Raw genomic sequence first — 72,089 nt, 5'->3', positions numbered from 1 at the left:
ACCCATGCCAGCATGGAAAATGGACGTTAAATGATGATGGTGTGAACATATGGGTATGATTTGAAGTGGTATGACCAATTACGATGTTTATTTTTTAACCACTAAGTTTATCTATCTATCTATCTATCTATCTACACACACACACACACACACACACACACACACACACACACACACACACACACACACACACACACACACACACACACACACACACACACACACACACACACACACACACACACACACACACACACACACACACACACACACACACACACATGTATATATTGTAAAACTGTAGAGTTTAAAAGTTATATGTAATAAAATTTTTCAGAACCAAGCCATTCGGTCTAATCGAGAAGATTCTGATGATGATGAAGAAGAATTCCATTATGAGATGGAAGAGGAAGTTCCAGGGTGAGTTGGCAGCTTGACTGAAATCTTGGAATTACCTATTTCTGTACATTTTAATATATTGTTTGTACTTTATAAAAACTATTGAAGTTAGTGAATAAGACTAGGATCTTGTTGCCTTCAAATATAATCCCTAATTATTGCCAGTCTATAATAATATTTGCTGTTTTTGTTTTTGGTTAGTGAGACCAAAAGTAAAGATGATATTGATGGGATTGATGCAGGAAACTTAGTGGTGTTGGAAAAATTAAAACAGAATCAAAGACAAGACTATCTCAAGGTTTGAACATGTTTTTCCATCCATGTTGGCATTAAGATTTATTGAATCTTATTTTGTTTTGCTTGCTTGGTTAGTCAGAAAATGTTACAGTTTAGCACAGCTTTTTGTTTTTCTCTCTGCAATTGCTATTGTAGTGGTGGTATGTTGTTGCTCAAGAATTGATGGAAGATTGATATTGTACTTAATTAACATTCTGATTACTTACTGCCAAATGTAATCTTTATTTATTCACATTGTTTTGAATTAATCAATCATTATCTTGTAACTTTGAGATTGTGAAAATGTGTTTTATTTTAGAATAACATTGTAAGGTAGTTGTGGTAGGTTGCTTCTGGCCAGTTTGAATATTAAACAGAATATTTGGGCTGAATGGGGCTGGTTTAAATGTTAAAGGGTTAAGTTTCAGAGTTGTACTTCTCTGCTTATAGACGTAATCTGAGATGGTGTTGAAAGAAACAATTATATTGTGGAAGAGCCATTTTAGCTATCTAAAAACGTGTGATTTAGTTAAGCTGAAATATCTCTTTCGTGATGTACTTGCTTCTTTTTTTTAAAAGTAATTTACTTTCCATTCCAGCAGAGTGGATTTATTTTCCTAAAGGTAAAATGTTTAAACAAAAGTTTGAAGTTTGTGCTGTGCATGACAGGGTACACAACCACAAAGTAGGGTCATCTATTTTGCCAATTAACACATTAAAAGAAAAAAGAAAAGTAAAAAAGGCATGGTTCTGGTTAAGTTGGTTTCTTAATCATGGAATTTTGAATTTGGTTTCACTACACAGATACTTTGGGCAAGTGTCCTCTATCATAGGTCCAAATTCTTGTGAGTGAATGTGGAAGACAAAAAGAAGCCTGTTGTATGTGTGTGTGTGCCTCTCTTTACATTTGCTGTACAAAAGATGCAAATTATGGGTGGTATTGTGTTGTCACTTTATACCTTTGAAGATGTGAAATAAGAGATAATTTACTTGAAAAATAAGGGTTTAATGATTGGAAGGGCATCCGACTGTAAACAGTGCCTCAATAATATATTTGTTTCAACGATGCTAGCATAGACAAACAGGTGTATAATGAACAAATGAAATCATGGTTAATTGTCCAAACAATATTGCATACCCATTTAGTGATTCTCCCATGACTACCTTTTGGTATATAGAATGGTTTGTGGTTTACTGAAGAGGTCTATTAAGACCAACCAACTTGGGACCACCCCCTAGTTCTATGATATAAACTTTCTGTTTTAAAGTGTTCTAAATCAAACCTTTCTAACAAAGTTCCATGTTAATTTATCTTCCCAATAATGTTATTTAATTAAATCATTTTATTTTCAAAATTAATTAAAACAAAAGCAGTGTAGTTAAGCAGAAATATGGTAACAAAAGCATTAAGACCAAAACATATCAAGAGTTGTGTCCTGCTAAAAATAGAGGACTAATTTTTGAACTAATTTTTGTTCTCACTACATAAGTTTTTCTAATTAGGTTTTTGATTCTAACTGTAATACTTTTCCAATAAGACAGGCTAATACTAGCAGAATGCTATATTTGAGGTCACAGCACAATGTCTGAGGTTTAACTCTTTTGTGTTCAGACTACTCTGTTAAATGTAAAGCTTATTCACATTGTTTTGAATCTACGTATTATCTCATAGCTTTAAGATTTTGATGATATGATTGTTTATTTTTAGAATGACATTGTAAGGTAGGTGTGAGGGGTCAGATCTAGCCAGTTTGAATGAAAAACAGGTAAAATATTTTGGGCTGGATATAGCCAGTTTAAATACTAAGGTGTTAAACTAGCCATATTCAACCCAGTATTCTCCCTGTATATTGTTCAGACTGACCAGATCCAGCCTCTCACACCTACCTTACAATGCCATTCTAAAAATTAACTATCATATTATCAAAATCTTGAAGCTATGAGATAATGCATAGTAAATTCAAAAGTGAACAAATAAGCATTACATTTGACAGTAATCTGAATACTACAAAATTAAATGTAAGTAGAAGCTTACCAGCCTGACGACTTTCATCTCGTATTTCTGGAGATAGTTGTTTTAAACAGCTGCATGTTATTTAGCTACACAATGGAATATTTACTAACAACCTCTTGTGTTTTGAGTTATAGGAAATCTAGGTGATTCTATATATATATATATATTGTGTGATGGGGGGGGGGGGTCATTTAGAGGACACAGGCATAGGCTGTGTGGTGGTTTTCTACTCAGCCATATGGTTCCAGGTTCAGTCCCATTGTGTGGCACCTTGGGTAAGTGTCTTCTGCTATAGCCCCAGGCCAATCAGAGCCTTTTAAGTGGATTCGACAGACGGAAACTGAAAGAAGGTCATCGTATATGTGTGTGTGTGTGTGTGCGTGCGCATGTTTGTGTATCCTTGTTTTGATATTGCGTGATAGCTCTAAAATGATTGTTCCTGTCATGCAAGCAGTGTCCCTCATTTCCTGTATTCTGTAAGAACATGTCTGGCCATGATGGAAGATTGCTTTGCTTGAAAACAGGTGAAATCTGCTTCAAATAAACTCCATCTGACTCATTCAAGCATGGGGAAAAAAAGGACATTAGAATGATGATAATTTGTCTGCTTGTGACTGCATGTGCAACTACTCGTGCACATATGCCCCTGTTTGTGCACATTTATTTTGTCATAGAAAAATTATTTTGAGTAATTTTCTCTTTCCTTCAAAATCCTAGGAGACTTGATAATATATTCTGCATAATGTGTGCAACTTTTCTTGAACTCTGCCAGAAAGCTAGTTGAGTTGAAATTTTGCACGCCCCCAAATATATTTTGAACGCGGGTGGTGGGGTGGATGAGGGGGGGGGGGGTTCCTGCTGGCAGCAGTCATTGTAAGGGAGGTAATCACTACTAGATAAGTTTTAATCATTTAATCATTTTTTTTCTCTCCAACCCAATATTTACATGCTATTATCTATCATAGCTTTATGAACTTCAAGATCCCTTGTTCCAAAAATCAATTATTGCATTTTCTCTGGAGAGTTTATAGATTGATGTCTACTAATGTGTGTGTGTGTGTATATATATATATATATATATATATATATATATATATATATATATATATATATAAATAAATGTCATTGGTAGCTATATATAATGCTTTTTGATCCTCGTTTGGAATCATCAGTATGACATGACCCTAGACAAATATATATGAGACTCATTCAAACATTTTACAAAATGAGAAAGATTAGAAGATATTCGAAGAAAGTTTTTTTCCTTTCCTTCATAGATGTTTCATAGTTCAGCAAATGAGAGAGAAAATTAAAGAAAGAAAAATCCCATTTACAGATTACTTCTGGGGAATTACTATGTTGTGAAAAAGTTCATGAATGTATTTATGATAGTTTTGACTGTGAAGGCGCATGGCTTATTGGTTAGAGTGTGGGACTCATGATCATAAAGTTGTGGTTTTGATTCCTGGATCAGGCAATGTGTTGTGTTCTTGAGACAAACACTAGTTGCTCTAGTCCATTAAGCTGGTACAAATGAGTCATCCTGTGATGTACTGGCATCTAGGGAGGAATATATACACACCAGAGAAACTGGGAAACTAGTCTTATGCTCCCTCTGGGCTGACCATAATAGGCTTGACTACAAACAAATTACAGGGGCTGGTTTTGGTGTCATCATTCCGGGTATAGATCATATATATTTCGGCTGGGATTCTGTAGTAGTTTACCTTTCGTTGTGTTTGTAAAGACAAATATATTTTCTTTGCTTATTTTAATGTTCTATTTTTCAGGGCAATGTTTGTGGCTCAGTCCAGGCAACAGATAGGTTGATGAAAGAATTGAGGGAAATATTTCGATCTGAAAGTTACAAAAAGGGTGAGTTGGGAATTAGCTTAATGTAACCTTTTCTTTTTTTTTTTTTTTTTTATTCATGTTGGTTTTTTTTTTATTGTGTGTGTATAGGTGCTGGTGTAACTAGGGTGGTAAGAAGCTTCTTTCCCAACCACATGGTCTCAGGTTCAGTCCCAATGCATTGTACCTTGGTCAAGTGTCTTCTTTAGCCCCAGGCTGACCAAAGCATTGTGAATGGATTTGGTAGATGGAAACTGAAAGAAGCTCATTATGTGTGTGTGATGTTATGATGATGATGTTGATGTTTGTATATATATGTGTGTGTTATCTTTTGTCTAAATTTGTTTTCTGTTTTCAGCTATCTACACAATAGACCTAGTCAGTGAATGTTTGTATGAATGGAATGTCAAATTATTCAAGTAAGTACATTTTATTTCAGATATTTAATGTCAATTTAGGCTAACCCATTAGCATCCAGATTACACTTTGAAATGTAATGCTTATTTATTCACATTGCTTTCAATTAATCATATGTTATTTCATAGTTTTGAGGTTGTGATGATGTAATTGTTTATTTTTAGACTAATATTGTAGGGTTGGTGTGAGAGGCTGAATCTAGACAGCTTGAATATAAAACAGGTAGAAGATTTGGGCTGGATATGGCTTGTTTTAATACTCTTAAAATTGAACATCGTTTAGTTAGATGGAGGAGGTACAGAGGTTGTATTGAGGTATTGGTGAAGGAACAACTGCTCATGAGTGGGGATAAAGATTTCTGTTTAATGCCTTGTGTTTCTTAGTAGAAATCTAACTACTTAACATCTCTTTTTCTTTGTGGTTGTTCTTCGGTTCTAAGTTGGCTTTAATCACTCTTGTGATCAGAAGCAATCTAGCCGTAAATATTTAATCTTTTAATGTTCTTTTCAATGCATTTTTATTCTCTTTTGAATGTCCTTCGCATTTTAAAGTGATAGTGTGATTTTAGGAAAATTTAACTTTTATTTCTAGTAGATAACATAGAGGTACTTATGTTGGTTCATTCCCTCTGTGGGGACAAGAAAAATACATATTTGTGAGTCCAGTAGAATAAAGGTTTCCAACTTTTTTGTACCTCGAACTAATTTCATGCAAGACCAGAGGATCACATGCATAACAAAGTACAATAGAGTATATAATATATAATTTAGTTATTACAAATGTGTCCTTCATGTCACCAGCCCATACCTGTTTCCAATGAAGGTAATTTTCCCTCAAGGCCAGATGTGTTTTTGCAGAATATTGAAAATGAGTCACAAAAAAAAAAAAAAGGTAAATTTAATTTGAAAAACGGTTTGTAATGAACAAATTCTCATTCAATTTCTGTTTTGTACTTTTTTTGTTTTTCAGAGTGGATCAGGATAGCCCCCTACATGCAGATCTTATAACATTTAAAGAAAAAGAGGGGAGGGATCACATTCTATTAAATTTTACATTTAAGGTAAAGTTTTTATCTTAAACAATTTATCTGTTGTTTTAGTTACCAGCATGTTTACCAACCTACGTAGCTATTATTTGACATAACTCCATCAGTTTGAGTTTCTCTTAGATAGTTTTGGGGAAATACTATTTACTTATAACTGTAAGGATGTTATTAGTTTATTTTATTTTAAAAATTATTATCATAAACTTAGTGCAATTTATATAGGGTGGGCCAAAAGTCACGCACCAAAGCAAGGCTAGCATCGCATGTGCTTGCGAGCGCATGACTCCTGACTGACAAATATGTACCATATTTGGTGATGTACTGCTTAGGATCCAGGATAGTATCTTGTAAAATTATGTTGAATAATTTAAACCGATATGGTTTTGGATTGAATCCAGCTTTTTCAGCACTTTAGTCTTTTACTATAGCTTGGGCCGACCAAAATTCTTGTAAAAGGCCTTTCATCTACATTGTATATGTTTACATTTGTACTCCCTGAAAGTTGCTCATCACGAGCAGTGTTGGTGTTGTTGTCATTTCCGTCAACAGATCATCTCTTGCTTTGAAAAACCTGTGAAACAAGAGATCTTGACAGACAGTTAAGGTTAGTGACAAGAAGGGAATAGAATTGTAAGACAATGCCTCCATAATTCAGTCATCTTGACCATCAAATCAAATGAACAAATATATACTTATATATATATTACTCAGTTTGTAATTTAAGAAACAAAATATATTCAGTCGTTAATCAGTTTGAAATGTTTGGTGATTAGTTATTTAGTGCCGGATTTTCTTTTTGGTTTGATCTAATTTATTTGTTTTCTTTCCAGGATTCATTTCCATTCGATCCACCATTTGTGAGAGTTATCAATCCAGTAATCTCAGGAGGCTATGTTCTAAGCGGAGGAGCCATCTGTATGGAACTTCTCACAAAACAAGTTAGTGGAATTACTTTTTCTCCCTTTTTTTTTAACCCCCATAATATTTAGGTGCTGGTGTAGCTGTTTAGTGAGAAGCTTGCATCCCTATCTCATGGCTTTGAGTTCAGTCACACTGCCTGGCACTTTGGACAAGTGTCTTTTGTTTTAGTGCCAGGCCAACCAAAGCCTTGTGAGTGGATTGGGGAGGTGCAGGTGTGGCTGTGTGAAAAGAAGCTTGCTTTCTAACTGCATTGATTCAGGTTCAGTCCTACTGTGTGGCACCTTGGCCAAGTGTCTTCTATAACCTCAGGCTGACCAATGCCTTGTAGTGAATTTGATATATGGAAAGTGAAAGAAGCTTATTTGTATATATATATATATATATATATATATATATATGTGTGTGTATATATATGTGTAATAATAATAATATGTACGTGTTTTTGTCTCCCACCACTGCTTAACAACTGGTGTTGGTCTGTTTACATCCCTGTAACTTAGCTGTTCAGCAAAATGATATCAATAGAATGAGTACCAGGCTTGGAAAAATAAGTACTGGGTTCAATTCATTCGACTAAAAGTTCTTCAAGGCGATGCCCCAGCATTGCCACAGTCTAATGACTGAAACAAGAAGTTAAAAAAATAAATACATATGTGTGGTACTGTTACATTGCCTTGATGCCATATGATAGTTGTAAATAAGTGCCACTGTCATGTAAGCAGTGTCCTTTGTTTTGATTCTTCTGTTTCTGGTTCTGGGAAATATATTGCTTGGAAACAAGTGGCGGTTGGCAACAGGAAGGACATCCAGCTGTACAAATCCACCTTCACAAAATTTCATACAATACGTACAAGTATGGTAAAGTGGACATTAATTTGATGATGATGATGATTAATCTACTTCTCTTTTCCTAATTACAGTGTGAGGATGTTGTATTGATTGTTGCTTATATAATTGTAGGGTTGGAGCAGTGCCTACAGTATAGAATCTGTCATACTCCAAATATCTGCTACTTTGGTTAAGGGAAAAGCACGAATAAACTTCTCAGCTTCTAAAGTAAGTAACTTATTCTGAGTTTTACTGATTTCTTTTGCCATTTCAGAGTTTTCCAGAAATTTTAGTCATCAAATTAAAATGCAACGAAATTTGCAAGAAAGGTTTTGAGACTGGAATTTTATTGTGTGTATTTGTATTTTTGATTAGAGAATTCGGGAGAAGCACTTATGACTGGTGAGGTTGATGTGTTTAATGTTTAGTGAGAATTTCTGTAAGTGGGGAGAATGAATTTCAGAATGTTGGTAGGAATGAAAGTGGAAGAGTTTAGGAAGGAATCATTCTGAATTAGTGGTTGTAGCTTGTTATATTTGTTGGTGATTCCCTACTGACCCTGGCAGATGATGCCTGTGCACCACTTGGGGGACAATCCTCCAACTCATAGTTCTGTTTGGTGGTGAGGCTTTTACCCCAAACTCTTTTAGTTGCCTTTTATGATGGGTATATTCTTTGATGTACTGGTCCCGACACAGTACTAGTTCATCATGAAATGATGTGTTTAGTCACCTAGTCTGGGAATTGAACTCATGATGGCGATCTTGAGTGCGACTCATTAACTACTAGGCCATGACTATAAAAATTAGCTTGCAAATAAAATTGTATTATTTAAAAAAAAATATAATCCTATTGTTTTTGAATGTCATTGTGTAGATGTAAACCAGTTTAAATTGATAATGTTTTAGAAAGGCCGACTGATAAATGGCTTTCAAGGTTTAATGAGTACAAAATGGAGAGAGCCATATGTGTATTTCTGTTAAGAATAGGTTCTGATATTTAATTAGACATTGTAGGGGAATGAATGAATGAACTTGTTTTGTCTGTAACTGGACTTCTTTCTTCTTTCTAGAATCAATACAGTCTAGCTAGAGCTCAGCAGACATTCAAGTCATTGGTGCAAATTCATGAAAAAAATGGTTAGTATATCCTTAATAAAGTTTATCCCCCCCACCTTTTTTGTTTTTTTACTAATATGTTGTTTAACCCTTTAGCATCTCAGATTATACTGTCAAAATGTAATGTTTTGAACTAATTGGGCATTATATTGTAGCTTTGACATTTTGGTATGATTACTGATGGAATGACATTGTAGGTTAAGTGTGAAAGGTTGGAGCTGGCCAATTTGAATGTAGAACAGTTTGAATATTTCGGCTAGATATGGATAGTTTAAATGCTGGCGAGTTAAATATGTACAGTTAAGAAGTTTGCTTTGCAGCCACAAGGCCGCAGGTTTGATCCTACTGCTTGGCGTTTTGAACAAATGCTATTTTTAATAGCCTATGGTCAATCATGGAGATGGAAACTGTGTTGAATCACATGAGGTATAATTTGAAAAGAATAACCTTGTTATGCTGATTCTGCCTCCAAATTACAATAAGGGTACTCAGCCACTTACCTGTTAATTCAGGAGCAGATAATTCACTTGATTAAACATGAATTTTCGTCATTGAACTACAGATTCGCCAACCAAATATACCAAACACCTTCCACAGTGTAGTGACTCAACAGAAGCAGAAAGAGAATAAGGAAAGCTAACAATACAGAAAGGTTTAAAAAACAAAACAAAACACCCCCAAACCCACAAAATAATACTACTACCACATGAATCATCATCATCATCGTTTAACGTCCGCTTTCCATGCTAGCATGGGTTGGACGATTTGACTGAGGACTGGTGAAACCGGATGGCAACACCAGGCTCCAGTCTAATTTGGCAGAGTTTCTACAGCTGGATGCCCTTCCTAACGCCAACCACTCAGAGAGTGCAGTGGGTGCTTTTACGTGTCACCCGCACGAAAATGGTCACGCTCGAAATGGTGTCTTTTATGTGCCACCCGCACAAGCCAGTCCAGGGGCACTGGCAACGATCTCGCTCGAAAATCCTACGGGAGCCAGTCAGGCGGTACTGGCAACGGCCACGCTCAAAATGGTGCATCTCATGTGCCACCCGCACAAGAACCAGTCCAGGGTCACTGGCAACGATCTTACTTGGCTTGCCGGGTCTTCTCACGCACAGCACATTTCCAAAGGTCTCGGTCAGTAGTCATCGCTTCGGTGAGGCCCAATCTTCGAAGGTCTTGCCTCACCACCTCAGCCCAGGTCTTCCTGGGCCTACCTCTTCCACGGGTTCCCTCAACTGTTAGGGAGTGGCACTTTTTCACGCAGCTATCCTCATTCATTCTCACCACATGTCCAAGCCAGCGCAATCGTCTCTCTTGCACACCACTACTGACGCTTCTTATGTTCAGCTTTTCTCTCAAGATACTTACACTCTGACGGGTATTCACATTGACATTACATATCCAACGGAGCATACTGGCTTCATTCCTTGCGAGCTTACGTATGTCCTCAGCAGTTACAGCCCATGTTTCACTGCCATGTAGCATGGCTGTTCGTACGCATGCGTCATACAGTCTGCCTTTTACTCTGAGTGAGAGTCCCTTTGTCGCCAGCAGGGGTAAGAGCTCTCTAAACTTTGCCCAGGCTATTCTTATTCTACCAGCTTCACTTTCAGCGCACCCACCCCCACTACTAACTTGGTCGCCCAGATAGCGGAAGCTATCGACTACCTCTAGTTTTTCACCCTGGAATGAGATAGAAGTTGTTTCCTGTTTGTTTACAGTGTTTATTGCACCTGAACATCTGCCACAAACAAAAACTAACTTGCTAGTTAACCTGCCTTTGATGTTGCTGCACCTCTTATGTGTCCATAGCTTGCACCGGGTACATCTTATAGAGTTACTACCTACTCCTTTTCTACATACTGAGCAGGGCCATCTACCTGAAGGGGTTTGTGTTTTATCTACCTTCCTACTTATTAGGATTTTGGCCTACAACTAACAATTGGAGAGTTGCTTACCCCAACGGTTGGCAAGTTGCTGCTGCTGCTGCTAACCAAGCTGCCAAGCAGTTTGAAATAACAACATCTATGGAAATACACACATCTTTGTTTTATTCTGAAGATGGACATTTGTGCCTGAAAGTTTGTTTGTTTTTTTTTTTGTAAAACTTTTTGCATTGTTAGAAGCATTCCTTATTTCTCTTTTCATTTTCTACTTCTTTTTACCAAAATGATAGCAGTTTCTTTGCCTCTGACGAAGAGCAACCTGATCCTTGACATTGCTAAGCTTTTCTTCATGCTTGTGCTTAGTAGTTTTTAAAGGGAGTCACTCTGGGCATCTGATCTCACCCTTTAGGTTTCGAGGTCTGACTAGGGCAGCTGCAGTACCCAAGCTGTAGGCTTTACATTGGAGCTCCATCTACTCTGGAGTTACTGGGTGTCAAAGAGGACACTGGACCACCTGATTGACTCCATTTCTTGATGAGCTTTTGAGGTGTTGACTCCTAGCTTTTTGCAAAACACTTTTAGAAAGCACCGAAGGTTTCTATTTAGAGTTTCTTCCATAATGTTCTACAGGTTAATACCCAAAGCAGGGACCCTAACAATCTGAGTCCGAGTAGACCTGGTACTAATAGTGGCTAAGAGATGCCTCCACACTTTTCAAAAACCGAGGAACTCCTGAAGTGAAGTCTCACTACCAGATGGAGTTTAGTTATACTGAGGAGAAAGAGGAACCTATAAATACAAATATAAACAGGATTTTAGGATTGTGGGGTCTTTACAACTTAGCCCCTTTAGCATTCAAATTATTCTATCAAATGTAACAATTATTTATATACATTTTGAATTAATCATGCTATCAGAGTATTGTCATTTTGATGATTGTTTAGTTTTTGAATGACATTGTAGGGTAGGTGTGAGGAGCCAAGTGTGGTTAGTTTGAACATAAAAAAAGGATAGAATTTTTGGGCTGGATATGTCCGATTTAAATTCTAAAGGGTTAGTAAATATTTAAATCTACCAGTCTTTCAACAACTAGATAGTTGTTTTTACCTGTATGAGAAAGGATTATTTGCACTTGTAATAAATGTTGTCTGTATTTTTCAGGCTGGTTTACACCACCAAAAGAAGATGGTTAATGAGTCCACCAGAAGAGCTGGTAGCAGAGATGCAAACTTCTCCCTTTGTTTATTCACTCTCCTCTTCTCTTCTCCACTTTCCTTTCCTTCTTTCTCTTCCTGTCACTACACACACTCGTGCACACATACACACACACACACACGCACACATACACACACACACACACACACACACACACATATATAAAAGGGAAAAATTTGAAAGAAAAAAATGAAACAAAAAAAAAAAAAGAAATCATTTTTGGAATTATTCATGAATGAATGTCCTTTCTCTTAAAATGTGTTGTGTAGAGTCTCTCATTTCACTTCCTTTCACCATAAAATGCTGCTCTTTCTTTCAGCATCAGTTGAACTTTGAATGTTGAGCAACCTTTTTAATAAAGTAGCACTTCTGAACTACCACAACAGAAGGAGAAAAAGAAAAAGGGGAAAGCCTCTCATGCACACACACACACACACACACACACACACACACACACACACACACACACACACACACACACACACACACACACACACACATGCACACACACACGAATGAACAAAAACACTCCTACTGATTCCTAAACTGCTTGCAAGATTCACCAAGCCAAATTCCTTCAAATATGCAAACATTTATGGAATGTAATTGTTTAAAAGAGATTGAGAGAGGGAGAGAGAAAAGAAAATGACAATTGTATAATTTCAGGACTTGGACAAAAACAAACAAAAAAAAGTCCAAAAAAAACAAAACAAAACAAAAAACAACAAAAAAGTGAAATGTCAATTTTACTTCAATGGAAGGACAAAAACAGATCCAGACTTTCAACTGGAATATTTCATCCTGTCTTGCAGTACACTAGCTTTAGGAAAACTCTTTGGTTTGTATCCTTATAAGCTTTTGGGGTTAACTTCAGAGATTTGTTTCAAACTTTAGTTTCTTTGTTTCCTTTGTTTGTCTTTGTGTCTTTTTTTTCTTCTTCTTCTTCTTTTTATTTATTCCCACCCTCCTCCTCAAGGTAGAAAGTGTTACAATTCCTTTTAACTTCTTTCTTCTTCCTCATGGTAAATAATATCCATGTTATTTGGTTCTCTTCAGAAGAAAATACATGTTTGAATATGCTGTGGGCAAAGAAAACACGTTTTCTATTTCAGTTTTTTTTAAAGGGTTATCTTGATATTCTTTGCTAGTTGTTTAATAATTAAGGGTAAGGTTAACATTTGGAGGTGAATTTAACTTCAAAAACAATATAATTTGCCCCAATATAATTTCCATCTGTCTTTTCTAGCTTGCGTTTTAATTCAAGGAATAATTCTTTCAAAACCATTTTCTTGCTCGTCATTTGCTAGAAAGGATTCAAACACAGAATGAGATAGTTTCAATGTCTGAAAATGGCCTTATGTACCTTTCCCCCCATTCTCATGAAATTTGGCTTTTCTAGGATTTCATAATGAATACTTCCAAAAATTGCAAGTAACTCTAATAAAATTAAAACATTCTCATCCAATTTCATCGATTGTGGCTCCAGTATTTTTTAATTGTTTTTTTGTTTTGTTATTTTAATCTAGGAAAATTGGTTAAATTTAGAAATACAGTTGTCTGTATTTTACTTTTAGTGTTTATGCTTTCATTTCTCATTGGATTCTTTTCAGTTTTGATGATAGTTGGAAACATGATGGGGGCTCATTCTTTTATCTTGTTTGTGGCAGCAGTTGAAATTTGTAAAAATATTTAAAAAATAAAAAAAAAAAAGGAAAGAAAAAAAAATGTCCTTTGAATTGCTGGAATCATGTCTTAGCCATGGAGACAAACCTGTGATTTTCACTCAAACTCTTGTTTGATCTTAAACCCTTTTCTGCATTTTATTCAATTCTTGGATTATTATGGCCTAAAAAAAAACAAAAAACAAACAATCCTCCAAAACTGGTCTTTATTGCTTTTTTTTTTTTAACTACCAAATCCATTGTGAAGTAATTGTTTTAAAGAATTGGTGTACAGAATAAAGATAATATACCATTGATTGGAAAAATTCATCAAATAAAGGAAAATCTTTTTGGCAGAGGCAGAGAATATGTTGGGAAAATATTTTGAAATCTTTTCAGGACCAGTTCCATGTAACCATATGTAAGTTGGTGGATATTGCAGTTTATGGTTTGCTTGAATAAACTCATGTTTAAAAAGTAATTTCTTACTGACAAATTTCTAAGTTTTCTTAAGAGGAAATCTTTTAAAGTTATTCTGTAAAGAGTGTGTGTGTGTGTGTCTGTGTGTGTGTCTGTGTGTGTGTCTGTGTGTGTGTCTGTGTGTGTGTGTGTGTGTGTGTGTGTGTGTGCATGGATCAGCTATAGTTTGTTGTAGTAAGGTGATAGAAATTGCATTAGATGCAACCACAATGCAACAAATGCAATATACTTTTCCAAAAGCTCTCTGCTGCTACATTCAGTTGTCTTATGTTCCAATGTGGTTATTTATGGTCTCTTAATTGATTAGCATTAATCAGTAGACATAATATTGATCTGTAGTTTTGGTTTCTTGTAAATGAAGGCCAGTATAGAAAGCTGGGAGTCATTTTGCTGTTGTGTGTAAATATAACGAAGAAATATAAAATAGCATTTTGACCGTTTCCGCTTTCATTCTCGCTTGTTTTAATTATCTTTTTCTGGGAAATTAATCCAACACACACACACATGCGCGCGCGCACAGGGTGGGTGAAAAGTAAGTAGGCATTAAAAATCGGTAATAAAATCCATATTCCTTTCACAAATTTATTGAAACAAATGATACATGTTCTTTATTACATGGGAAAGTGAAAGTAAATCTTCATATTTCAACGTAAGCACCGGTGGCGTCAACCAGTTTCCTCAAATGGCCAGGGATGGAATGAACAACTTTCTGAAGGACATCATCAGCGATATCATTGAACTTCTGAATCCATGTCTCCAAGTCCTCCAGTGTGCGAGGTTTTGTCTTGTACATCTCTTTTGTGTAACCCCACAGGTTGAAATCACATGGAGTGAGATCTGGGCTTCTTGGACTTCTGGACTTTTGTGGTCACAGTCTTCAGGTTTTAGCTCCTCCACGTAATGGGGTTTCCATGGATGAAAATTCAATTCTTTATGCAACACCGTACATATTGTGTGTCTTTCACAAGCTGCTTAACGTGTTGATTTTTGCAAGCTGCAATTAAACATTTCCTGCACTGTTGTCACACTCTCCACTGATTGAGATGTGGTTGGATGGCTACTTCTTCTTGCATTGTTCATTGAGCCTGTGGTCATGAGCTTTGCATGACAAACTTCTTATTGTCTCCAGCCATAGTGTTGTATGCTTACCTTTCCATACATGCCACCATCTCTGAACCAAAACAATGGAGATCCACACTTCATAGCATGCTGCTATCTTATCTGGCTCCTGGACAGTCAAACGACCAGCCCCCTGGCAAATAAGAAAATAAATCCCTATTTAGTGTTGTCTGTTTAAAAAATGTTTTTGTCCTGATTTCAAAGAAACTAAAAATTTTATAAGCAATTTCTAACACCTAGTTACTTTCCTCCCACCCTGTATGTGTGTATATATATATATATATATATATATATATATATAACGGGGATTAATCTTCTATCTTCGATCCTTTGCACCACATGGGCTCAACTCCCCTCCACTCTTCATCTAACCCCCTCCTCCTGTCTCTCTCCCCCACCCTCCCTCCTACCACCCATCTCTCCCCTCCCCCACCTCCTGCTCCGACTCCTACTTCTTTGAATGTCTCTTCACCTCTCTTCATACTTCTCTCCACTCCCACTTCTCTTCACCCCTACTCTTTCTCTCCTCTCTCTCACTCTCTTCTCTCGTACTCCCCCCTCTCTCACTCTTACTCTCCTACTCTCTACACTCTTACTCTCTCACCCTTACTCTCTCACTCTCTTCCCCTCTCTCTCACTCTCTTTCTCTTCCTCTCTTTCTCCCCCCCCCCATACCCCTCTTCCCTCTCTCTCACTCTCTTTCTCTTCCTCTTTCTATTCCTCTCTTTCTCCCCCCCCATACCCACCTTCCCCCTCTCTCAATCCACCTTCCCTCTCTTATACCCACCCTCTCTCCTCTCCTCTCCCCCCATCTTCCCCCTCTCTTACATCCACCTTCCCCTTCTCCCTCCTCGTCAACACCCCAACACACTCCTACTCTACCTTCCCACTCCAACCATTTTGGAAAGTCTTAAGTTACCAACTTATTGATGGCATTTATCTGTCTATTTATCGACTTCGGTCACTTAGCTGGTGTTCATTTGCATTTTCACTTCTTGTTCAAGCAGGGGATAACGTCAAGTGAAGTAAACAATCTATTTGGAAATAATAAAAAGCTTATTTCCTTGGAGATTCACTGATTATCACGAAATAATTTTGTTCCTTTAGTACGGGAATTACTGCCCGGGTGCTGCAGTGTGAGAAATGATAAATACGCCATTCTTGGCCCCGTTGCTCTTTCCTTCTGAAACTTGATTCCGCAGTCCAAGTTGCTGTCTGATAGCTAATCATCCCGTTAGGATTGTATTAAGGTGAAAAGAATCTTGTTGGAGTGAGAATAAACATTAGTGGAGGTAGGGGGGAATGGCAGCATGAATTCCATTGATTCAACTTGTCTCAATGTGTACAACAGGTTTACAGATTTATTCCTTTTAATTGTAAAGAATAAATCTTTGGTAAAAGTAGAACAACAGAAAGTATATAATCTTTCAATGGTCGTGGCTTTCCAATCAACATCTTTCATAATTATTACCACTGAAATTCAATGAATTTGAATATCAAAATAAATGCCACATGCTTATCTGCCAACCTGTATAACTAGTATAGATAGATTTAAATAGGAATGGTTTCGGGCTGGAAGTGTAGCTTCATCTGATAGCATTGGGTACGATGTGAACTATTTTGAGTACTGAATCTGGTAAACAAATCTTATGCGCACGTGTGTGTGTGTATAAATGTTTCTCTTTTGACGATTATATATTTGTAAGTTGCCAGGTTTTCATCAAACTCCTTATTTTCAGATGTCATTGAATCAGTTTAGTTATTGCTTTCATTGTGTGTTCAATGTGGGCACCCCCACCTCCTTAAAACAATATTTGCCCATTATAGATAGAAAAGGAAGCAGTTTTAACACACACACACACACACACACACGCGCTCTGAATTGCTGTTTCATCTGTGAAGGGTGAATTTTTATTGAATTTTAATTTCATTTTTCACATTAACTACCTATCAATTTTATTTGTTTCTATTTACCTCCAAAACTAACTATGAGGGGACCCTATCAAGACAATATCAAAGATTGGTTACACAGGGAAATTATTCAGTTCTTAATGAAGGGCTTGAACACCTGTCATTAGGAGTTAACATTGAAAATCTCAACTTTTGTTTTGCTGTTGGTCCTGTTAACTTGATAGCAAATGCTGTAAGGTGGTTTAAAAAAAAAAAATTTGCTTTTTTTTTTTTAATGTTTTGTTTAAAATGTGTACTTGTCTTTAAGACATAAATGCAGGAACAAAAAATAAATATATACGTATTCTAATGTGAATCCAATTTTCTTTTGTTTTATTCCTCTCCTTTTCTAATGGTAACTTTATCCGTTTTATTATAAAACCACCCTGGGAAACCTGATATCTTTTGAGTGTTGTAAATTGGTTTGAATTTAACTTTCTTTCACCTTTTAACCCCTATTGTTAATAATTTGTTTCAAATACTGTCCATCTTCCAATGGGAAGAAATTGACAAAATCAAAAACTTTAATTAGTTTTTAGAATTGTTCAGGTTTGAACATTATTGCAGAGTTAATTGAAATAATTTGGGTGATCATCATCATTATCTCAACATCCTTTTTACCATGTTTGCATGAATGAGATGGAAGTCATTGAGGAAGGTTTTCAACTGGATGCTTTTTCACCAGTTTCCAAGGAAGGTAATATTTACCCGTGGCCAGACATGTTTTCATGGTAGGCAGGAAACCGAAGGCACCGCTGGTATGACTGATGCTTGTTGGCAATTATTGCATGATGTCAAGACAAGGAGACATCAATACTCGCCCACTCTGGCAGTCACAGACATATTACGAGGTGGTATCAAAAAGTTCCTGAACCAGTTCTGTAGCGTGCCAACAGATGGCAGCACACAGTTGTGTGCTCAGTGAGCTTCATGAGGCAGTGTGTCGAGTGACATTGCTGTGACAAGTTGTGAAATTGTGATCCTGTGTCTGCTGTAGTCTGCGATTTTTGTCATGGACAGGAAGTTGGAACAAAGAACCAATGTGAAATTTTGCATTAAACTTGGGAATCCTGCTACAGAGGTATTGAGCCTGCTTCGGCAAGCTTACAGTGAAAAGGCAATGGGTTGTATGCAATATTTCAAGTGGCATGGGCACATAACTTATCCACAGCTCAATCAGGAGCATTGTTTTTTTTTCTACCTCTGTGGTATTGTGCATTGAGAATTCATCCTCCCCAGGGCCAGACCATCAATCAAGAGTTCTACTGTGACGTTTTCGAAGCATTTGAGGGAGGAGGACATTCGGTGAAAGCGACCAGGTCAGCACAAGGAATTAGATTCTTCATGGAAACAATGCAGCCTGTCACTAAGCTGTCCTCACTTGTGAGTTTCTCACCAGAAACATGGTATTGCTTCTGCACCCTCCCTATTTGCCAGATTTAGCACCTCCGGACTCCCATCTTTCATCTCTCCGAGATGAAAATGTGGCACAAAGGTCACTGTTTTAACACCATTGTCAAGATCCATAGCAAATCGCAGAAGGTCCCTGACTTACGGAAAACAACTTCCAGGCCAGATTCTTAAAGTGGCAGGAACGCTGGGACCAGTGTATTGCTGTGCAAGTTGGCTATTTTGAAAAGAGATGATGTTAACATTTAGGAAAATAAGTTGGTTTTTTTATTAAATATAACTTAATCTAAGAACTTTTTGATACCTCATATGCATGCACATTCATTATATGATGGATTTCTTTCAGTTTCCATTTCAAATCCATTCACAAGGTTTTAGTTACTCTGCAATGCAGAAGGACTGAACTTGAGACAGTAGAGTTACAAAGCAAATTTCTTAACGACACAGCTTCTTTGTGTGTATATTGATGGATCTTCTCAAGTATGGCATATCACCAAAAGTCTCGGTCACTAGTCATTGTCTCTGTGAAGCCCAATGTTTGAAGATCATGCTTCATCACTTCTTCCCATGTCTTCTCTCCATTGTTGGAGATCAGCACTTCTTCAAACAGTTGTCCACATTTATCTGCATCACATGACCATACCAGCGCAGTCTTCTCTCTTGCACATCACATCTGATGCCCAACTTTTCTCTCGACGCTTGCACTATCGTACATGCACATTCAGTGAAGCATCGTTCAAGCCTACACATGTCCTTGACTGAAACAGCCCATGCTTCACTGCCTTGTGGCATGGCTGTTTGCACGCAGGCATCATTGCATCTGCCTTTCATTCTGAAGGAGAGGTCCTTTGTTACCAACAGAGGTAGGAGCTCTCTGAACTTTAGCCTATTCTTATTCTAGCAGCTATGCTCTTGGGGCATCCACCCCTGCTACTGACTTGGTCACCTAGGTAACAGAAGCTATCAACTACTTCTAGCTTTCCTCACCTGGCATTTGATGGAGTCTCACTTGCATGTTCTATTTTTCGTATGATTTCTTCAGCTGGATGCCCTAACACCAACCGCCTTTACAGTGTGCTGGATGCATTAAACCATGGTGGCATAAGCACTAAAGTGGTTGTAACGTCAAGGACGGGACAAGTTCACATCTCAAGCATATTGACAAGACAGGAACTTCTTAATCGCATGACCATGCCTACACCTGAAACCAACTTCTAAACTACTTGAGCATCACATTTCTAATTCGTGATTAAATTTTAGCAATATCTGAAATAAGTAAAGAGTAAGAGAATTAATAGTGGAAATAAATTAGAAAACAAGCTTTTACATTTGATTTTTTTAATGCAACAATGATTTTGTAAATAAATCTAAACTTGAAGTCAGTTTGCAATTGCTACAGACACAACACTATCACCTCGAATAAATAACTGGTTCACATGGCGCTGACAAACTTTAGTCTTTAGTCTGTTATATACTAAACATGGTTCGATTCTTGAGGACAAACACACAACAGGCAGTTTTGAACCTGGTAATGCAACAGTCACATCTTGCTTGATCTTCCCACAACGTTCGTCATGTCTCTGCTTTGTTAGTTCACTGAATGTTCTGACGTTAAGTTCCTCACTTGAGTCTTCTTCATCTTCAAGGTAATTGCAGTCGTCGTCGTCACTGTTGTCATCATCTGAGTTACCTGGACTAGTTGAAGGAACAATTGGGAAAACCTTGCAAAATAAAATGAAACAAATAAATCAGTCATTTGTTATTTTATGTCCATTTTCCCATGCTGGCATGGGTTAGTGGAATTCATATGTGAGTGGGTGCTTAAAAGTTCCTGGCTTTAAGGTATCACAAAGAGCCTGGTTTGGGGGCCCAACATTCAGAGTTCTTTTGCAGGGCAAAGTGTGTGAATCTGAGAGGGGGAATATGTTAGATAAAAATCATAATTAATTGATCCTCCTGTATTTTCTTTTACCCAAAGCCAGAAACTTTTCAGCACCCACTCATTACAGAGGCATTATTTTACAAAACTGATGCCCTTCTTGTCACTTTGCTGATTTTCATATAAAGTAGCTCATATCTTTGAAGGCATGAGAGGCTGATTTTTGTTAACAGAGGTCACACTACCAACACAGGAGACCATTCAGGTAAGGCAAATTAATGGTGTGTACCATTTACCATGGTTATTGTAGGCGCACATCAGTCACAACTAACTGCTGGGTGTATGGTTAATTTTTTAAATGCAAAGTTTAGTGCAGACATGCGCAACCTTTTCTGAGAAGCCACAATTCTAAAAAAATATTCAAAGTAATTTTTTGTCAGGCAAGCAGGATGCAGTTTGCCCTTGACTGGTTTAGTGAAAAGAAAAGATGAGATTATTAGCACAAACACAACATGAAAGACACTCTTTGAATTTGTTTGTCTTGTATTTCTGGTAATTAAGTCTGTTGATGAATGTGATCTGGACGTTATGTCAACAATAATCTGTGTTGGACAAACCACATTTCTAAAGTTATCAAAAAATCTCAGTGTCTAAGCACCACTCAGTAAAGCCTTTGTCAGCCATCTAGCTATATATGTCTATGGTATGTTCACACAGTTTGCATCTCCACTCTGGAACACTCATTTTGTCCAGAATATTGATCAACTGGAATTGTCCAGCAATGTGCAACAATAAGATCATCATCATCATTAAGAGGGCAAGCTGGCAGAATTGTTAGTATATCAAGCAAAATGCTTAGCGACATTTTGTCCAACTTTATGTTTTGAGTTCAAATTCTGCTGAGGTCATCTTTGTGTTTTGTCCGTTCAGGGTTGATAAAAAAAAGCACCAGTTGAGTATTGGGGTCAATGTAATCTACTTAACCCCTTCCCTGAATTTGCTGGTCTCATGCCAAAATTTGAAACTATTATTAAAGTGGTGAGCAGACAGAACCATTAACACATTGCACAAAATGCTTAGCAGCATTTCATTTGTCTTTATGTTTTGAGTTCAAATTCTGCTGAAGTTGACTTTGCCTGTCATCTTTTTGGGTTGATGAAACAAGTACCAGTTATGCACTGGGGTCGATGTAATTCACAAGCCCTCTCCCTGAAAATTTTAGGACTTGTGCCTAGAGTAGAAAGGATTATTATTATTATTTCATTCCAAGCCTTTCTTTACATAATAAGAATAAATTTAAAAAAAAAAAATATTTATGACAAAAAACAAAGTCTGTAGGGAATACTGAATATCATACCTTGATATCTCTTTTTCGTTTTGTAGGATAAATAGGTTTGCGGAATGTTTCATCGACATCTATCATCGCCTATGAAAATAAATAAAAAGACTGAACAATAGGTGCAGGAGTGGCTGTGTGGTAAGAAGCTTGTTTCTCAACCACATGGCTTTGATTGGCCCAAAGCTATAGTAGAAGGCACTTGCCCAAGGTGCCAATCAGTGGGACTGAACTCAGAACCATGTGGCTGGGAAACAAGTTCGAAATGTCAGATGAATGAGAAAGGAGTACTCAACTGTGTGTGTGTGTTAATCATTTGACAGGGTATGAAAATGGTGACACTTACTGAGTAATAGGACAAAAGAAATGGAGTGGTTGGTGTTCGGAAGGGCATCCAGCCATAGAAACCAAGCCAAAACAGACAATGACAGCTGGTGCGGCCCCTGGCCAAACCAGTTCCTGTCAAGCTGTACAACCCATGCCAGCATGGAAAACAGATGTTAAATGATGATGATGATGAAAGATACTTCCAATTTCATAAAAGAAAAAGACGAGTGTAAAAGAAACAAAAAAACAAAACAAAACAAAACAAGAAAAAGGCAGAATGGGAATGTAAATTTCAGGATTGGTCTACGGTTGTTTTGTATGAGGTACTGTAAATGCTTACATAGTTATATTTACCTTGAAAATATGGTTGTTATATATAAAATACTGTAAAGGATTGAGTAGTTATAGTTACCATATTCAAGTGTTTATCATAGGCCACAATAAACCCTTGACAGAATCCACGTATATAACCAGCACTTCTCGTCCATACTTTTACTCGATGTTTCTCATATACGCAGCGTCTTAGTAAAGATAAGGGGCCAACTTGATCATGAGCTGAGTAAAAAACATTAAGAGACTATAAAATCATTGACAAAACATGAATTTGAAAAAAAAAATGCTTCCATATTAGAAAACAGTAAAAATAATATATTTCTCAAGTACGAGAGGAGGAAAAGTTAACCCTTTAAGCATTTAAAGTGCAACATCTGGACGAACTGGGATCACACGGACCTCGGTCGAGAATCACTGCTTTCGAGTATTAAACATAAATATATGGCACCCCCTCCAGACAAGACCATGGGTCCTTAGCAGCTTTTGTTTAGAAGTGGATTTCAGGACAGTCCTGTACTCTGACGTATTGATTAGAGTGACATGATTAAAATACAACATACTTTCCATACGAGTGAAGAGATTTCTTTTATGTCTAGATTGTTGTTTATCTACAGGTTCTTCAGATGTCAGGTCTGGTTCATTTGCAGGAACCGCTTGACCAGCTTTCGTTTTGTTTTCATCATCAGTTTTCTGAGATTGGTTGCTGTCGGTGCTGGTGGAGGCAGCGTGTTTCTTAACCGCTGATGTACGAGTGACAAGTGAACGGTACTCAGCCAAGTTATTAAGTGTCTTTATATTAGGATATGGAACTGTAACATTTCCTAGGCGTAAAGCAAGAAGTGCATTAAAGTTGGGCGACTCAAAATCCAGTTCTCCTTCGACATCTTCAGATTTTTCCGCCATGTCGTTTCTAACAAAGCTGCCATGATTTTTAATTCTTGGTTTCGTACAAACTTCAACCGTATTCTTAATAAAACAAATTAAATACTCCTAAAAAAATTAATAATTGTCTAAAATGTTCATATTAAAAACATTTCCCATTTAAAAATATATATTTTGTAGTTATTAGCATGTAAATAAATAAAATCTTTCGAAATTAACTTCTTTAGCAGCAGACGATAAATGTCGACTTATGTCACACACACATAAAAACAAAAAACAAAATTAGATTCCAAAATATCTGAACATTGTCAATTTACTTTTCAAAGATAGATTACAAAAAGAATTGTGCTACATACATTTGCTGTAAAATAGGCAATTTTTAAAAATATTAGATGAAGAAGCGAAAAAAGAAACTATAATTTATTTTTAATATTTTCTTTAATATAAAGAACAAGTTTTTAGACAGTGTTATTAAATTGATACCTCGCTTTCTGTGTGTGTGTGTGTGTGTGTGTGTAATATATACTACTATATATTTTAATGTTTTTATTTTTATTTTTTTATCAATGAATAAAAAAAAAAAACTTTGATTCGAAACTGCGTCGATAAAATAACTAACTAGTGTCGTTGTTATGGTAACAGTGACGCGTGGAAAGGATACAGTTTATGAGAAATAATGCCGCCGAAAAAGAAAAAGCAGAAGAAAAAGACGAATTCTCCCAAAGAAACAGTGCTTGTCCCCGAGAAGACTCTGAAAGAGACAATTCTAGAGAAACAGTGTGTATTTGTTTATAATCACCATTATTTTATCGATTAGGTTTTAAAATGAATTAGTTAACCATTTTATGCTCCATGCATTAAATACGTCAACAATAAATTATCAGAGGATAGAAAATATAGTTCAACATCAGCAAGATTCGAAGTCAGAAATGTAAAAAGCCGATTTTTTTGTTGTCTAGGGGTGCCATGATTGTGTGGATTAAGAAGTTCAATTTGCTATCCTGTGGTTCCATTTGGAATCCCACTGGGCAGTACCCTTTGACTTAGAGTCTTAAAAATTTTTTTTTTTTATCACAGCCCCTTCTAATGACTAATATGTTCTGAGGGAAATTTGCCCAGTGGAAATGGATATATATATATGTATGTATTTGCATGTGCATACATGTAAATGTGTGTGTGTCTTTTATATTTTACTTGTTTCCGTCAATTGAAGAGTTTTAGTCAAACAATCGACCCTAGGACTTATTTTTTAAAGCCTAATGCTTATTCTATCGGTGTCTTTTTGCTGAACCTCTAAGTTGCAGGAATGTAAACAAACTAACACTAGTTGTCTCGTGGTGGTGAGTGACAAACATTCGCACACAGACATAGATATCTACACACACACACACACATATATATATACAATGGGTTTCTTTCAGTTTCCATCTACTAAATCCACTAATAAGACTTTGGTCAGCCCAAGGCTGTTGTAGAAGACACAGGTAGTTGGGAAGCCACACCTGCACCTACTAAAACCTGAAATTTGGTGGGGTGGTGGTGGTGGGGGACTAGTCAGTCTCAGAGACCTGCACCTTGAGTTTCCCATTACTGTGATCTTCAAGCAAACCTGACAAGACAAGATATTTGTGGTGTTTCTGTATCCTTTGGTGTACATGGGTGGTCCCATGCCACTGCTGGCCGCTTAGATATCTCATTGGTCGTATGGGTTGTAGTTGTGGTATAGTATTTGTGGGGGGTGTATTCATTTATGGTGGGTTGGTGACGGATGTATTTATTTATTTTTACTTTTGTTTATTTACTTGGTTAATTTTTGGTTTATGGTATTTACCGTGGCATGGTTTGTTCTAATAGAACATCCACGTTTAAGTGGGGATAAATATTACATCTAGAAATACAAAATGACCCACACATACACACAGCTCCACAAACCCATACATACATACATACATACATACATACATACATACATACATACATACATACATACATACATACATATATATATGTGACACGTAAAAGCACCCACTACACTCTCTGAGTGGTTGGCGTTAGGAAGGGCATCCAGCTGTAGAAACTCTGCCAAATTAGATTGGAGCCTGGTGTTGCCATCCGGTTTCCCCAGTCCTCAGTCAAATCGTCCAACCCATGCTAGCATGGAAAGCGGACGTTAAACGACGATGATGATGATGATGATGATGATGATGATATATATATATATATATATATATATATATATATATATATATATATATATATATATATATATATATATAAAGAACGATGACCACTAAAGTGGACATTTAATGTGCTATATATATATATATATATATACATATGTATATATCACAAATACATACATATATATATATATATATGTATATATCTCAAATACATATATATATATATATATATATATATATACGTACATCACTTTACATCTGCTTTCTATGCTGGTATGGGTTAGATGGATCACAATGGTTTGAATTAACTAATATTCAGAAGAGCTGCTCATCCAGGTAGATTAGAGGATCTCCTCTCACTTGTGACGTCTTGGCTTGTATACTCTTCCTAATGCTAATTACCTTACAGAGTATACAGCGTGTTTTTTTGTTTTCAAACCTTCCAATAAAATTTGAAGTTAATTTATGTTGCAAACACCAGATTAATAACGGTTTCACATTTTGGTGCAAGGCTAGTAATTCTGGTGGAGAAAATAAGTTAATTTCATTGACCACCCCCTGCTCAACTCGCACTTATTTTAGTGACCTCAAAAGGATGAAAGGTAAAGTCAATCTGAATGGAATTTGAACTCAGAATGTAATGATGGACAAAAGTTGTGCTATGCATTTTTGCCTTGTGTGTTAATGATTCTGTCAGCTTATCACCTACAACACCAGATTAATAATGACAAAGTTATTTTACTAAATACCTCCTTATTTTCGAAATCAATCAAAACAAAGGCAGTTTATTATCACAATTATTCTTGTAATTTTTTTCCATTCTTTCTTCCTTCTATTTCAGTCTGCAAGATATTACAAGACAACTTGAAAAATGCAAGGCCCGAGTAGCTGAACTGTATCTTTTTTCTTTGTGCATTTTCTATTAAATATTAAAAATTTTTCTCTGGAATATTCTTAGTTACTTACTAATTTGCAGGGTTGGGGTTATATCAACCCCAGTATGCAACTAGTACTTATTTTATCCATTCTGAAAGTTTGAAAGGCAAAGTCGACTTCAACAGAATTTGAACTCAGATTGAAAAAATGGATGAAATGCTGCAAAGCATTTTGTCTGGTGTGCTAGCAATTCTGCCAGCAAGGCTGCAGTCCAATGACTGAAACAAGCGAAAGATAAAAGATGGTATTTGTAGCATAGATAACCATCTCTTCTCCGCAGGGTTAAATTGGCTTTTGAAAATTATAACCTTCGTTCTCTAGGATATATGGTAAATGTTCAAGACTTATTTTAAGGAATAAAAAAAGCAGTGTCCTTGATGTCCAAATTATGTGTAATTTCTAATTTAAAAATGAAACAAATCACTAAAATTTCCTAAGTTTCTCAGACAATATGAAAATACAAGTCTGGAAGATGAAGCCACCAAGACACGGACGGAAAGTGTAAGAATTTTGTTGATGTTTCTTTGTAATCAGTTCCATAAACTTTATTCATTTGTTAATCTTTTAATAATTATTTTTATCAATTAGTCAGGAAGAAAGGCCCATGATACTTTATAGGGCCTCTGAAACTGGTGAGAGGGAGGGGGGAAAGGAAGAGGTAAGATATTTTCAAACCGGGGACCTCACCTAGATACTGGCAACAGAGTGGACTCTGATAAAAGTACCCAAGGACTCTGATAAAAGTACCCAAGGTGGAATTGGTGGTGTTAAATTTAGTCTTCCACCTGTGTCGGCCTAAGGTGGGATTTGAAGTCAGATTGCAAAGATTCAAAGCAAATACCACAAAAGATATTCAGTCTTTCTGACACCCTAATGATTCTGCCAGTCCAACATGTGCCACTGGTAATTTATTTATCAGTTGAGTGGTTTGGGGCATCAGGGACAGGTGACACCTTTGACAAAGGAATGCCACACACTGCTATCACTGCCACTGCCACCACTTCTACTACATCATCATCATCATCATCATCATCATAAATATTTTAATGTACATATGAATATCTATTAAATAGTATTGCATAACCGTTTGTGTGTGCATGCAGTGGGGAGGATGCAAAAGGATGCAATATGTCGAATGCAGTGAATATTATACCTCCCCTGTATGTGTGAAAGGGTGAACATTGTAGACCGACCAGGAAAGCTTCTTGCTGTGTTGTCTTTCAGCATGAATACATGAACTACATGGGGAAGAAGACGGAGCTGAGGCAGAAGACAGTCGTCACTCTGAATGACCACAACAAAGAACTCTTTCGTGCAATTCAAGAAGAACGAAAGCAGATAGAAGAAAAATATGATGGCCGGAAAAAAGGTAATGTTCTAATGTCTCGTAGGTAAAGGTGAGCTTAGACATTTGTATGAGACCGAGAAAAAAGATAGTTTATCAATATCTTGTAGGTAATAGGTGCAGGCATGGCTATGGGATAAACATTTTGCTTCCTATCCACATGACCACATGGTTCTGGGTTCAGTCTCACTGTGTGGCATCTCTTGTCAAACGTCTTCTACTATAAGCTTGAGTTGACCAAAGCCTTGTGAAGGGATTTGGCAGACAGAAACTGAACGAAGCCTGTCATATGTATGTATGTATCTTGTGTAGTTAATCATTTAAATTCTTCCTCTGAAGAAGACTGAGCTGGTTTCTAACAAAGATACAAAGCTCCATCTTTGGAATGTTGATAACAAAAAACAACAACACATTTTAAACCTGAGAAAAGTCTTGCAGAGTTTTACTGTTCCGCTTACAGACTGCATTTGTGATGTGTGAATCAGTTGGTTGACTTCTTTTTCTGGAAATCTAAGCTCATCATTTGACAACCAGTGTTTGTTTGTTTACATTCATGTAACTTAGTGGTTCAGCAAAAGATACCAATAGAGTAAGTGCTGGGGTTGATTTTTCAACTAAAATCTTCAAGGCTTCAGGTCTCCAGCAGTCCATATCAATGAATTACAGAAACAATAAATTTATAAGTAAATAATTTGTCATCAACTACAGTGTAGAATTTTATTCCTTTAACTTCAAAATTAAATTTTATGGTTATTCTAGTAATCATGTTAACTATCTTCCCGAAAAAATAGAATTGGTATTTTCTGCAAGTCACATTGCCTCAGTAAACTTGACGTATTTCATCAGAAATTAGTTTCAAACAAGATATTTCTCAACAAAAGATTAGATTGGTCTATAAAATTGCTGTCCACAGTTAAGGGTAATGAAATTTTGAGCGGCTACATTGGATTTCTACAGTAAAAGGGTTGAGGCATGTGGAATGGAGAGTCGCTGAAGAGGTGACAGGCTGTGTGATGAAAGATTTCCAGACAAAGGACACTAAAACAAGAATAATAATTCAGCTGAAGTGAAGACCAAATATATGGTGTATGTGGTAATTGGCAAAAAATGGTTTGTAGTTTTAAAGGCACGAAATAAAGTTGCTTTTATGTTGAGTTGCAATTGGGAACAACTAGTCGGATCATTCAGTTGTAATCACGTGTTGACTCTGCCGATCCCTCGCTAGCTAGGACTACTGCACATGACTTGCTTTGCCTACAGACCCCATAAGAAAGAGGATGACTTGACCTGTCACTTGTGGATGTGATGTCATCTCATCCCTTTCTGGTCCCTTTGCATCCTGTTTTTTTGCAACGTCTCTCTTTCTCCCTTCCAGTCAATTACCCTTCCACCACAATATGACCATCCCCAAATACAGCCAAAAATGAAATTCATTGAGACTAAATTAGTAAATATTGTTTCTTAAATCTATTCTGGTATTTTATCACTTGAAATGTTTAAATGTCCTTTTTTGCAGATCTTGAAACGGTTCTTTTGGCAAAGAGACATGTTCTTCATCAAACGAAAAAAGAAATGGATGCCCTCCAAGAAAGTAAGGTATTAGAATAATTTTACCCATTTCTTTTGAAAATAATAGGTAACAATCTCACTATAAAGGGTTATTTTCTTGGCCTGTTTTCAGTGGGTTTTAACTCTTTTATTGCCATATTCCAAGGCTGTAGTAAAAGACACTTGCCCAAGGTGCTCACACAGTGGAACTGAACCTGAAACCATGTGATTGGGAAGTGATACATTTTTGACTTTTATTTATTTCTTTTTTTGGCCCTTGCAAATGCTATTTCAGAATTTATATTTTGCTGTGTTCCAATCCTAGTTTCTCCAAGAGGAACAGTTGAAAAGAATCACTGAACTTGAAAAGGAAATAATCGAAATCAGAAACCATCATGCATTGAGTGTTGAAGAATTGAAAGAGAAATACATAGATGAGAAAATGAAGTTTCGTATGGAGGCAGACGAAAAAATCCGTGTGCTTACCAAAGAGGCAAATGAGGTAAGTTCTCACTAATTAAATGGATTACTGATTCTCTAGTTGACAGAGATTCATCATCATTGTTGTTCTTGTCACCACCACCACCACCACCAAAATGCCTGTTTAAAAACAAAAAAGTGCTATAGTTGTCAGAAGCTGGGACACAGGAGTTCTCATTGTAGACAAGACTCAAACACAAAAAGTTCTAAGGTGTTTTCAGTGGAGAGGGATTGCGACAGATAAACAAGAAAATTTGTGCACATAAAAATAAATGATGTGAATATCAAATTCTGTAAAAGGTATGTGATTAAGTATATTTTCACTCCATCCTACCACCTGAGGTCAAACGGGCTGGTAGAAAGGTTTGTGGACACCTTTAAAAGTGTGTGAAGAAAAGCGAGGAATTAAGTAATGATGAAGCACTGACAAATTTCTTAAGAGTTTACAGAGTGACCCCCAATCCAAGTAGAAATTCAGGGAAGTCTCCCTCAGAATTGATGTTCACAAGAAGAATGAAATTCATTTTTGATAAGCTATTACTAGGGGAAAAAAGACATAAAGGAAATACAAAACTAGCAAGATTAATGCAGGAGAAAGAAGTCTAGGAGTAGAGAATGATGGTGTCCATCTGCAAACGATGTGGTAGGGAGACAGAGAGGGAAAGTAGAGTGGAGCCAGAAAGAAAGATAAAGAAGGTGATGACGAAATGGCAGAATGTAGTCTCAAGGTACAAGAAGGTGAGTAGAAGAGAGTGTAGGCTCAGGAAGGGATGTTGTAAGATTTTGTGAGGGGAGTCAAAGATGGTTGTTGTTCAGAAATGGTAGCACAGTATAGCACATAGTCTATATTATATCTGTTCAGTGCTTAGTTGTTTTTTTTTATGTTGTGTTAGATTTATAAACCTTCAAGTTTTGTTTTGTATGTCTGTATGTTTTTCTAATCATTTCCAAAACATTATTATTTATGTGAGGTTAATGCAGTGGTTCTCAACACTGGTTCTCAATATGATCATTGGGGTCCATATAAGATTTTGTCGTTAAAATTTATCTGCAATAAAATGGTTATACTTCTACAATGCATAAAATATTAAAAAATTTTTTTTATATAATTTTGAATTATAAAAATATAATAAGATTTTTTTAAACATCAAATGGCCATGAGGATCCAACCAAGTAAAATAAGAATCGAAGGGGTCTAAAGGTAAAAACTGGGTTAAAAGTATGAAAAAAAAAGGGAGATTCATGGCTATTTTACATTATTATTATAGGGGGCTATGGATTAGTAGTAGTATCTATAGAGTATCAGGCAAAATGACTGGTGGTATTCGTTCTGGCTTTTTACATTTCTAAGTTCAAATCCTACTGATTCCAACTTTGCCTGTCATCCTTCCAGGGTCAATAAAATAAAGGATCAGTTAAGATCACTTTAATCCTTTAGCTATCAGATTATCCTCTCAAGTGTAATACTTATTTGTTCACATTGTTTTGAATTAATCATGCATTAATCTTGTAGCTTTGACATTTTGTTGATATGGTTGTTCATTTTGATAATGACATTGTAGAGCAGGTATGAAAGATTGGATATGGCCAGTTTGAACATAAAACTAGTAGAATATTTTGGCTGGATATGGCTGGTTTAAACGTTAAAGGGTTAATCAACTAACCCCCACCCCTTTCTTGTAAATTTCTGGCCAAAGTTAGAAATCAGTAATATTTAATCTTTTATGTTTTTCAATGCAGGAAGCCAGGAAGCATTTGGTTCAATATGCTGAGATGATAAAGAATGAAAACAGATCTTTGAGGAGACAACTTAAATCTTTGATTGTAAGCAACCGTGCACTTCTGGATCATCGGCAGCGACTGGAAGAACAACATAAGACACTTGCTTGGAAATTACAATATGCTGAAGACATGAAGTCTTTACATAGAAGACGTTTAAACAAAGCCTCTTATCTCAACAATGACTCCACTAGCATTCTGGATGACTTGGTGAATTCTAAAAGTATAGCTCTGAAGAAACTTTATGCTGAAACAAATCCTTGATATCTTTGGCTTTATTTCAAGCTTCCATGTATATAACTTTACTGTTTCTCCACTTAAAATGTCATTAATGGTAGATTGAGACAGCTTTTTTTAGTGACTGCATTCTAAGGCAACTTTAGTTTTAACATGGTTTATTTCATGGAGATTCTCAACTTTGTTCTACCAAACAGTAAATTATCAGGATCACAATTGAGTGTGCTTTGTTTATTTTTGAAATTTCATCATTCTATTGTATACCACCATGTCTACAAGAGTTAACTCTTTCATCTAGCACAGTGATTTCCAACCATTTTTTATCTATGGACTTCTGTGATTTCTATTTACATCGACCCTAGTACTCAACTGGTACTTATTTTATTGATCCCGAAAGGATTAAGAGCAAAGCTGATCTTGGCAGAATTTGAACTCAGCACATGTAAATGCCATTAATCATTTTGCCTGATGTGCTAATGATTCTGCCAGCTTGCTTTTTATATATGTATGTATGTATGTACACATACACACACATACACATACACACACACACATACACGCGTGTGTGTGTAAGAGAGAAAAATCTTATGTTTGTATGAGTGTAGGTGTGCATGTCTCACTTAATTCTTAATCCATTCAGTTCTGGAACCAACAAGTAATTAAATGTAACTGACTGGATTATAGCTACACCAAGAGAAACTACCGAGTGATATCAGATTTTATAGATTTAGCTCTGAGATTACATTTACCAGCTGTGGCACTGTTACATTATATGTTAACATGGTTCTCCCTGCTATAAAAACACGATAAATTCAGAATGAAAACAATTAAAAAATATGTAATAGTTTTGTGAGCATGGCCCACAGTAGCCGTTGAAAAGCCTCTAAGGCCAGGAAAATCCTTGAAGCAGCTGAGAAATATTCTTTAGTCTGTAATTGCATTATTCATTGAACTGGCATGAATTGGTGGGAATTGGTGTGAATTGGCATGGCTGTGGGGTTAAGAAGTTTCTGTCCCGTCTATGTTGTCTTGAGTTCCGTCCCAATGTGTGGCATGTTAGGCAGATGTTTTCTACCACAACTCCGGGCTGGCCAAAGCCTTGTGAGTGGATTTGGTAGACGAAAACTGAAAGAAGCCCACTATGTATGTATGTAAGCATGCATGTATGTGTGTGTGTGTGTGTGGGTTTGTGTGCACATCTATGCGTGTGTGTTTTGTGTTTTCCCTCACCATTGCTTCTATATTATAATAGAGAAAGCTGCTTATTAATTAATTATGTAACAGTTACTAAAACAAAGCAATTATTAAAGGTTTGACTGTCTGGAAAGTTTTTTATAAATTCATGTTCCAAGAAATTTCCTGTAATTTTGATTTCTGAAGCTTACTGAATATTTGAATGACAAGTTTTTCACAAAATTTGAATATTCATTGTCTTATTTTTGTTTTCATTGGTGTTTTCAATTTTTTTGACTGCTTTTGTTTTTCATTTGGCTTTTTGTTGTTGTTGTTGTTGTTGTGGTTGTCCTTACTTTGATTGGTATTGGTGGGATAGTAGTGATGTGGATGGTAGGAATGGTGGGACGTCATTATGGAAACAGATGTTCCAATCTCTGGTTTAACATCTTTGGCAATTTGCCAAACAATTTGACACTTTTATTTTTGTTTAATGTGTAGATTTTTAGAAAATAAAAACAATACAAAGAAACATTGAATAAATAACTTACAAACATCATCTGATCCTGGGACATATAAGTTCTACAAGAAACGTGGGGAGGTGAAGGGCCTTATACAATATATAAATAGATAAGTTAAAATTTGTCAAGTACTGGGCCCACAGCAAATAAAATAATTAAAACGAAATTAAACACGAAAGCTGTTGTGGTTCACATCTCTACGATAAGTGCAAAAGATTGTTTTAATTGGTGTGTTATGTGTATTGGGAAGGACATTGTCACTGCGAGAACGATTGCTGCCTGTGTGTGGTTAATTATATTTCTACATCCAATCGATGTATACAGCGAGTTTCTTTGCCCTAAGCAACAGGAAGACACTCGGCAAAGAAATGGAAAGATAATTGAAGGAAAAAGAACTACTACTACTACTACTACTACTACTACTAGTAACAACAACAACAACGACAACAACAATAATAATAATAATAATGATTTCTTTTATTTGCTACCAGGGCGAAGGATGAGGGGGCGCAATACAAAGACAGACAAAGGGTGTGTGTGTGTGCTTTTTCCAACTTCTTTCCTCCGACTCACAGGTCTACACTGAGAGTGCTATCATCCACTCTTGCCATTTTCACAACTTTCATCTGCCTTTTGATAAATTCACTCGAGGACAGCTCCTCCCTCACTTTCCTTTTCAAGTGAAACTTGAAAAACATCGATGAGGGCTTTACCAAAGAGGAATGTCTTTGTCCTCGTTCCTTTCAGCCTCTTTTGCCACAGCCATAGAATCATTAGTACGATGGGCGGCAAAACGCTTAGCGGCATTTCGTCCGTTTTTACGTTCTGAGTTAAAATTCCACCAAGGTGGACTTTGCCTTTCATCCTTTCAGGGTCAATAAATTAGGTACCAGTCAAGTAGTGGGGTCAATGTGATTGACTTACCTCTTCCCCACAAATTTCAGGCCTTTTGCCTATTGTAGAAAGGATTATCATCATCATCATCATCATCATCATTGAATGAGAGAGTAGTGCATGCCAGCAAAGTGACACGGGGGTAAAATATACAAAGCCCAATATACCCATCATGACTGGCCGTCTGATAAGGCCCATGCATCACAACCATATGTGTGCAATATGGTGGTCTCATATCAAGATAAACAGCACATGACCTTGCAGGTGGGGCCCAATTAGAATTTACTTCAGGTCGAGTAGCCCATCCTGCTCAAAGGGTCCTTGAATAAGGTTTGCTTAAGGATGTTGAATGAAACACCCATGTTTCTTGAGGTGAATTATCCAAACCCCAAAGAATTCCTCTCAACACATGGCTATGATGCTCCCCCACTGCTTCTGCTCGTGATCAGAGATGCACATATCGTCAGCCACCAAGGGACATGCTCATCTGGTTAAGGTCAAACAACTGACAAACAAATCTGTGGTATTGAGCAGAATATTTGCTGTAGCTCATCTTTTTATACCAATGTACATGATAACACTTCCAATCAATTCAGATCAGAAGCCATGAGAGCCACAGCCTGGTGCTGCATCAGGGAATTTATTATTATTATTATTATTATTATTATTATTTCATATATGCGTAAGAAGAATTTCCTACCACTAGGCTACAAGTAACAGATGCCAAGAACCTTCCTAAGTATCCCAGCTGACTCTAATAATACTTTTTTTCTGGAGCTGCACTGCTCCCTTTATCCATCTGTTCAAATCTTTTGGGATAGTTCCTGATGCACCCTATAACTACTGGGTTACATTTTACCCGCACTTTCTTCCATAGCCTCTATAATTTAATGGCTGGGGCCTGGTACTTTGCTATTTCCTTTATCATACCTCTTATATTGACCTTCTTCTTCTTCTTCTTCTTCTTCTTCTTCTTCTTCTTCTTCTTCTTCTTCTTCTTCTTCTTCTTCTTCTTCTTCTTCTTCTTCTTCTTCTTCTTCTTCTTCTTCTTCTTCTTCTTCTTTTTCTTCTTCTTCTTCTTCTTCTTCTTCTTCTTCTTCTTCTTCTTCTTCCCCCCTCCTCCATTTTCTTCCTTCATAGAAGTAGTAGTAGTAGTATTTCAGAGTGAAAGCGTTGATGAGATGGGACGGGCAACAGGATGAAATGACAGAGAACAGAAAATAAAACAGAAAATAGGAAATTTATTTACGAAAGGAGAAAAAGGACAAAAAAAAAGACGGAGAGAAAGCAGGGGCGTGATGAAATATGAGAAGCTGAATGGGAGGTGCATTTCTAGAAAGCCAACATTATATAAAGCTCATCAGCTGACTCCAGCTTTTCATCAGAAAAATATACAGAAGACTTCAGATACACATATCGTTATAAACACATCTTAAAATAATGACTGACTATAAAAAGTAAGTAATGTTTAAATTATTCTCTATGGTTGTATGTGGACCAGTAATAATAATAATAATAATAATAATAATAATAATAATAATAATCCTTTCTTTATTAGCCACAAGGGCCGACAAAAATAAGATTAGACATTATAAAACATGAAGAGCAAAGTGGAGTTACATAGAGTGTCGTGTAAAAAGTCAATGACAATGAAAGATATAACAAAGAAAATTCCTAAAATAGGCAAGCAACACTGGACTACTCATGGAGACCCCACGAAAAATCCACAAGCGCCACGACCACAACCCTCTCCCCACCTATCTTTCTCTCTCTCAGCCTTGGAAACTCAAAAGCACATGCTCACTTTCCTTTTCAGAAAAGTTGATGAAGGGTAGGCCAAAGAGAAAAGGATTTGTCTTCAGCCCTTTCAGTCCAAACTACCACACAACCTCTTTCACTACGGCCATGGAGCAGATGAAAATTGCCTTCCCTTACTGACCAAAGGAAGGGAAATCTTCATGATGGAATCAGCCGACACATAAATTCATATATCAGATATGCTCGGGTACTGGATGAGTGGATGCAGAAAGACGGCGAGCTGGCAGAAGCGTTAGCACACCGGGCGAAATCTGTCTTTACGTTCTGAGTTCAAATTACGCCGAGGTCGACTTAGCCTTTCATTCTCTGTGTTTGTAAAATTATGAAAGTACTTGTACATGTATTTGCATACATATGTGTATATATGCATGTGCACACACATACACAGACACACACACATGCGCATGCACACATACATCTGTATATACTGATATTTGATTTTTTCCCATTTCCAGTTTCAACAAGTGCACAATGAAGATTATCCTTGGTGTCTACTTCTGTGCTCTTTCATACGCAATGTCCCTTAACAAGGGTAGGTACTCGCTATACACAATACTCTATAGTAAACAAATGGAAGAAGAGTTGAGGGAGAAGATGAAGGAGAAATGAAGAGAACTGATTGGCATTGTCTTTGTTCTTTTTCTATGAAGACAACTCAATTCAGAGGAAGACTGTCGGTGCAGCAGATTACCCCTCCCCCATTCAGATTACCTCTTGGTGACTTGAAATAGTGTTCAGATTAGGATGAAATAGATTTCAAATTACCCCAGCTTAGCGAGGAAGGGAATTTTGGACATCCTGCCAGATTAAAAACAAAATCAGACAGGGATTCGTGGCCATGTGATTGGTTGGCTAAAATTTACCCTCAAACAACCCCCAGTCTTTGTTCCATAGGCATGCTGCTTCCTCTCACTGTTTTTCTCACTGCTACTATTAGGGACTCTGTTCCTAAAGCTAGCTGTTCCCATGCAACCCACACTTAGAATGTTTGGCCTTGGGAACTCTTTCTCTGCTCATGTTTTTTCAGCAATAGTTTAAACAGAATATTAACTGTATGAACCTCATCGATCCAAAAGGTCTATGAAAGCTATGGGCACTATACTTTTCTCAAGACCCAGCAAGTTAATATATATATATATATATATATATAAAAACAGGGGTTTATCTTTATTTGTGAATTTCCACAGGTTTGCCTATAACTCATGATTATTCATAATTTTTGTATCTCCTAATCATTGAAATTAAATATATTCTGTTATAAGATTTCATCCATTGGGATCATCATATCGCCTTCAGGAAATATGAAATATATCTTCCAACTGTGACCATTCTGTCTGCATTTTACGAGCAAGAAATATATTATGTATTGGTCATTAGAATATCCGCCGAGTGTACTTGCTTAATTTACATATTCTTAGGCACGACTTCGTTAAAACGAATTGTAATTCTTGGATATAATTTTTTATCTCATTTCCAGATGCCGCTACAGTTGATAATTCACTACAAGTTGCAAACACAGGTTTGGAAGAAAGGTAAAATTATATACTTACAATTGCTTTAGATGTGTATTGCTCAAATAATTATTCTGAAACTTTTGTTAAATTTTACTGTTGTATGCACATTTTATTTTCATGTGTGCAGCACATACCGTACCTCTTGTCATAAAAGTAAAAAAAAAAGAAAAATGGGTGGATTAACTTATATGCCAAGACGATTTTGGAGGACCAAAAATTGCCTGTGAAATAGACAAATAGACATTACTCTATATACTTTTATATATATGAATATATATATATATATATATATATATATATATATATATATATATATATATATATATATATATATATATATATATATAAGCAGAGGCACCCAGCGTTGTCCAGGAATGAAATTATTCCTTATATATTGGAAGAAAAAAGCAAAATATGTTGTATAGAAATTTGTTTTTCTAAATTCAATTTATTCTTCAATTGGAAAATCAATTCTGGATTCATAACACAAAAATAATAATAATGATGATAATAAAAAACGAAAAATTCGATCCTATGCACAGTGTTGTGGAAAAAGTTTAGGTTCATGTTCATTCACAAATGCAGCCAAGTTGGTGATGTCATAATTTGTCTCTTTTGCTATGTCTCTTGAAGTTAAATCACTAATTTAACAGTTTGTTTTTGGCAGTCCAGAGCCAGACTCTTGCAAATTTTTGCCTCCCATGGCCAAAACTTGATCCTCAATTTCAATTAGGGCTTAGTTAAAAATTGATTCAGATGATTAAATATTGATATCTGGGTTTGCCTGTTGAACTGCATACTTTAAGTCCTCAACCATATCCTCTTGATGTTTCATCCAAAGCTGTAGGGGACTGCTAAGTTGACACATGTTCAGTCGAATTGCAAAACGGTTACAGAATTCTCTTTGAGAATCTGATACTGATGCTTCAGTCAATGCAAGGTCCCAATACCCATCATTTTGTAGAAAGACCTTGTTGATAGCATGCTTCCCTATAAGTTTCACACACATGACCATTTACCCTCCTCGAATCTTGGAATGATTTGGGACCATGTACTTCATGCAAAAGGAGCCATAAGTAGTAGCATTCTGCTTGGCTTGGGGGGTGGGGGCACACTAAACTCTTGCAAGAACGTCAGCCTGTTTCCTCTTATGCCATTTATTGTTTCCCCAGGTGTAATACTTGGGTAATTGTGGGTAAAGGAGTTTTCTTGCATGTTCATCTACTTGACACAACTTAAAAAGCCAGTAAAGGTAGTTTCTTTTGGAGAAAGTGCTTGTTGCAAGGCTGTTGGCTTTGTAAAGATAACCCTGTGGCCATACTCTAGATGGACACTCAATGAACGATTGCTGGGTGCCTCTCATGAATGGGAAAATTGAAGATGCACGAAAAAGTCTCATGTCTGATGTGAATATCTTTCTGAAAATCAAAGAGAAAGAAGACAACTACAGACAACTGTTTTGAAACCTCTAGCTTCTACGTCTGGATTACAAATTTACATTTATACAAATAATAATTGGTTCACTTGATTTTCTAAGTAAATAACGAATTGTCAGTTTGGATAAGTCTGGATTTTCAGAAAAGAAAATCAACCGACTCACACATTATAAATACAATCTGAAAGCGGAAAAGTAAAACTTTGCAAGACTTTTCTCGGGTTTAAAATATGACGTTGCTTTCGTTATCTGCATTCCAAAGATGGAGCTTTGTATCTTCGTCAGAAAGTAGTTCCTTCTTCAAAGAAAGAATTTATAGAACTAAAAACAAAAGATAACATACTTGCATAATACATACATACATACATACATACATACATACATACATACATACATGCATACATACATACGTGCATGCATACATGCATACATACATACATGCATACATGCATACATGCATACATACATACACACATAAATACATACATAAATACATACATACATACATACATATGTATTATATGCATTATGTACACATGTACATTTATATAGATACATGTGAGTGTATGCATGTACACAAAATTTGTCAGGACGTATGCAGATCATTTTGTGGAAATTTTTTTTCCAAACTTTAATAACTGTGAATAGTTACGAGTTTATTGTTAAATACAAATGGTTTATTCTTGCTTTCAATGTTCTTTATTTACAGAAGCGAAAAGTGTGTTAAATGGAATTATCTTTGTGGTCCTCCCGGAAAAAAAACCTACCCTCCTTGTTGTTCTAATTATTACTGTCGATGCAACAGTTTTTGGAAAACAACGTGCCGATGTCATGGATCGAGTTTAGGTTCTTTGCAAGGCTGTTAGTCATGAGGAACAAAAGAGAATCGAACCCGTTTTGTTCTATTCCTGTTTCTTTTTTTATTTACTTGTCATCTTTATTTTCCTTTCTTGTGTCTTGAAGAAATATTCTCTAAAATGTCAACTTTCGCTTAAATTACTTTGCTTTTATGTTTTGTTCCTCGTTTACGTCAGTGATTCTCAATTGTGTGACCCCCCCCCTACAAGGTTCTGGGTTGCATATGTTTACAATCAACAGGGATTTCATAAATCTGTCGTTTCAAACAATATACTGAACTAGTTTTCTGCCTTTCTTTGTTTTTCAAATACATTAAATGTTAACATAGTCAAATACACATTACACTTTTTAATACACTGTGTGACAGATGCTGCATAATCTATTACAAATTAAATTGTTTAAATGTAGGAACAAAAAACAGAAATATAGTGTAGCGGCTTCCAAAAAGGGATATTTTCATTTCGAATGGAAGAGAAGAAAAAATATACAAACAGAAAAATAAACAAAAACAAAATAAGACATAGTCTTCTAATTCCAAACGTCAATGTCAAAGAATTTCACATTTCTTTCCTTTCAATTTTAATTCTTTTTCATTTATTTTTTCTATTTTTTACCTTTTCTGTACAATTCTGTAACTCTTTCCTTTCTTCACGTTTATAGATTTGAGACTCTATTATTAAACTAAACCTTATGCAATTTTATGAATCTCATTCAATTTAAAAAAAAATTATTCTTTTATTTCTGCCTTTTTTTTTTTTAACAACATAACTACGAAGTTAGTTTTTGTATGTGGCAGATGTTCAGGTGCAATAAACACTGTAAACAAACAGGAAACAACTTCTATCTCATTCCAGGGAGAAAAACTAGAGGTAGTCGATAGCTTCCGCTATCTGGGTGACCAAGTTAGTAGTGGAGGTGGGTGCGCTGAAAGTGTAACTGCTAGAATAAGAATAGCCTGGGCCAAGTTTAGAGAGCTCTTACCTCTGCTGGCGACAAAGGGACTCTCACTCAGAGTAAAAGGCAGACTGTATGACGCATGTGTACGAACAGCCATGCTACATGGCAGTGAAACATGGGCTGTGACTGCTGAGGACATGCGTAAGCTCGCAAGGAATGAAGCCAGTATACTCCGCTGGATGTGTAATGTAAATGTGCATACCCATCAGAGTGTAAGTATCTTGAGAGAAAAGCTGAACATAAGAAGCATCAGTAGTGGTGTGCAAGAGAGACAATTGCGCTGGTTTGGATATGTGGTGAGAATGAATGAGGATAGCTGCGTGAAAAAGTGTCACTCCCTAACAGTTGAGGGAACCCGTGGAAGAGGTAGGCCTAGGAAGACCTGGGCTGAGGTGGTGAGGCAAGACCTTCGAAGATTGGGCCTCACCGAAGCGATGACTACTGACCGAGACCTTTGGAAATGTGCTGTGCGTGAGAAGACCCGGCAAGCCAAGTGAGATCGTTGCCAGGGCCCCTGGACTGGCTCTTGTGCGGGTGGCACGTAAGATGTACCATCCTGAGCGTGACCGTTGCCAGTACCGCCTGACTGGCCTTGTAGGGTTTTCGAGCGAGATCGTTGCCAGTGCCCCTGGACTGGCTCTTGTGCGGGTGGCACGTAAGATGTACCATCCTGAGCGTGACCGTTGCCAGTACCGCCTGACTGGCCTTGTAGGGTTTTCGAGCGAGATCGTTGCCAGTGCCCCTGGACTGGCTCTTGTGCGGGTGGCACATAAAAGACACCATTTCGAGCGTGGCCGTTTTCGTGCGGGTGACACGTAAAAGCACCCACTACACTCTCTGAGTGGTTGGCGTTAGGAAGGGCATCCAGCTGTAGAAACTCTGCCAAATTAGATTGGAGCCTGGTGTTGCCATCCGGTTTCACCAGTCCTCAGTCAAATCGTCCAACCCATGCTAGCATGGAAAGCGGACGCTAAACGATGATGATGATGAATTTTATATTTTCAGTATCAATAGACTGGCATATTATAACGAAAGCTAACTCTTTAAAATTATTCGGGAGTGACCTCCCTTAGAAAATAATATAAACGACATCAAGAGTTATTTCCCCTGCTTATCGTTTATACATATGTAAGAAAGAAAGAAAGAAAGAAAAAAAACATTTTGATTCGCCAATCCAAAATTTAATGATTTCGAGCCACTCACCCAATGAACATTTCTGGAGAATTTGGTGAAACTCAGTCCAGCCATTTTCCAGTAATTTTACAAACACAGAGACAACAGACAAGGACAAGCGACTACAATATCCTGCTTTCGCTTACGCGCGCAATTTAATAAGCCGTACGTTACGTTCCCCAGACCATCTTTTGCTAAAGAAGACTGCCGGTGAGTGCAACATGATATCTAAGGTCTAGGTATTTAACCAGTTCTATAATCTATATGGCCGATCTTACCTATCGGTTTCGCGTTAGGGGGTTCAACGGAGTGTTAGGTATTTATTAGGCACACCGCGAGAGTTTCCTTTAGTTGTGCATCCAATGTAAAAAAACTTTTGGTGAAGAGGCTATGGTACCTCTATTGTCTGTAAAACAATGTAGAAGGGTTTGGGGGAAAAAACCTGTCACTCGACGACTGGTAGCTGATTGGCTGATAACTCGGTTTCACACGCGAACAGGGTTGAGCGATGTCGTGGCTTGAAGTCCGTAATGCTTGACTTGGGTTCGAGTCTTGCTACAGCAGGATCACAGACCTTGGTCGATTAGGACTAGTATTAAACAACAAAAGCACCAACAAGCAAACCGTACTTGATTCAAGTTCCCTAGCAGCAACAACTAAACAACACATCACAATATCTCTACACGAAAATGTTTGTTTAAAACACAACAGCAGCAGCAACAGCAGTTTTATTCCACTTAAATTCTAGAGAATTTCAAGCGTTATTTTCAATTAAGCAATCACGTGGTTGTTGCTTTAATTTTTCTGTGTCCTGTGTAAATGAGCCATGATGTCACAATTCGGCGAGTCACAATATGACGTAGTTTCTAATTGGCTGAGGTAACTTTTTAACATAGACAAATGAATAAACTTAGATTTCGTGCCTTGTCTAAAACCAAATATCAGCAGTAGGAAGCCTGCGATCTCCACTTCTGAAGCAAATGTCAAAATATTATACACGAGTGTAATATACTGGCAATTAATAATCGCTGATATTAACATTGATTGTTGTATGCATGTGTGTGCTTTTTTTTTTCTGAAAGGACCGTAAAAATTACTTAAGATCTTCAGTTTCAAATAACTACAAGATAGAAGGAAAAAGAAATATTTGCAATATGGATATCAATAAACTCGTTGATTTGTTACGAGGAACTCTCGACCCGAGCCTCCGCGAACAAGCTGAAAGTGAGCTACAACATTTTGATAAACTTAATGGGTTCGCGCCTGCCTTAATGATGACTATTGTCATGTCCGATAATCTAGAAATAACTGTCAAGCAAGCAGCAGTGTCTTATTTCAAGAACTTGGTGAAAAAATACTGGGATAATAGCGAAATTGAAACTGATTCTGCAACAACGTTGTTTAGTATCAGTGAAGAAGATCGAGCAGCGGTTCGCCGGCACATCATTGAAGCCATTATACATAGTCCTGATATAATACGCAGCCAGTTAAGTATATCTTTAAGTACAATCGTAAAACATGACTACCCGAACAGATGGCCAAGTTTCGTTGAGAAAATAGCTTCGTGTATTCTGTCACAAAACCATACGGCGTGGAATGGTGCTTTGGTAAGTTTGTATCAACTTGTAAAAGTACACGAATCGAAGAAGCCGAAGGATAGGGATATTCTTAACACGGCAATGGGTGTCGAACTGCCTTTAATATTCAATTTGTTTGTAAAGATGCTACCCGATCCATCTCCCATGTCTAGCATAATACAGAAACAAATACTAAAGATATTCTATTCATTCGTTCGCAAACATTTGGCGTTGAAAGTAATTTCAAGAAACGTGTTCAATCAGTGGATGGAAGTCACTTGCCAAGTGATGCAAAATCCTATTCCTGAAGGAGCCCATAATATAGAGGAAGACAAAAGACCAGATCTTCCTTGGTGGAAAGCCAAAAAATGGGCCGCAAGGATTTTAACCTTTACTTTCCAGAAGTACGGGAGTCCTGGTAAAGTAAATAGAGAATATAAGCAATTTTCAGAGTGGTATTTGAGAACTTTCCCACGAAATGTTATACCTGTACTGATTAATATTTTAGGCAACAATGATGAAAACAATTATATAGCCCCGAGGGTTTTGCGCTTGATTCTAAACTATTTAAACCGTTCTATTAGTTATGCTTCGACTTGGAAATACCTAAAAAATCATACTGACAACCTTATTCAAAAAGTAATTTTTCCACTGATGTGGCACAGTGAAAAGGACAATGAGTTATGGAATTCAGATCCACACGAATATATTCGCAGGAAGTTCGACTTATCTGATATGTCTACGATAGATGCGGCAGGGCGGTTTTTCCATTCTTTAGCTGGCAAAAGAAGCGGGGTTCTTGAAAAAGCAATGAACTTCTGCATGACGATTCTTAACAAAAATGATGTGAGTCCTCAAGAAAAAGATGGTATTATGCATATGCTAGGAACCGTTGCTGATATTCTTGTGGAAAGTGATGTTTATAAGGAACGCATTGAAGCAGTTCTTGTCACCCACTTGTTTCCAGAGTTTCAAAGCCAACACGGATTTCTAAGGGCGAGGGCTTTCTGGACTCTAGATTTTTTTAACGGTGCAGTGTTGAAAAATTATAATAACTTATTGCGTGCTATAGAAATGAGCAGGGAGTGTCTCTGCAATGATAGTGAACTGCCTGTTCGTGTAGAGGCCGCCATGGCTTTGCAAATGCTAGTGACGAAATACGAGAAGGCACGAGAATTTTTGCGTCCTCATATTCGACCAGTAATATTCGAGGTCCTACGAATAATTCGTGAAACTGAAAACGATGAGCTTACCAGTGTTTTTCGCCGCCTGATTCGCAAGTATGCAGACGACATACTTCCCGTTGCTCTCGAGATAATTACACACCTTGAACAAACTTTTAATCAACTGCTCAGCAGTAATGTTGATACTTCTGAAGACAAAGTAATCATCGGATTAGGTATTCTGTATACTATGGATACAGTTTTGGATGTTGTAAAAGGCAAAGTTGAAATAATATCGCAATTAGAAAGCAATGTTTTAAATGTAGTCGTTTCAATCTTGCAACAAAATCTTATTGACTTTTACGAAGAGGTGTTTTCTTTAATCTACAATCTCACAAAAACCCAAATATCGACGAATATGTGGGAGATATTTAAGATGTTGTACCAGGCCCTTCGAGCCGAAACACTAGATTATTTTATTGATATGGCTCCCTGTTTACACAATTACATCACCGTTGACACAACAGCCTTTTTAGCTCAACCTGAATACTTGGAAGCTATCTACAATATGTGCAAGTTAGTTTTAACTTCTGAAAAGATAGGTGAAGATTCTGAGTGCCATGCTGCCAAACTCATTGAAGTCGTTTTGTTGCAGTACAAAGGTCAAATTGATCATGTGGTTCCTTCTCTCATAGAACTTGCCGTGAAGAGACTAGCACGAAATATCGAAACGTTAGAATTGAGAGCAATGTGTTTGTTGATATGTGTAGCAGGCTTATGTTACAACCCAGCGCTTCTGTTCAGTACATTGCAAGACGTACAGCTACCGAATCTATCTGGTCCAATAATACCCCAGTTCTTGACGACATGGTTGAACAACATTAATACTTTCCACGGGGTTCATGACCGCAAACTAAACATTTTGGGCTTGTGCACTCTAATTAACACACCTCTCAGAAGGCCCAAAGAAATTACAGAGTTGGGAGGGAAATTTTTACCGTCCATTCTCACCCTCTTCAAGGGTTTAAAACGATCGTATATTTTAAAGGCACAAGAAGTAGAATTGGACGAAGATAATGACCACGACAGTGCACGGGATGAGCTAGACATTCTTGATAGCGATGAAGATGAGATATTTGATAGCGACGATGAACATCCTGTTGACGATGACGATGACGGCGATAACGCTTACGATGATTTTTCTGACGATGAAGAAGACATCGATAAGGCGCTGGAAAATTACCCGACACTCATTGACAACGAAGTTTACAACATTGACGAATATATTATATTCAAAGACTGCATGGAAATTGTCATGACACAAGATTCTAACTGGCACCACCTATTGACGTCGGTTCTAAATGCTGACCAGAGGAAAAGTTTAGAAGAAGTTTTTCATACCACAGAACAGAGAAAAATTGCTGCCGAATCGAAGAAAATTAAGCAGGACAGCGGTTATGCTTTTTCGAATTCCAATGTACCGTTAACATTCAATTTTGGTTCAAAGGGTCTCTAAATATTTCAGTGTCAAATAAATGTGCTGAAAACAAATATTAGTTTATTTCTGGCCAGGAACAGAGGTCACGTGCGGCGTTCATACCTTTATCAAACGAAATTAGCAACTTCATTTGCAATAAAAATATCGTAACTGATGAAAGGAAGCCTCTATGCGGCCACCTGACTTACTAAAGAGGGCAACAAAATCTCCGCAAAATGAAAAGCCAATCATCTTTTAAAGGGAAGGCCGCATGGTATATCTAAAACTACTTTATCCTGTGTCTGAAATTAAGAGGAGGATGATCATGGTTGGAATGCCTTTCATCATATATCTGCTCAATCATGGTTGGCATGGGGTTAAAAAAGGCAACTATCGATCTAGGTGGAACGGAAATACAAAATCAATCACAGTGGCATTTGAATTGAACTGATATACGTACATACATAGTACATATATGCAAACATATATAAGGCATATACACACACATGCGTATTATATATATAGGCATGTATGTATAAAGGTGTGTGTGTGTGTGTGTGTGTGTGTGTGTGTGTGTGTGTGTGTGTGTGTACGTGATACAGCAGCAAGTTCCCTGCAAATACAATTATCTAACATTTATGTTTTTCACATATTAGACACTTAATGGTAGATTCGTTTTAACGATTGAGAAACTCCTCAATCAAAATCCTGTCTGCTATTCTTATGATGTAGATAGAAACGTATACATACATACGTATGTATGTATGCGTTTGTGTGTATGTGTGTGTGTGTGTGTGTGTGTGTGTGTGTGTGTGTGTGTGTGTGTGTGTGTGTGTGTGTGTGTGTGTGTGTGTGTGTAATCTAATCAAGCAATAAATGAAATGGCACTCAATATGTTTCAGTAGAGAATAAAATGTATTTTTACAATGAAAAGTTTGATAGTGACTTCAAAGTTCAGCTGGTGACAGGCTTCGTCAGAACGCTATTTCTGTAGTCTCAAAATACCCGTTATACCCGTATACTAGGATTTATTTAATAAGTAGAGTATAATCAGAGAGCCATTTAGACGCGGTTTATTATGTAATAATACTGGGGAGTATTGAATAACTGGACTGAGACCTCTGAATCATTTTTAATTGGAACTAAATTATTTGAGGGGACGACGAAGAAAAGAAATATGTATGTATATATGCTTGTGTTTGTTTCAGTCATTTGACTGCGGCCATGCTGGGGCACTGACTTCAGTCGAACAAATCGACCCCAGGACTTATTCGCTGTAAGCCTAGTACTTATTCTATCGGCTTCTTTAGCCGAACCGCTATTGTTACGAGGACGTAAACACACCAGCATCGGTTGTCAAGCGATGGGAGGAGGGGACAAACACAGACAGACAGACACACACACACACACACACACACACACACACACACACACACACACACACACACACACATATATATACGATGGGCTTCTTTCAGTTTCTGTCTACCAAATCCACTCACAAGGCTTTAGTCGGCCCGAGGCTATAGTAGAAAACACTTGCCCAGGTTGCCACACATATGGTTGGAAAGCAAGCTACTTACCACATAGCCACTGTTTTGTGTTGCAAGATTCCTGATGTGAAACCATGTGTTGAAACAGATATTGTTCTATTTTGGGAGGGTCATTTTTTTTTTCTATTTGGCAAAAAAACAAAGACCATCCTGAAATACAACAATATATATATATATATATATATATATATATATATATATATATATATATATCTGTAAAAATATGTGACACTTATTCAGTAGCCATGATAAAACTCCGAGTTAATGTGTTTTTTGTATTTTTCCACATATAGTTTTCTGTTTTCTCCCCTCCAAACTTTTTTCCCTACGCTTAGAGACTCGTACAAGGAACTTTAAATGTGCGCGTGGATGCGTGCGTATGTAGATATATGCGTACGTATATTGAGATATGTGCGTGCGTGTATGGATATATGCGTGCATGCGATAATATACGCAGTTTTAGACGCGTTTTGTCACTACACAGTAATTTCCCTTTGTTTATTTCCCTTTGTTTTTTACGGTCATTTTTCACAGGAATTTTCAAATGGCCGGATAACTGGAGAGATGTTGGCGTGGACACCCCACCCTGGCATCCGAAACTCGGAGTTTTATCATGGCTACTGAATAAGTGTCACATATTTTTACAGATAAATTCCTCTATTTGCATAATATCGGGGTCTCTTTCTTTCTTTTGTTGCCGTTCCTGTCAAATATATATATATAGATATGAATAATACATAGTCTATTGACTGTTTTTTTACTCTCGCTAGACCACTGGTGGTAAATAAAATTTCTAAAATTTTCTTTGCTACCCTATAATTTATTAATAATGATAAAATTCTTTTTGGATGATTTTCTGAAGGAATTTCGGCATTTTGCATTTTTGTATTTGCTGCCGATTAGGTAAACCGTAAATACGCGGTATATTTTGAAAAATTAGACATAAGAACACGAACCATGCTGCGTACTGATTCGTGCTTCATATGTTGTCTGGTCAATTCTGCTGACGATAGTCCGACCTTGTAAGATATAATCTTTATCTTACTAAAATTGACTTGAAACCATGGTACAGAATATAGATTGGTAAAAGTTTTTATTTTTCATTTCCTTTCGAAATTATCCCTAACTTTTGTGGTATGTAGTATTTTTGCTGCTATTTCTAGCGAGTAGATGTCCTATTATAGGCGTCTCTGCATTTCAAATGAATAATACATAGTCTATTGACTGTTTTTTTACTCTCGCTAGACCACTGGTGGTAAATAAAATTTCTAAAATTTTCTTTGCTACCCTATAATTTATTAATAATGATATATAGATAGATAGATAGATATAGATGTACATCTGTATGCACACACACACACACACACACACACACACACACACACACACACACACACACACTTGTAAGGTTTATTGAAACCATATTGAATCTTTATCTCACGATTTGAGTTTCACACCACTGCCATATTTAGAAGAGTAAGTTCATCTGAAGATCGCAGTTTCATGCGACTCAAATTACAAGGAAAACATTTAGCTTCAATAAATCACATACACTATAACACAATTCACTTTGTGTGTGTGTGTGTATGTGTGTGTGCGTGCGTGCGTGTGTGTTACACTAACATAAGTACATGTACATAGGATAATCAAATACAACACAAAACGTTCGATAATGAATTCCTCCCCACTTTCTTGTGCCACCAGGTCAACAAATGATCCATGGAGACTTCTTTGACAAATGCTATATCCTTGTCATGAAATTTTCTTAACAGTCTAATGCTTTAATAAGGCTACCAGTCCACTGCCTTAAATTGATGATTCGTATTATCAGCATTCCTAAGAATCAAAGGTAAATGTAATCTCAACAGCATTTAAATACTGAACGAAACAAATTCTATTGTCTTCTGCTCAATGATTCGGCCTATTTTTTGGTGGGATGTACTCGGGGATGTATGCTGCAGGTAAATAGAGTGGACAATAAATACAAAATGCAGTTAAGTTAAAATATACTTTCACACAACAAAGTAATTATGTGGCCAAAAAAGCATTTCCTACAGACTCAACGGGGGAATCATTTATATAGCTAAAGGAAAGATCGTTTGTACAGCTAAAGGAAAGATCATTTGTATAGCTAAAGGAAAGATCGTTTGCATAGCTAAAGGGGAGATCGTTTGTACAGCTAAAGGAAAGATCGTTTGAATAGGCAAAGGAAAGATCGTTTGTATAGCTAAAGAAAAGATCGTTTGTACAGCTGAAGAGGAGATCGTTTGCATAGCTAAAGGGAAGATCGTTTGTACAGCTAAAGGAAAGATCGTTTGTATAGCTAAAGGAAAGAACGTTTGTACAGCTAAAGGAAAGATCGTTTGTATAGCTGAAGTAAGATCGTTTGTACAGCTAAAGGGGAGATCGTTTGTATAGCTGAAGGGAAGTTCGTTTGTATAGCTAAAGGAAAGATCGTTTGTATAGCTAAAGGAAAGATCGTTTGTATAGCTAAACGCGAGATCGTTTGTATAGCTGAATTAAGGTCGTTTGTATAGCTAAAGGAAAGATCGTTTGTATAGCTGAAGTAAGATCGTTTGTACAGCTAAAGGAAAGATCGTTTGTACAGCTAAAGGAAAGATCGTTTGTATAGCTAAAGAAGAGATCGTTTGTATAGCTGAAGTAAGATCGTTTGTATAGTCAAAGGAAAGATCGTTTGTATACCGAAAGGAAAGATAGTTTCTATAGCCAAAGGATAGATCGTTTGTATAGATATACAAGCGATCTTACTTCAGCTATACAAACGCACTCTTCATTAGCTATACAAACGATCTTTCCTTTAGCTATATAAACGATCTTTCCTTTGGCTATACAAACGTTCTGTCCTATAGCTATACAAACGATCTTACTACAGCTATACAAACGATTTCTCCTTAGCTATACAAACGATCTTTCCTTTAGCTATACAAACGACCTTACTTCAGCTATACAAACGATCTCGCCTTTAGCTATACAAACGATCTTTCCTTTAGCTATACAAACGATCTTCCCTTCAGCTATACAAGCTATCTTCCCTTCAGCTATACAAACGATCATTCCTTTAGCTATACAAACGATCTTCCCTTCAGCTATACAAACGAACTTCCGTTTAGCTATACAAACGATCTTTCCTTTAGCTATACAAACGATCATTCCTTTAGCTATACAAACGATCTTTCCTTTAGCTATACAAACGAACTTCCGTTTAGCTATACAAACGATCTTTCCTTTAGATATACAAACGATCTTTCCTTCAGCTATACAAACGATCTTTCCTTTAGTTATACAAACTATCTTTCCTTTAGCTATACAAACGATCTCCCCTTTAGCTGTACAAACGATCTTACTTCAGCTATACAAACGATCTTTCCTTTAGCTGTACAAACGATCTTCCCTTTAGCTATGCAAACGATCTCCTCTTCAGCTGTACAAACGATCTTTTCTTTAGCTATACAAACGATCTTCCCTTTAGCTATGCAAACGATCTCCCCTTTAGCTGTACAAACGATATTTCCACTGGCTATACAAACGACATTCCTTTAGCTATACAAACGATCTTTCCTTTAGCTATACAAACTATCTTTCCTTTAGCTGTACAAACGATCTTACTTCAGCTATACAAACGATCTCATCTTTAGCTATACAAACGATCTTTCCTTTAGCTATACAAACGATCTTTCCTTTAGCTATACAAACGATCTTTCCTTTAGCTATACAAACGATATTTCCATTGGCTATACAAACGATCTTAGTTCAGCTATACAAACGATCTCTCCTTCCGCTATACAAACGACCTTTCCTTTAGCTGTACAAACGATCATACTTCAGCGATACAAACGATCTCTCATTTAGCTATACAAACGGTATTTCCTTTAGCTATGCAGACGATCTTTTCTGTAGCTAAACAAACGATCTTTCCTTTGGCTATACAGACGATCTTTCCTTTAGCTATACAAACGATCTGCAATTTCGCTATAAAAAAGATCTTTCCTTTAGCTATTCAAACGATCTTTCGTTTGGCTATGCAAACGGTCTTTCGTTTACCTATTCAAACGATATTTCCTTTTGCTATACAAACGATCTTCCCTTTAGCTACGCAAACGATCTGTCCTTTAGCTATAACACCGATCTTTCCTTTAGCTATACAAACGATCTTCCCTTTAGCTATACAAACGATCCTTCTTTTGGCTATAGAAACGACCTTTCAGTTAGCTATACAAACGATCTTTCCTTGAGCTATACAAACGTTCTTTCCTTTGGCTATACAAATGATCTTTCCTGTGGCTATACAAACGATCTTTCATTTAGCTATACAAACGATCATTACTTTGGCTATACAAACGATCTTTCCTCTCGCTATACAAACGATCTTTCCTTTGGCTATACAAACGATCTTTCCTTTAGCTATACAAACGATCTTTCCTTTAGCTATACAGACGATCTTTTCTGTAGCTATACAAACGATCTTTCCTTTGGCTTTACAAACGATCTTCCCTTTAGCTATACGAACGATCTTTCCTTTGGCTATACAAACTATCTGCAATTTCGCTATGCAAACAATCTTTCGGTTACCTATTCAAACAATCTTTCGTTTGGCTATGCAAACGATATTTCCTTTAGCTATACAAACGATCTTTCGTTTACCTATTCAAACGATATTTCCTTTAGCTATACAAACGATCTTCCCTTTATCTATATAAACAAGCTTTCCTTTGGCTATACAAACGATTTTTCCTTTAGCTATACAAACGAGCTTTCCTTTGGCTATACAAACGATCTTTCCTTTGGCTATAGAAACGATCTGTCCTTTGGCTATACAAACGATTTTTCCTTTAGCTATACAAATGATCTTTCCTTTGCCAATACAAAAGATCTGTCCTTTGGCTATACAAACGATCTTTCCTTTAGCTATACAAACAAACTTTCCTTTGGCTATACAAACGATATTTCCTGTGGCGGTACAAACGATCTTTCATTTAGCTATACAAACGATTTTTCCATTGGCTATACAAACGATCTTTCCTGTGGCGGTACAAACGATCTTTCATTTAGCTATACAAACGATCTTCCCTTTAGCTATACAAACGATCTTTCATTTAGCTATACAAACGATCTTCCCTTTAGCTATACAAACGATCTTCCCTTTAGCTATACAAACGATCCTTCCTTTAGCTATACAAACGATCTTTCCTTTGGCTATACAAACGATCATTCCTGTGGCTATACAAACGATCTTTCATTTAGCTATACAAACGATCATTACTTTGGTTATACAAACGATCTTTCCTCTCGCTATACAAACGATCTTTCCTTTGGCAATACAAACGATCTTTCCTTTAGCTATACAAACGATCTTTCTTTTGGCTATACAAACGATCTTTCCTTTAGCTATACAAACGATCTTTCCTTTAGCTATACAGATGATCTTTTCTGTAGCTATACAAACGATCTTTGCTTTGGCTATACAAACGATCTTTCCTTTGGTTATACAGACGATCTTCCCTTAATTATACGAACGATCTTTCCTTTGGTTATACAAACTATCTGCAATTTCGCTATGCAAACGATCTTTCGGTTACCTATTCAAACGATATTTCCTTTTGCTATACAAACGATCTTTCGTTTACCTATTCAAACGATATTTTCTTTGGCTATACAAACGATCTTCCCTTTATCTATACAAACGATCTTTCCTTTGCCTATACAAACAATCTTTCCTTTGGCTATACTAACGATTTTTCCTTTGGCTATACAAACGATCTTCCCTTTAGCTATACAAACGATCTTTCCTTTGTCTATGCAAACGATCTTTCTTTTGGCTATACAAACGATCTTTCCTTTAGCTATTCAAACGATCTTTCGTTTGGCTATGCAAACGATCTTTCCTTTAGCTATATAAACGATCGTTCATTTGGCTATACAAGAAATCTTTCCTTTAGCTATACAAACGATCTTTTTTTGGCTATACAAACGATCTTTCCTTTAGCTATACAAACGATCTTTCATTTAGCTATACAGACGATCTTTTCTGTAGCTATACAAACGATCTTTCCTTTCGCTACACAAACGATCTTCCCTATAGCTATACGAACGTTCTTTCCTTTGGCTATACAAACGATCTACAATTTCGTTATACAAACGTTCTTTCGGTTACCTATTCAAACGATCTGTCGTTTGGCTATGCAAACGATCTTTCCTTTAGCTATACAAACGATCTTTCGTTTACCTATTCAAACGATATTTTCTTTGGCTATACAAACGATCTTCCCTTTATCTATACAAACGATCTTTCCTTTGCCTATACAAACAATCTTTCCTTTGGCTATACTAACGATTTTTCCTTTGGCTATACAAACGATCTTCCCTTTAGCTATACAAACGATCTTTCCTTTGTCTATGCAAACGATCTTTCTTTTGGCTATACAAACGATCTTTCCTTTAGCTATTCAAACGATCTTTCGTTTGGCTATGCAAACGATCTTTCCTTTAGCTATATAAACGATCGTTCATTTGGCTATACAAGAAATCTTTCCTTTAGCTATACAAACGATCTTTTTTTGGCTATACAAACGATCTTTCCTTTAGCTATACAAACGATCTTTCATTTAGCTATACAGACGATCTTTTCTGTAGCTATACAAACGATCTTTCCTTTCGCTACACAAACGATCTTCCCTATAGCTATACGAACGTTCTTTCCTTTGGCTATACAAACGATCTACAATTTCGTTATACAAACGTTCTTTCGGTTACCTATTCAAACGATCTGTCGTTTGGCTATGCAAACGATCTTTCCTTTAGCTATACAAACGATCTTTCGTTTACCTATTCAAACGATATCTCCTTTGGCTATACAAACAATCTTCCCTTTATCTATACAAACGATCTTTCCTTTGCCTATACAAACGATCTTTCCTTTTGCTATTCAAACGATCTATATTTTGGCAATATAAACGATCTTTCCTTTGGCTATACAAACGATCTTTCATTTTGCTATACAAACAATCTTTTATTTGGCTATAGAAACGATCTTCCCTTTAGCTATACAAACGATCTTTCCTTTGGCTATACAAACGATCTTTCCTTTAGCTATTCAAACGATCTTTCGTTGGGTATACAAAAGATCTTTCCTTTAGCTATACAAACGATCTTTCCTTTAGCTATACAAACGATCTTTCCTTTCGCAATACAAACGATCTTCCCTTTAGCTATACAAACGATCTTTCGTTTACCTATTCAAACGCTCTTTCGTTTGGCTATGCAAACGATCTTTCCTTTGGCTATACAAACGATCTTCCCTTTAGCTATACGAACGAGCTTTCCTTTGGCTATACAAACGATCTGCAATTTAGCAATACAAACGATCTTTCGTTTACCTATTCAAACGATCTATCTTTTGGCTATGCAAACGATCTTTCCTTTAGCAATACAAACGATCTTTCGTTTACCTATTCAAACGATCTTTCGTTTGGCTATGCAAACGATCTTTCCTTTAGCAATACAAACAATCTATCCTTCACCTATTCAAACATTCTTTCCTTTGGCTACACAAACGATCTTTCCTTTAGCTATTCAAACGATCTTTCGTTTGGCTATGCAAACGATCTTTCCTTTAGCTATACAAACGATCTTTCGTTTACCTATTCAAACGATATTTCCTTTGGCTATACAAACGATCTTTCCTTTGGCTATACAAACGATCTTTCCTTTGGCTATACAAGCGATCTTTCCTTTGGCTATACAAACGATCTTTCATTTTGCTATACAAACGATCTTTTCTTTGGCTATAGAAACGATCTTCCCTTTAGCTATACAAACGAGCTTTCCTTTGGCTATACAAACGATCTTTCCTTTTGCTATACAAACGATCTTTCCTTTAGCTATACAAACAAACTTTCGTTCACCTATTCAAACGTTCTTTCTTTTGGCTACGCAAACAATCTTTCCTTTAGCTATATAAACGATCGTTCATTTGGCTATACAAACGATCTTTCCTTTAGCTATACAAACGTTCTTTCCTTTGGCTATACAAACGATATGCAATTTCGTTATACAAACGTTCTTTCGGTTACCTATTCAAACGATCTTTCGTTTGGCTATGCAAACGATCTATCCTTTTGCTATGCAAACGATATTTCCTTTAGCTATACAAACGATCTTTCGTTTACCTATTCAAACGATATTTCCTTTGGCTATACAAACGATCTTCCCTTTATCTATACAAACGATCTTTCCTTTGCCTATACAAACAATCTTTCCTTTGGCTATACTAACGATTTTTCCTTTGGCTATACAAACGATCTTCCCTTTAGCTATACAAACGATCTTTCCTTTGTCTATGCAAACGATCTTTCCTTTGGCTATAGAAACGATCTTTCCTTTTGCTATACAAACGATCTTTCCTTTAGCTATATAAACGATCATTCCTTTAGCTATACAAACGATCTTTCCTTTAGCTATACATACGATCTTTCGTTTACCTATTCAAACGAAATTTCCTTTGGCTATACAAACGATCTTCCCTTTATCTATACAAACGATCTTTCCTTTGCCTATACAAACGATCTTTCCTTTTGCTATACAAACGATCTTCCCTGTGGCTATTTAAACGATCATTCCTTTGGCTATACAAACGATCTTCCCTTTAGCTACACAAACGATCTGTCCTTTAGCTATACCACCGATCTTTCCTTTAGCTATACAAACGATCTTCCCTTTGGCTATACAAACTATCTTCCCTTTAGCTATACAAACGTTCTTTCCTTTAGCTATACAAACGATCCTTCTTTTGGCTATAGAAACGACCTTTCAGTTAGCTATACAAACGATCTTTCCTTGAGCTATACAAACGTTCTTTCCTGTGGCTATACAAACTATCTTTCATTTAGCTATACAAACGATCATTACTTTGGTTATACAAACGATCTTTCCTCTCGCTATACAAACGATCTTTCCTTTGGCAATACAAACGATCTTTCCTTTAGCTATACAAACGATCTTTCCTTTAGCTATACAGACGATCTTTTCTGTAGCTATACAAACGATCTTTGCTTTGACTATACAAACGATCTTTCCTTTGGTTATACAGACGATCTTTACTGTGGCTATACAAACGATCTTTCATTTAGCTATACAAACGATCTTTCCTGTGGCGATACAAACGATCTTTCATTTAGCTATTCAAACGATCTTTACTTTGGCTATACAAACGATCTTTCCTTTGGCTATGCAGACGATCTTTTCTGTAGCTATACAAATGATCTTTCCTTTGGCTATACAAACGGTCTTTCCTTTGGCTGTACAGAGGATCTTTCCTGTAGCTATACAACCGATCTTTCCTTTGGCTATACAAACGATCTTCCCTTTAGCTATACGAACGATTTTTCATTTGTCTATACAAACGATCTGCAAATTCGCTATTCAAACGATCTTTCGTTTGGCTATGCAAACGGTCTTTCCTTTAGCTATACAAACGATCTTTCGTTTACCTATTCAAACGATATTTCCTTTGGCTATACAAACGATCTTCCCTTTATCTATACAAACGATCTTTCCTTTGCCTATACAAACGATGTTTCCTTTTGGTATACAAACGATCTTCCCTGTGGCTATTTAAACGATCATTCCTTTGGCTATACAAACGATCTTCCCTTTAGCTACACAAACGAACTGTCCTTTAGCTATACAACCGATCTTTCCTTTAGCTATACAAACGATCTTCCCTTTGGCTATACAAACGATCTTCCTTTTAGCTATACAAACGATCTTTCCCTTAGCTATACAAACGATCCATCTTTTGGCTATAGAAAGGACCTTTCAGTTAGCTTTACAAACGATCTTTCCTTGAGCTATACAAACGTTCTTTCCTTTGGCTATACAAACGATCTTTCCTGTGGCTATACAAACGATCTTTCCCTTAGCTATACAAACGGTCTTTCTTTTGGCTATACAAACGATCTTTCCTTTAGCTATAAAAACGATCTTTCCCTTAGCTATACAGACGATCTTTTCATTAGCTATACAAACGATCTTTCCTTGAGCTATACAAACGTTCTTTCCTTTGGCTACACAAACGATGTTTCCTGCGGCTATACAAACGATCTTTCATTTAGCTATACAAACGATCATTACTTTGGCTATACAAACGATCTTTCTTTTGGCTATACAAACGATCTTCCCTTTAGCTATACGAACGATCTTTCCTTTGGCTATACAAACGATCGGCAATTTCGCGATGCAAACGATCTTTCGGTTACCTATTGAAACGATATTTCCTTTGGCTATACAAACGATCTTCCCTTTATCTATACAAACGATCTTTCCTTTGCCTATACAAACAATCTTTCCTTTGGCTATACAAACGATTTTTCCTTTGGCTATAGAAACGATCTTCCCTTTAGCTATACAAACGATCTTTCCTTTGTCTATACAAACGATCTTTCCTTTAGCTATATAAACGATCATTACATTGGCTATACAAACGATCTATCCTCTCGCTATACAAACGATCTTTCCTTTGGCTATACAAACGATCTTTCCTTTAGGTATACAAACAAACTTTCCTTTGGCTATACAAACGAGCTTTCCTTTAGCTATTCAAACGATCTTTCGTTTGGCTATAGAAACGATCTTTCCTTTAGCTATTCAAACGATTTTTCATTTGGCTATACAAACGATCTTCCCTTTAGCTATACAAACGATCTTTCCTTTGGCTATACAAACGATATTTCCTTTAGCTATACAAACGGTCTTTCCTTTGGCTATACAGACTATCTTCCCTTTAGCTACACAAACGATCCTTCCTTAGGCTATACAAACGATCTTTCCTTTGGCTATACAAACGACCTTTCATTTGGCTATACAAACGATCTTTCCTTTCGCTATAGAAACGATTTTTCCTTTAGCTATACAAACGATTTTTCATTTGGCTATACAAACGATCTTCCCTTTAGCTATTCAAACGATCTTTCCTTTGGCTACACAAACGATCTTCCCTTTGGCTATGCATACGATCTTTCCTTTAGCTATACAAACGATCTTCCCTGTATCTATACAAACGATCTTTCCTTTGCCTATACAAACGATCTTTCCTTTGGCTACACAAACGATCTTCCCTTTGGCTATGCATACGATCTTTCCTTTAGCTATACAAACGATCTTCCCTGTATCTATACAAACGAACTTTCCTTTGGCTATACAAACGATCTTTCGTTTGGCTATACAAACGATCTTTCATTTTGCTATACAAACGATCTTCTCTTTGGCTATAGAAACGATCTTTCCTTTAGCTATACAAACGATCTTTCCTTTGACTATACAAACGATTTTTCCTTTGGCTATAGAAACGATCTTTCCTTTGGCTATACAAACGACCTTTCCTTTAGCTATACAAACGATCATTCGTTTGGCTATACAAACGATCTTTGCTTTAGCTATACGAACGATCACTCCTTTGGCTATACAAACGATCATTATTTAGATATACAAACGCTCTTTCCATTGACTATACAAATGATCTTTCCTTTAGCTATACAAACGATCTTTCCTTTAGCTATACAAACGATTTTTCATTTGGCTATACAAACGATCTTCCCTTTAGCTATTCAAACGATCTTTCCTTTGGCTATGCAAACGATCTTCCCTTTAGCTGTACCAACGTACTTCCTTTTAGCTATACAAGCGATCTTTCCTTTGGCTATACAAACGATCTTCCCTTTAGCTATACAAACGATCTTTCCTTTGACTATACAAACGATCTTTCCTTTGGCTATACAAACGATCTTCCCTTTAGCCATACAAACCATCTTTCCATTGGCTATACAAACGATCTTTCCGTTGGCTATACAAACAATCGTTCGTTTCGCTATAGAAACGATCATTTCTTTAGCTATACAAACGATCTTTTCTTTGGCTATACAAACGCGCTTTCCTTTGGCTATACAAACGATCTTCCCTGTGGCTATTTAAACGATCTTTCCTTTGGCTATACAAACGATCTTCCCTTTAGCTATACAAACGATCTGTCCTTTAGCTATACAACCGATCTTTCCTTCGGCTATACAAACGATCTTCCCTTTAGCTATACAAACGATTTTCGCTTACGCTATACGAATGATCTTCCCTTTAGCTATACAAACGATCTTTCCTTTAGCTATACAAACGATCCTTCTTTTGGCTATAGAATCGATCTTTCCTGTAGCTATGCATACGATCTTTCCTTTGGCTATACAAACGATCTTTCCTGTGGCTATACAAACGATCTTTCATTTAGCTATACAAACGATCTTTACTTTGGCTGTACAAACGATCTTTCCTCTCGCTATACAAACGATCTTTCCTTTGGCTATACAAACGATCTTTCCTTTAGCTATACAAACGATCTTACTTTTGGCTATACAAACGATCTTTCCTTTAGCTATACAAACGATCTTTCCTTTAGCTATACAGACGATCTTTTCTGTAGCTATACAAACGGTGTTTCCTTTGGCTATAGAAACGATCTTTCCTTTGGCTATACAGACGATCTTTCCTGTAGCTATACAAACGATCTTTACTTTGGCTATACAAACGATCTTCCCTTTAGCTATACGAACGATCTTTCTTTTGACTATACAAACGATCTGCAATTTCGCTATACAAACGATCTTTCGATTACCTATTCAAACGATCTTTCGTTTGGCTATGCAAACAGTCTTTCCTTTAGCTATACAAACGATCATTCGTTTAACTATTCAAACGATATTTCCTTTAGCTATACAAACGATCCTTCTTTTGGCTATTGAATCGAACTTTCATTTAGCTATACAAACGATCTTTCCTTTAGCTATACATGCGATCTTTCCTTTGGCTATACAAACGATCTTTCCTGTGGCTATACAAACGATCTTTCATTTAGCTATACAAACGATCTTAACTTTGGCTATACGAACGATCTTTCCTTTTGCTATACAAACGATCTTTCCTTTGGCTATACAATCGCGCTTTCCTTTGGCTATACAAACGATCTTCCCTGTGGCTATATAAACGATCATTCCTATTGGCTATACAAACGATCTTCCCTTTAGCTATACAAACGAGCCTTCTTTTGGCTATTGAATCGAACTTTCATTTAGCTATACAAGCGATCTTTCCTTTAGCTAAACAAACGATCCTTCTTTTGCCTATTGAATCGACCTCTCATTTAGCTATACAGACGATCTTTTCTCTAGCTATGCAAACGATCCTTCTTTGGCTATACAAACGATCTTTCCTTTGGCTATACAGACGATCTTTCCTGTAGCTATACAAACGATCTTTCCTTTGGCTATACAAACGATCTTCCATTTAGCTATACGAACGATCTTTCCTTTGGCTATACAAACGATCTTCAATCTCGCTATACAAACGATCTTTCGGTTACCTATTCAAACGATCATTCGTTTACCTATTCAAACTATATTTCCTTTAGCTATACAAACGATCTTCCCTTTATCTATACAAACGATCTTTCCTTTGCCTATACAAACGATCTTTTCTTTTGCTATACAAACGATCTTTCCTTTGGCTATACAAACGATCTTTCCTTTGGCTATACAAACGATCTTTCATATTGCTATACTAACGATCTTTTCTTTGCCTATAGAAACGATCTTCCCTTTAGCTATACAAACGATATTTCCTTTGGCTATAGAAACGATCTTTCCTTTTGCTATACGAACGATCTTTCCTTTGGCTATACAAACGATCTTCCCCGTGGCTATTTAAACGATCAGTCCTTTGGCTATACAAACGATCTGTCCTTTAGCTATACAACCGATCTTTCTTTGGCTATACAAACGATCTTTTCTTTATCTTCCCTTTATCTATACAAACGATCTTTCCTTTGGCTATACAAACGATCTTTGCTTCAGCTATACGAACGATTTTTCTTTTGGCTATACAAACGATCATTCTTTAGATATACAAACGATCTTTCCATTGGCTATACAAATGATCTTTCCTTTAGCTATACAAATGATCTTTCCTTTAGCTATACAAACGATCTTCCCTGTGGCTATTTAAACGATCAGTCCTTTGGCTATACAAACTATCATTCTTTAGATATACAAACGATCTTTCCATTGGCTATACAAATGATCTTTCCTTTAGCTACACAAACGACCTGTCCTTTAGCTATACAACCGATCTTTCCTTTAGCTATACAAACGATCTTCCCTTTAGCTATTCAAACGATCTTTACATTGGCTATACAAACGATCTTCCCTTTAGCTATACCAACGTTCTTCCATTTAGCTATACAAACGATCTTCCCTTTAGCTATAGAAACGATTTTCCCTTTGGTTATACAAACGATCTTCTTTTGCCTATAGAATCGACCTCTCAGTTAGCTATACAGACGATCTTTTCTGTAGCTATGCAAACGATCCTTCCTTTGGCTATACAAACGATCTTTCCTTTGGCTATACAGACGATCTTTCCTGTAGCTATACAAACGATCTTTCCTTTGGCTATACAAACGATCTTCCCTTTAGCTATACGAACGATCTGTCCTTTGGCTATACAAACGATCTTCTTTCTCGCTATACAAACGATCTTTCGGTTACCTATTCAAACGATCTTTCGTTTGGCTATGCAAACATTCTTTCCTCTAGCTATACAAACGATCATTCGTTTACCTATTCAAACGATATTTCCTTTAGCTATACAAACGATCTTCCCTTTATCTATACAAACGATCTTTCCTTTGCCTATACAAACGATCTTTCCTTTTGCTATACAAACGATCTTTCCTTTGGCAATACAAACGATCTTTCCTTTGGCTATACAAACGATCTTTGATATTGCTACACTAACGGTCTTTTCTTTGGCTATAGAAACGATCTTCACTTTAGCTATACAAACGATCTTTCCTTTGGCTATACAAACGATCTTTCCTTTGGCTATAGAAACGATCTTTCCTTTGGCTATAGAAACGATCTTTTCTTTGACTTTAGAAACGATCTTCCCTTTAGCTATACAAACGATCTTTCCTTTGGCTATACAAACGATCTTTCCTTCGGCTATAGAAACGATCTTCCCTTTAGCTATACAAACGATCTTTCCTTTGGCTATACAAACGATCTTTCCTTTGGCTATACAAACGATCTTTTCTTTGACTATAGAAACGATCTTCCCTTTAGCTATACAAACGATATTTCCTTTGGCTATACAAACGATCTTTCCTTTTGCTATACGAACGCTCTTTCCTTTAGCTATACAACCGATCTTTCTTTGGTTATACAAACGATTTTCCCTTTATCTATACAAACGATCTTTCCTTTGGCTATACAAACGATATTTGCTTTAGCTATACGAACGATCTTTCCTTTGGCTATACAAACGGTCATTCTTTAGATATACAAACGATCTTTCCATTGGCTATAGAAATGATCTTTCCTTTAGCTATACAAACGATTTTTCATTTGGCTATACAAACGATCTTCCCTTTAGCTATACCAACGTTCTTCCATTTAGCTATACAAACGACCTTTCGTTTGGCTATACCAACGTTCTTCCCTTTAGCTATACAAACGATCTTTCCTTTGGTTATACAAACGATCTTCCCTTTAGCTATACAAACGATCCTTCTTTTGCCTATAGAATCGAACCTTCATTTAGCTATACAAACGATCTTTCCTTTAGCTATACAAACGATCTTTCCTTTGGCTATACAAACAATCTTTCCTGTGGCGATACAAACGATCTTTCATTTAGCTATTCAAACGATCTTTACTTTGGCTATACAAACGATCTTTCCTTTGGCTATGCAGACGATCTTTTCTGTAGCTATCCAAATGATCTTTCCTTTGGCTATACAAACGGTCTTTCCTTTGGCTATACAGAGGATCTTTCCTGTAGCTATACAACCGATCTTTCCTTTGGCTATACAAACGATCTTCCCTTTAGCTATACGAACGATCTTTCGTTTACCTATTCAAACGATATTTCCTTTTGGTATACAAACGATCTTCCCTGTGGCTATTTAAACGATCATTCCTTTGGCTATACAAACGATCTTCCCTTTAGCTACACAAACGAACTGTCCTTTAGCTATACAACCGATCTTTCCTTTAGCTATACAAACGATCTTCCCTTTGGCTATACAAACGATCTTCCCTTTAGCTATACAAACGATCTTTCCCTTAGCTATACAAACGATCCTTCTTTTGGCTATAGAAAGGACCTTTCAGTTAGCTTTACAAACGATCTTTCCTTGAGCTATACAAACGTTCTTTCTTTTGGCTATACAAACGATCTTTCCTGTGGCTATACAAACGATCTTTCCCTTAGCTATACAGACGATCTTTTCATTAGCTATACAAACGATCTTTCCTTGAGCTATACAAACGTTCTTTCCTTTGGCTACACAAACGATGTTTCCTGCGGCTATACAAACGATCTTTCATTTAGCTATACAAACGATCATTACTTTGGCTATACAAACGATCTTTCTTTTGGCTATACAAACGATCTTCCCTTTAGCTATACGAACGATCTTTCCTTTGGCTATACAAACGATCGGCAATTTCGCGATGCAAACGATCTTTCGGTTACCTATTGAAACGATATTTCCTTTGGCTATACAAACGATCTTCCCTTTATCTATACAAACGATCTTTCCTTTGCCTATACAAACAATCTTTCCTTTGGCTATACAAACGATTTTTCCTTTGGCTATAGAAACGATCTTCCCTTTAGCTATACAAACGATCTTTCCTTTGTCTATACAAACGATCTTTCCTTTAGCTATATAAACGATCATTACTTTGGCTATACAAACGATCTTTCCTTTAGGTATACAAACAACCTTTCCTTTGGCTATACAAACGAGCTTTCCTTTAGCTATTCAAACGATCTTTCGTTTGGCTATAGAAACGATCTTTCCTTTAGCTATTCAAACGATTTTTCATTTGGCTATACAAACGATCTTCCCTTTAGCTATACAAACGATCTTTCCTTTGGCTATACAAACGATCTTTCCTTTAGCTATACAAACGGTCTTTCCTTTGGCTATACAAACGATCTTTCCTTTCGCTATAGAAACGATTTTTCCTTTAGCTATACAAACGATTTTTCATTTGGCTATACAAACGATCTTCCCTTTAGCTATTCAAACGATCTTTCCTTTGGCTATACAAACGATCTTCCCTTTGGCTATGCATACGATCTTCCCTTTAGCTATACAAACGATCTTCCCTGTATCTATACAAACGATCTTTCCTTTGCCTATACAAACGATCTTTCCTTTTGCTATACAAACGAACTTTCCTTTGGCTATACAAACGATCTTTCGTTTGGCTATACAAACGATCTTTCATTTTGCTATACAAACGATCTTCTCTTTGGCTATAGAAACGATCTTCCCTTTAGCTATACAAACGATCTTTCCTTTGACTATACAAACGATTTTTCCTTTGGCTATAGAAACGATCTTTCCTTTGGCTATACAAACGATCTTTCCTTTAGCTATACAAACGATCATTCGTTTGGCTATACAAACGATCTTTGCTTTAGCTATACGAACGATCACTCCTTTGGCTATACAAACGATCATTATTTAGATATACAAACGCTCTTTCCATTGACTATACAAATGATCTTTCCTTTAGCTATACAAACGATCTTTCCTTTAGCTATACAAACGATTTTTCATTTGGCTATACAAACGATCTTCCCTTTAGCTATTCAAACGATCTTTCCTTTGGTTATGCAAACGATCTTCCCTTTAGCTGTACCAACGTACTTCCTTTTAGCTATACAAGCGATCTTTCCTTTGGCTATACAAACGATCTTCCCTTTAGCTATACAAACGATCTTTCCTTTGGCTATACAAACGATCTTCCCTTTAGCTATACAAACGCCCTTTCGTTTGGCTATACCAACGTTTTTCCCTTTAGCTCTACAAACGATCTTTCCTTTGGCTATACAAACGATCTTCCCTTTAGCTATACAAACCATCTTTCCATTGGCTATACAAACGATCTTTCCGTTGGCTATACAAACAATCGTTCGTTTCGCTATAGAAACGATCATTTCTTTAGCTATACAAACGATCTTTTCTTTGGCAATACAAACGATCTTCCCTTTAGCTATACAAACGATCTGTCCTTTACCTATACAACCGATCTTTCCTTCGGCTATACAAACGATCTTCCCTTTAGCTATACAAACGATTTTCGCTTTCGCTATACAAACGATCTTCCCTTTAGCCATACAGACGATCTTTCGTTTACCTATTCAAACGATCCTTCTTTTGGCTATAGAATCGATCTTTCATTTAGCTATACAAACGATCTTTCCTTTGGCTATACAAACGATCTTTCCTTTGGCTATACAGACGATCTTTCCTGTAGCTATACATACGATCTTTCCTTTGGCTATACAAACGATCTTTCCTGTGGCTATACAAACGATCTTTCATTTAGCTATACAAACGATCTTTACTTTGGCTATACAAACGATCTTTCCTCTCGCTATACAAACGATCTTTCCTTTGGCTATACAAACGATCTTTCCTTTAGCTATACAAACGATCTTTCGTTTGGCTATACAAACGATCTTTCCTTTAGCTATACAGACGATCTTTTCTGTAGCTATACAAACGGTGTTTCCTTTGGCTATACAAACGATCTTCCCTTTAGCTATACGAACGATCTTTCTTTTGACTATACAAACGATCTGCAATTTCGCTATACAAACGATCTTTCGGTTACCTATTCAAACGATATTTCCTTTGGCTGTACAAACGATCTTCCCTTTATCTATACAAACGATCCTTCTTTTGACTATTGAATCGAACTTTCATTTAGCTATACAAACGATCTTTCCTTTAGCTATACATGCGATCTTTCCTTTGGCTATACAAACGATTTTTCCTGTGGCTATACAAACGCGCTTTCCTTTGGCTATACAAACGATCTTCCCTGTGGCTATTTAAACGATCATTCCTATTGGCTATACAAACGATCTTTCCTTTAGCTAAACAAACGATCCTTCTTTCGCCTATTGAATCGACCTCTCATTTAGCTATACAGACGATCTTTTCTCTAGCTATGCAAACGATCTTTCGGTTACCTATTCAAACGATATTTCCTTTTGCTATACAAACGATCTTTCGTTTACCTATTCAAACGATATTTCCTTTGGCTATACAGACGATCTTTCCTGTAGCTATACAAACGATCTTTCCTTTGGCTATACAAACGATCTTCCATTTAGCTATACGAACGATCTTTCCTTTGGCTATACAAACGATCTTCAATCTCGCTATACAAACGATCTTTCGGTTACCTATTCAAACGATCATTCGTTTACCTATTCAAACTATATTTCCTTTAGCTATACAAACGATCTTCCCTTTATCTATACAAACGATCTTTCCTTTGCCTATACAAACGATCTTTTCTTTTGCTATACAAACGATCTTTCCTTTGGCTATACAAACGATCTTTCCTTTGGCTATACAAACGATCTTTCATATTGCTATACTAACGATCTTTTCTTTGCCTATAGAAACGATCTTCCCTTTAGCTATACAAACGATCTTTCCTTTGGCTATACAAACGATCTTTCCTTTGGCTATACAACCGATCTGTCTTTGGCTATACAAACGATCTTCCCTTTATCTATACAAACGATCTTTCCTTTCGCTATACAAACGATCTTTGCTTTAGCTATACGAACGATCTTTCCTTTGGCTATACAATCGATCTTTCCTTTGACTATAGAAACGATCTTTCCTTTTGCTATACGAACGATCTTTCCTTTACCTATATAAACGTTCTATCCTTTAGCTTTACATACGATCTTTCATTTGGCTATACAAACGATCTTCCCTGTGGCTATTTAAACGATCATTCCTTTGGCTATACAAACGATCTGTCCTTTAGCTATACAACCGATCTTTCTTTGGCTATACAAACGGTCTTCCCTTTATCTATACAAACGATCATTCCTTTCGCTATACAAACGATCTTTGCTTTAGCTATACAAACGATCTTTCCTTTAGCTATACAAACGATCTTTCCTTTGGCTATACAAACGATCATTCTTTAGATATACAAACGATCTTTACATTGGCCATACAAACGATCTTTCCTTTGACTATACAAATGATCTTCCCTTTAGCTATACAAACGATCTTTCCTTTAGCTAAACAAACGATCCTTCTTTTGCCTATAGAATCGACCTTTCATTTAGCTATACAAACGATCTTTCCTTTAGCTACACAAACGATCTTTCCTTTGGCTATACAAACGTTCTTTCCTGTGGCGATACAAACAATCTTTACTTTCGCTATACAAACGATCTTTCCTCTCGCTATACAAACGTTCTTTCCTTTGGCTATACAATCGATCTTTCTTTTGTCTATACAAACGATCTTTCCTTTAGCTATACAAACGATCTTTCCTTTAGCTATGCAGACGATCTTTTCTGTAGCTATACAAACGATCTTTCCTTTCTCTATACAAACGATCTTTCCTTTAGCTAAACAAACGATCCTTCTTATGCCTATAGAATCGACCTTTCATTTAGCTATACAAACGATCTTTCCCTTAGCTATACAAACGATCTTTCCTTTGGCTATGCAGACGATCTTTCCTGTGGCGATACAAACGATCTTGCATTTAGCTATACAAACGATGTTTCCTTTAGCTATGCAGACGATGTTTCCTTTAGCTATGCAGACGATCTTTTCTGTAGCTATACAAACGATCTTTCCTTTGGCTATTCAAACGATATTTCCTTTAGCTATACAAACGATCTTCCCTTTATCTATACAAACGATCTTTCCTTTGCCTATACAAACGATTTTTCCTTTTGCTATACAAACGATCTTTTCTTTGGCTATACAAACGATCTTTCCTTTGGCTATAGAAACGATCTTCCCTTTAGCTATACAAACGATCTTTCCTTTGGCTATAGAAACGATCTTCCTTGTGGCTATTTAAACGATCATTCCTTTGGCTATACAAACGATCTGTCCTTTAGCTATACAACCGATCTTTCTTTGGCTATACAAACGATCTTCCCTTTATCTATAGAAACGATCTTTCTTTGGCTATACAAACGATCTTTCCATTGGCTATACAAATGATCTTTCCTTTAGTTATACAAACGATTTTTCATTTGGCTATACAAACGATCTTCCCTTTAGCTATTCAAACGATCTTTCCTTTGGCTATACAAACGATCTTCCCTTTATCTATACAAACGATCTTTCCTTTGCCTATACAAAAGATGTTTCCTTTTGCTATACAAACGATCTTCCCTGTGGCTATTTAAACGATCATTCCTTTGGCTATACAAACGATCTTCCCTTTAGCTACACAAACGATCTGTCCTTTAGCTATACAACCGACCTTTCCTTTAGCTATACAAAAGATCTTCCCTTTGGCTATACAAACTATCTTCCCTTTAGCTATACAAACGATCTTTCCTTTAGCTACACAAACGATCTTTCCTTTGGCTATACAAACGTTCTTTCCTGTGGCGATACAAACAGTCTTTCATTTAGCTATACAAACGATCTTTACTTTCGCTATACAAACGATCTTTCCTCTCGCTATACAAACGATCTTTCCTTTGGCTATACAATCGATCTTTCTTTTGGCTATACAAACGATCTTTCCTTTAGCTATACAAACGATCTTTCCTTTAGCTATGCAGAGGATCTTTTCTGTAGCTATACAAACGATCTTTCCTTTGGCTATACAAACGTTCTTTCCTTTGGCTATACAGACGATCTTTCCTGTAGATATACAAACGATCTTTCCTTTGGCTATACAAACGATCTTCCCTTTAGCTATACGAACGATCTTTCCTTTGGTTATACAAACGATCTGCAATTTCGCTATACAAACGATCTTTCTGTTACCTATTCAAACAATATTTCCTCTCGCTATACAAATGATCTTTCCTTTGGCTATACAATCGATCTTTCTTTTGGCTATACAAACGATCTTTCCTTTAGCTATACAAACGATCTTTCCTTTAGCTATGCAGACGATCTTTTCTGTAGCTATACAAACGATCTTTCCTTTGGCTATACAAACGATCTTTCCTTTGGCTATATAGACGATCTTTCCTGTAGCTATACAAAAGAACTTTCCTTTGGCTATACAAACGATCTTCGCTTTAGCTATACGAACGATTTTTCCTTTGGCTATACAAACGATCTTTTCTTTAGCTAAACAAACGATCCTTCTTTTGCCTATAGAATCGACCTTTCATTTAGCTATACAAACGATCCTTCCTTTAACTATACAAACTATCTTTCCTTTGGCTATACAAACGTTCTTTCCTGTGGCGATACAAACGATCTTTCATTTAGCTATACAAACGATCTTTACTTTGGCTATACAAACGATCTTTCCTCTCGCTATACAAACGTTCTTTCCTTTGGCTATACAATCTATCTTTCTTTTGGCTATACAAACGATCTTTCCTTTAGCTATACAAACGAAATTTTCCTTTCGCCATGCAGACGATCTTTTCTGTAGCTATACAAACGATCTTTCCTTTGGCTATTCAAACGATAATTCCTTTAGCTATACAAACGATCTTCCCTTTATCTATACAAACGATCTTTCCTATTGCTATACAAACGATCTTCCCTTTATCTATACAAACGATCTTTCCTTTCGCTAAACAAACGATCTTTGCATTAGCTATACGAACGATCTTTCCTTTGGCTATAAAAACGATCATTCTTTAGCTATACAAACGATCTTTACTTTAGCTATACAAACGATTTTTCATTTGGCTATACAAACGATCTTCCCTTTAGCTATTCAAACGATCTTTCCTTTGGCTATACAAACGATCTTCCCTTTAGCTACACAAACGATCTTTCCTTTGGCTATACAAACGTTCTTTCCTGTGGCGATACAAACGATCTTTCATTTAGCTATACAAACGATCTTTACTTTCGCTTTACAAACGATCTTTCCTCTCGCTATACAAACGATCTTTCTTTTGGCTATACAAACGATCTTTCCTTTAGCTATACAAACGATCTTTCCTTTAGCTATGCAGACCATCTTTTCTGTAGCTATACAAACGATCTTTCCTTTGGCTATTCAAACGATATTTCCTTTAGCTATACAAACGATCTTCCCTTTATCTATACAAACGATCTTTCCTATTGCTGTACAAACGATCTTTCCTTTGGCTATACAAACGATCTTTCCTTTGGCTATATAAACGTTCTATCCTTTAGCTTTACATACGATCATTCCTTTGGCTATACAAACGATCTTCCCTGTGGCTATTTAAACGATCATTCCTTTGGCCATACAAACGATCTGTCCTTTAGCTATACAACCGATCTTTCATTGGCTATACAAACGATCTTCCCTTTATCTATACAAACGATCTTTCCTTTCGCTATACAAACGATCTTTGCTTTAGCTATACGAACGATCTTTCCTTTGGTTATAAAAACGATCATTCTTTAGCTATACAAACGATTTTTCATTTGGCTATACAAACGATCTTCCCTTTAGCTATTCAAACGATCTTTCCTTTGGCTATACAAACGATCTTCCCTTTAGCTATACAAACGATATTTCCTTTGACTATACAAACGATCTTCCCATTAGCTATACAAACGATCTTTTCTTAGGCTATACAAACGATCTTTCCTCTCGCTATACAAACGTTCTTTCCTATGGCTATACAATCGATCTGTCTTTTGGCTATACAAACGATCTTTCCTTTAGCTATACAAACGATCTTTCCTTTAGCTATGCAGACGATCTTTTCTGTAGCTATACAAACGATCTTTCCTTTGGCTATACAAACGATCTTTCATTTAGCTATACAAACGATCCTTACTTTGGCTATACAAACGATCTTTCCTGTCGCTATACAAACGTTCTTTCCTATGGCTATACAATCGATCTGTCTTTTGGCTATACAAACGATCTTTCCTTTAGCTATACAAACGATCTTTCCTTTAGCTATGCAGACGATCTTTTCTGTAGCTATACAAACGATCTTTCCTTTGGCTATACAAACGATCTTTCCTTTTGCTATACAGACGATCTTTCCTGTAGCTATACACCCGATCTTTACT

At 36.6% G+C, this 72,089-nt stretch overlaps 4 protein-coding genes and 1 pseudogene across 6 annotated transcripts in view; 4 read left to right on the top strand and 1 right to left on the bottom strand.

The window, feature by feature from the left end:
- The window catches only part of LOC106879136 (ubiquitin-conjugating enzyme E2 Q1), a 19,074-nt gene extending 4,956 nt beyond the window's left edge, over positions 1-14,118 (top strand). For all 3 annotated transcript variants that reach the window (XM_089339709.1, XM_089339708.1, XM_089339710.1), the window contains exons 3-11: positions 338-420; positions 601-697; positions 4,480-4,564; positions 4,899-4,959; positions 5,927-6,017; positions 6,833-6,940; positions 7,884-7,979; positions 8,824-8,890; positions 11,923-14,118. In XM_089339709.1, the coding sequence (XP_089195835.1) occupies positions 338-420; positions 601-697; positions 4,480-4,564; positions 4,899-4,959; positions 5,927-6,017; positions 6,833-6,940; positions 7,884-7,979; positions 8,824-8,890; positions 11,923-11,954 (720 nt within the window). In that variant the 3' untranslated portion in view covers positions 11,955-14,118. The remainder of the gene's footprint in view (positions 1-337; positions 421-600; positions 698-4,479; positions 4,565-4,898; positions 4,960-5,926; positions 6,018-6,832; positions 6,941-7,883; positions 7,980-8,823; positions 8,891-11,922) is intronic.
- A 5,799-nt stretch (positions 14,119-19,917) lies between these two features.
- On the bottom strand, positions 19,918-23,428 carry LOC106879139 (U7 snRNA-associated Sm-like protein LSm11). Its single transcript, XM_014928576.3, has 4 exons — positions 23,032-23,428; positions 22,551-22,693; positions 21,833-21,901; positions 19,918-20,317 (listed from the first exon to the last, which is right to left on the bottom strand). The coding sequence occupies exons 1-4, from the start codon at positions 23,372-23,374 to the stop codon at positions 19,976-19,978; spliced, it is 897 nt and encodes a 298-aa protein (XP_014784062.1). The 5' UTR covers positions 23,375-23,428; the 3' UTR covers positions 19,918-19,975.
- A 544-nt stretch (positions 23,429-23,972) lies between these two features.
- Positions 23,973-32,077, top strand: LOC106879138 (coiled-coil domain-containing protein 166). Its single transcript, XM_014928575.3, has 7 exons — positions 23,973-24,130; positions 26,378-26,431; positions 26,919-26,973; positions 27,697-27,841; positions 29,334-29,413; positions 29,691-29,867; positions 31,586-32,077. The coding sequence occupies exons 1-7, from the start codon at positions 24,030-24,032 to the stop codon at positions 31,886-31,888; spliced, it is 915 nt and encodes a 304-aa protein (XP_014784061.1). The 5' UTR covers positions 23,973-24,029; the 3' UTR covers positions 31,889-32,077.
- Positions 32,078-35,768: 3,691 nt separating this feature from the next.
- LOC128250540 (uncharacterized) lies at positions 35,769-40,345 on the top strand. Its single transcript, XM_052975807.2, has 4 exons — positions 35,769-35,906; positions 36,723-36,799; positions 37,745-37,799; positions 39,926-40,345. The coding sequence occupies exons 1-4, from the start codon at positions 35,890-35,892 to the stop codon at positions 40,080-40,082; spliced, it is 306 nt and encodes a 101-aa protein (XP_052831767.1). The 5' UTR covers positions 35,769-35,889; the 3' UTR covers positions 40,083-40,345.
- A 3,013-nt stretch (positions 40,346-43,358) lies between these two features.
- Positions 43,359-46,460, top strand: LOC106879137 (importin-7 pseudogene; annotated as a pseudogene).
- Positions 46,461-72,089: the final 25,629 nt, after the last annotated feature.

Source organism: Octopus bimaculoides, chromosome 22 (assembly GCF_046866305.1).
Source record: "Octopus bimaculoides isolate indiv1 chromosome 22, ASM4686630v1, whole genome shotgun sequence".
NCBI classification, from domain to species: domain Eukaryota; kingdom Metazoa; phylum Mollusca; class Cephalopoda; order Octopoda; family Octopodidae; genus Octopus; species Octopus bimaculoides.
The sequence above is the reverse complement of the archived record's forward strand: the minus strand, read 5'-3'. Positions and strand labels throughout refer to the sequence as shown.

Coding starts and splice junctions, on each gene's coding strand:
- LOC106879139 (XM_014928576.3), bottom strand. CDS start 23,374: ATGGCGGAAAAATCTGAAGATGTCGAAGGAGAACTGGATTTTGAGTCG. Junction 22,694..23,031: donor TCTCTTCACTCGTATGGAAA/GTATGTTGTATT, acceptor TTTTTTACTCAG/CTCATGATCAAGTTGGCCCC. Junction 20,318..21,832: donor AACGAAAAAGAGATATCAAG/GTATGATATTCA, acceptor TTATTTTGCAAG/GTTTTCCCAATTGTTCCTTC.
- LOC106879138 (XM_014928575.3), top strand. CDS start 24,030: ATGCCGCCGAAAAAGAAAAAGCAGAAGAAAAAGACGAATTCTCCCAAA. Junction 26,974..27,696: donor CCAAGACACGGACGGAAAGT/GTAAGAATTTTG, acceptor GTTGTCTTTCAG/CATGAATACATGAACTACAT. Junction 29,868..31,585: donor TTACCAAAGAGGCAAATGAG/GTAAGTTCTCAC, acceptor TTTTCAATGCAG/GAAGCCAGGAAGCATTTGGT.
- LOC128250540 (XM_052975807.2), top strand. Junction 36,800..37,744: donor CGCAATGTCCCTTAACAAGG/GTAGGTACTCGC, acceptor TCTCATTTCCAG/ATGCCGCTACAGTTGATAAT. Junction 37,800..39,925: donor AACACAGGTTTGGAAGAAAG/GTAAAATTATAT, acceptor CTTTATTTACAG/AAGCGAAAAGTGTGTTAAAT.